This window comes from Cyanistes caeruleus, unplaced genomic scaffold (genome assembly GCF_971803275.1).
Source record: "Cyanistes caeruleus unplaced genomic scaffold, bCyaCae1.hap1.1 HAP1_SCAFFOLD_102, whole genome shotgun sequence".
In the NCBI taxonomy this organism is placed as follows: domain Eukaryota; kingdom Metazoa; phylum Chordata; class Aves; order Passeriformes; family Paridae; genus Cyanistes; species Cyanistes caeruleus.
In genome coordinates this window covers 478,284-548,718 of record NW_028255904.1, presented here as the reverse complement: position 1 = coordinate 548,718, position 70,435 = coordinate 478,284, and the positions used below count along the sequence as shown (strand labels likewise).

Below are 70,435 nucleotides of genomic sequence, written 5' to 3'. Positions count from 1 at the left end.
ATTTCTGGAATTTGGTAACATTTTTAAGAATTTTGTAGTATTTTGGTGGATTTTTTTTAGAATTTTGAGGGATTCTGAGGAGACCTGAAGAATTTTGTGGGATTTTTCTTAGATTGTGTGGAAATTTGTGGAGATTTTGTGGGATGTTTCAGGAATTTGGTAGAGTTTTGAGAAGTTTTAGGGAATTTGGTGGGAGTTTTCTGCCATTTTGTGGGATTGTTCCTTAAATTTTGTGGGCTGTTTCTGGAATTACGTGGGGGTTTTGTGGAATTTTGAGGGATATTGAGGAGACAGGAAGAATTTTGAGTCAATTATCTTAGATTCTGTGGAACTTGGTAAAGATTTTGTGGGATATTTCAAATATTTGATATGGTTTTGAGAAGATTTAAGGATTTTTTTGTGACTTTTCTGCAATTTTGTGGGATTTGGCTGCAATTTTGTGGGATTTTTTCTGAATGTTGTGGGATTTTTCTGGAATGTTGTGGGATATTGATGAGACTTGAAGAATTTTGAAGGATATTTCTGGAATTGTGTGGAAATTGGAGGAGATTTTGTGGGATGTTTCTGGAATTTGGTGACAAGTTTAAGAATTTTGTGGAATTTTTGTGGAATTTTGTGGAATTATGAGGAGACTTGAAGAATTTTGTGGGATTTTTCTTAGATTGTGTGGAAATTTGTGGAGATTTTGTGGGATGTTTCTTGAATTTGTTCGTGTATAGAGACGATTTAGGGAATTTTGTGGAAGTTTATTGCCATTTTGTTGGATTGTTCCTTAAATTTTGTGGGATATTTCTGGAATTACATGGGGGTTTTGTGGAATTTTGAGGGATATTGATGAGACTTGAAGAATTTTGAAGGATATTTGTGGAATTTTGTGGGAATTGGAGGTGATTTTTTGGGATGTTTCTGGAATTTGGTGACATTTTGAAGAATTTTGTGGAATTTTTTTGGAATTTTGTGGGATTCTGAGGAGACTTGAAGAATTTTGTGAAATTTTCTTAGATTGTGTGGAAATTTGTGGAGATTTTGTGGGATGTTTCAGGAATTTGGTAGAGTTTTGAGAAGTTTTAGGGAATTTGGTGGGAGTTTTCTGCCATTTTATGGGGTTTTCTTTTAATTTTGTGGGATATTGAGGAGATTTTGTGGGATGTTTCTGGAATTTGTTGACATTTTTAAGAATTTTGTAGAATTTTTGTGGGATTTTGTGGGATTCTGAGGAGACCTGAAGAATTTTGTGGAATTTTCTTAGATTGTGTGGAAATTTGTGGAGATTTTGTGGGATGTTTCTTGAATTTGTTCGTGTATAGAGACGATTTAGGGAATTTTGTGGAAGTTTATTGCCATTTTGTTGGATTGTTCCTTAAATTTTGTGGGATATTTCTGGAATTACTTGGGGGTTTTGTGGAATTTTGAGGGATATTGATGAGACTTGAAGAATTTTGAAGGATATTTGTGGAATTTTGTGGGAATTGGAGGTGATTTTTTGGGATGTTTCTGGAATTTGGTGACATTTTGAAGAATTTTGTGGAATTTTTTTAAAATTTTGTGGGATTCTGAGGAGACTTGAAGAATTTTGTGGAATTTTCTTAGATTGTGTGGAAATTTGTAGAGATTTTGTGGGATGTTTCTGGAATCTGGTAGGGTTTTGAGAGGGTGTTGGGAATTTGGTGGGAGTTTTCTGCCATTTTATGGGGTTTTCTTTTAATTTTGAGGGATATTGAGGAGATTTTGTGGGATGTTTCTGGAATTTGTTGACATTTTTAAGAATTTTGTAGAATTTTTGTGGGATTTTGTGGGATTCTGAGGAGACCTGAAGAATTTTGTGGAATTTTCTTAGATTGTGTGGAAATTTGTGGAGATTTTGTGGGATGTTTCTGGAATTTGGTAGGGTTTTGAGAAGTTTTAGGGAATTTGGTGGGAATTTTCTGCCATTTTATGGGATTTTTGCATCTATTTTGTGGGATGTTTCTGGAATTACGTGTGGGTTTTGTGGAATTTTGAGGGATATTGAGGAGACTTGAAGAATTTTGAAGGATATTTCTGGAATTTTGAGGAAATTGGAGGAAATTTTTTGGGATGTCTCTGGAATTTGGTACCATTTTTAAGAATTTTGTAGAATTTTGGTGGATTTTTTTTAGAATTTTGAGGGATATTGAGGAGACTTGAAGAATTTTGAAGGATATTTCTGGAATTTTGAGGAAATTGGAGGAAATTTTTTGGGATGTCTCTGGAATTTGGTAACATTTTTAAGAATTTTGTAGAATTTTGGTGGAATTTTTTTAGAATTTTGAGGGATTCTGAGGAGACCTGAAGAATTTTGTGGGATTTTTCTTAGATTGTGTGGAAATTTGTGGAGATTTTGTGGGATGTTTCAGGAATTTGGTAGAGTTTTGAGAAGTTTTAGGGAATTTGGTGGGAGTTTTCTGCCATTTTGTGGGATTGTTCCTTAAATTTTGTGGGCTGTTTTTGGAATTATGTGGGGGTTTTGTGGAATTTTGAGGGATATTGAGGAGACAGGAAGAATTTTGAGTCAATTATCTTAGATTCTGTGGAACTTGGTAAAGATTTTGTGGGATATTTCAAATATTTGATATGGTTTTGAGAAGATTTAAGGATTTTTTTGTGACTTTTCTACAATTTTGTGGGATTTGGCTGCAATTTTGTGGGATTTTTTTCTGAATGTTGTGGGATTTTTCTGGAATGTTGTGGGATATTGATGAGACTTGAAGAATTTTGAAGGATATTTCTGGAATTGTGTGGAAATTGGAGGAGATTTTGTGGGATGTTTCAGGAATTTGGTAGAGTTTTGAGAAGTTTTAGGGAATTTTGTGGGAGTTTTCTGCCATTTTGTGGCATTTTTCTGCAATTTTGTGGGATTTTTTCGGAATGTTGTGGGATATTGATGAGACGTGAAGAATTTGGAAGGATATTTCTGAAATTGTGTGGATATTGGAGGAGATTTGTTGCCGCCTGTTAGTTTACTTTCATTAAGTATGTTTGTTCACCTTCTTTGAGTTTAGAGTTGGTTTGTCCCAGTTACTCCCCCACTATCCCGATATAGTTGTTCCCAGTTGCCTGTCATTGTAAACCTCTGCCCTCTTTCCCGATTGTTCCCCATTCATCACTTTGGTCCTACCCCCAAGCCCTATCAGTCTATGTACACCACACCTTTTGTTCTGGTTCCTTCCCTGCTCATCATCCCTTACTCGATGCCCTATTGGTTGTATGGCTATCCTCCCTCCCCCAAGTCCCTACCATTGGATTTGTGTATTGTAACCCCTTCCCACAACACCTCCCCTGCTGCAATATTATTGGTTGTTGTATGAGCCGCCCACGGGCTTTAAAACCTGGCGCACAGAGGTGCCCAGGGTCTCGGCTCGGACTTTCTCCTCGAGATCCCAGCCCTGTCCCTCATCGCCTTCTCCCTGCACCTGCTGGAATAAACTTGTTCCTGGGAAATTGGAGAACTCCGAGCACTCTCTCTCCCTTTACTGCACCTCGTGTCGCCCTGCATACTATAGAGCCCGAGCCCAAAGGAGCTCTAGAGGTTCCAGGTTGAGCCACACAGTGCTCACCTGGTTCCCCACTCCTGCCGCTGACGCTTGGCACGAGCTAGCCGGGGCGTGAAGGGCCGAGCGGGCAGCGACAGCTGGCGCCCAACGTGGGGCCTCTCGCGAGGCGTAGAGACCCCCGGAGAGGTTGGTGGACCTATTTCACAAAGACCGTGAGCGGCAGCTGCTCTGGTAGTAGCAGACTTGTTTTTGCCGAGTTGCGCTCCCAGAGGTCGCGGCGGCAGCCGTCAGACGTGCAGACGGTCGCCTCGGGAGGTGTGGACGTCGCCTGCAACAACTGTCCGGACTTGGGTGACTGGTCCCTGCGTGTGGGAAAAGGGGGCGCCCAGTGTGTGAAAACTCCCTCGAGGGGAGTGTGTGTGTAGCCCAGTCTGGACCCGTATTTTTATTTTAGTTGATTTGTTGTTTGGTTGCAGGGGGCGGTGGGATTGCTGTGCCAGGGTTGACAAGATGGGAGCACGTCTTTCAGCACAGCAAAAGAGAGTTTTTTATCAAGTTGTGGGTACCCTTGAGGGGGGGAATAAGAAGTTTTCTCGTGGGAGGGTAAAGAGGTTTGTGAGATGGCTGTTCCTGCATTTCCCAAATGTAACCCCAGACAAAGCAAATTCTGTAGAATTCTGGAATGCGGTTGGGTCCAAATTAACGGAAATAGTTAATGGAGGTGATAATTCAGTTGAAAAATTTGTAACATTATTTATTTTAATTCGGTCTGCTGTAATAGAGGAAAAGAAAATGCAGAAGCAGCCGCCACACAATTCCCCAGTTTCCCCAGTTTCCCTATCCCCATGTACCTCTCCCCCTGATCCCGAGTTGAGGGAGACCTGCAGAGCGACCTGCAGGGCAAGTTGTCCTGTTCAGGGATCCCCCAAGGGTAACAGGATCCCTGGCTCCCCACGTCTCTCCCAGAACCCTTGCCCTGGCAGCCCTGGCCAAGCTGCCAGAGTGTCTTCCCATTCCTCTGTTTCCCCAGTTATCAGCCCTCAGTTAAACGTTTCCCAGGTTACAAGTCCCCAGTTTTTACCCTCAGACCCCCGTGCCTCAGTTTCCCCCAGTTTCCAATGCTCCCCTATATTCTCTGACCCCTCTCCTAACCCTAAAAATGGCCTCCAAGGGGCACAAGATGGCGAGGACCGCATGGTCGGACCCTCCCCTTGTGCTCTTTCTTCCAAGAACCCCTTTCTTCCCTCAATGAACAACCCCTTCCTCCCTAGCCCCTCCCTTCCATCCTACCCTGACTCCTCCCACTTCCCCTTGGGTGGTTCCTCCTCCTCGGGGGCATGTCTCCAAAGTGTGACCTCCCAAAACCCCACCCCTTCCGGCCGCTGCTCCTCCCTTCAGCCCTCCTCCTCAGTCGGTCCTCCAGCCCCGCCTCTTCCGGCTTCTGGTTCCCACGCTCCTCCTTCCGGTTCCCACGCCCCTCCTCCCGGTTCCCACGCCCCTCCTCCTTGTTCCCACGTCCCTCCTCCCAGCTCCCACACTGTCCCATCCGGTTCCCACGCTTCGGGGACAGGAAGTGACAGGCCTGAAGACCAGAACCCGGAACAGGTAGTGATTCCCTTTGCCGCACCGGTCAGTTTTAGAGGAAGGGGAGGGAGGTACCGAGAATGGGAACCCTTTTCCTTCCAGACAAATAGGGAGCTGTGCAAAGCCCAGAAAGAGTTTGGCAGGAGAAGTGAATACTTTAAGGGTTTATTAAAAGCCACCTTCTCCGCGAACGAGATGGTCCCCCACGACTTAAAAAAGTTGTTTGCCTGCCTCCTTTCCCCAGCTGATTATAGGCTGTGGAAACAGAGGTGGAAGAAGTCGTTAGAGGCCATCCTTCCTGAGCTGTTGCGCAGCGAGGAGTCCGCGGTTGACGCGGACAAAAACCCCCTCTCGATAGATCACTTGTGCGGTGAAGGGAATTGGGGGAAGCCAGAAGAACAGGCAAGGGTTTTACCCCAGCCTGTCTTAATTAAGATCACGGAGGCCGCAGAGAAGGTATTTAACATCCTGCCAGGGGGGGAACCCCTGACCAACTTCTCAAATATTAAGCAGTTCCCCAATGAGCCATTTACCGTGTTTATTAACCGTTTACAGGAGCAAATAGAAAGACAAGTTGATAAACCTGAGCTACAAGAGCAGCTTGTCTTAGAAATGGCTAAGGCAAACTGTAATGACATCTGCAAACAGGTTATATTTAGTTTGCCCATGTATCCACCGCCAACCTTGGACGTCCTCATTGATGCATGTGAGAAGAAAGTTCCGTTAGTGGGGGCGTCCAGGGTACTACCACCACCACAGGCGGCCAGGAGAACACCAACAGCGGCAGTGACCCAACACCCGTCGGGCCAGTTCATCCTTCCACCAGCAAGAACTACTCAGTGTTACCGATGTGGACAACTGGGTCACATGGCGAGGGACTGTCCCACCGCCCACCCACGCCAGGGGCTCGTGGGAAATGGATCTGGGGAGAGGGTACTGGAGGGAACAGCTAATAAAAAACAAAAAAACTGAGAGCGCGGTGCGAACCTGCCCCGCGCGATGCAAAAAATGGGGCAGGTATCGCGGAGGTGGGGGGAAAGAAACATCGGACGTGGCAAATTTACCGGACGCGACACCTTATCACCGTCAAAGACATCCTCTTCCGGTCCCAGCACTGGACGGTGGTAGCTGTGGACCCACTGGAGGAGAACCAGCCAGGGAATGGACGTGACTGTAAGTTCATCGCCATCGGGGACACTAGACACACGCCCCCAGAGATTGAGATCTCCCCGATCACCTTCCCGGGTGGTCCGGAAGATCTCATCCTCTTAGCGCGCTGCATTCACCCACCATATTTTCTCCCAAAAGGGCAAATCATAGCTCAGTACATTCCTGTCCCAGAGGGAGTCCCGGTAGACGACCACGCACCAGGCGTCTACAGGGCAGAGGTGGTGGGTGAAAATAAACCCATCATCGACTGCAGCATCAAGCAGGGTGCGGAATCTGTCAACTTGAGGGGTCTGCTTGATACAGTGGCAGATGTGACAATCATCCCCCAGAGGAGATGGCCGTCACATTGGGAGTTGCAACCCGTGGCGGGGAAGGTTCAGGGTATAGGGGGTACTCAATTGGCGCAGGTATCTAAGAGCGTAGTACAAATTAAGGGACCGGATGGGCAATTGGCAAATTTACGCCCATTTGTTGCGGATTTTCAGGTTCCCTTGTGGGGGAGGGACCTTATGTCACAATGGGGGGTAAAGATTGAAATCCCGAAAACCCCTCGGGATTTTTAATAGCGGCCACTGTAGAGCGCCCCTTCCAGAAGCTCGATTGGACCACTGATGAAGCAATCTGGATTGATCAGTGGCCGCTTCGAAAAGACAAATTAAGGGCGCTCAACGAGCTCGTGGAGGAGCAGTTGTATAAGGGTAACATAGTAGAAACTACCAGCCCTTGGAATTCCCCGGTGTTTGTTATCCAAAAGCCGGGGAAAGACAAGTGGCGACTCCTCCACGACCTTCGTGCCATCAACAAAATCATTGTTGACATGGGGCCCCTTCAATCAGGGATGCCTACCCCGACTATGCTCCCCCGAAATTGGAATCTGGCCATAATCGACATCAAGGACTGTTTCTTTCAAATTCCCCTACATCCTGACGACGCCCCACGGTTTGCCTTCTCAGTGCCAACCCTCAACCGAGAAGCCCCAATGAGGAGGTTCCACTGGCGGGTTTTGCCACAAGGCATGAAGAATTCACCCACCATCTGCCAGTGGTACGTCTCCTCGTTGCTGTCTCCTGTGCGCAAAGAGATGGGGGAGGTCATCATCCATCACTATATGGAGGATGTCCTAGTGTGCGCCCCCCATGACGATCTACTTACCCGATCACTTGACCGAGTGGTTAAGGTTTTAACATCTGCAGGCTTTCAACTCCAGGAGGATAAAGTTCAACGGATGCCACCCTGGAAGTATCTGGGTCTGCGGATTGCTGAGAGGACTGTTGTGCCTCAAAAATTGGCAATAAACAGCAATCCGAAAACCTTAGCGGACCTTCACTCGCTGTGTGGGACCTTAAACTGGGTCAGGACTTGGCTGGGCCTTTCCACGGAAGACCTAGCCCCCCTCTTCACACTTTTGAAGGGGGAGAAAGAGCTGAGTTCTCCCAGGACTCTGACCCCAGAGGCGAGGAAAGCCCTAGAGAAAGTGGAGGATGCGCTTGTCGAAAGGCAAGCACATCGGTACGAACCGACCCTGCCTTTTGAATTCATCATACTCGGGAGAATGCCACACCTCAGTGGGCTGATTTTTCAGTGGGACCAGGGCTCTAAGGATCCCCTCTTAATCATAGAGTGGGTTTTCTTGAGCCATCAAAGGTCCAAAAGTATCACCCGGCCACAGGAGCTGATGGCTCAGCTCATCGGGAGAGCTCGAGCTCGGCTTCGGGAGATGGCTGGATGTGATTTTGCATGCGTTCGAGTACCAGTCAGCTTGTCTCGGGACAAAGCGTCTCCAGATAGGCTGACAAAAGAAATGTTTAATCAACTACTTCGGGAGAATGAGACACTCCAGATTGCTTTAGATAGTTTTGAAGGCCAAGTTTCGGTCCATGCCCCTGCCCACAAATTTTTCAATTCTAAATTTGAACCAATTCCAAAAGAAATGCGGAGCAGAAAGCCCCTCAAAGCTTTGACTGTGTTCACAGACGCATCTGGGGCATCTCACAAGTCTGTAGTGACTTGGCGAGATCCCGAAACTCAGCAGTGGGAAGCAGATATTCAATATGTGGAAGGGTCTCCACAAGTTGCTGAGTTGGATGCAGTCGTCAGAGCCTTTGAGAGGTTTCCTGAACCTTTCAATTTAATCACTGATTCGGCCTATGTTGCAGGGGTAGTTGCCAGAGCAGAGCACGCTGCTCTGAAGGAGGTCTCAAACCCGAAATTGTTTGAGTTGCTTTCTAAGCTAATATATCCTGTTTCCCACAGAAAGCAACCATTTTTTGTAATGCATGTAAGGTCACATACGGATCTCCCTGGCCCGGTAGCCGAGGGAAACCAGGTAGCTGATTCCCTCGCTGCCCCTGTTTCCATGGCTCAGCTCCCAGATCTGTTCCAATAAGCTAAGCTGAGCCACCAGATGTTCCATCAAAATGTGCCTGGTCTGGTCCGCCAATTCCACCTGCGGCGAGATCAGGCCAGAGCCATTGTGGCCACATGCCCACATTGCCAGACTACCGCAATGCCCTCTCTGGGGTCAGGGGTGAACCCTCAAGGTCTGGGGAGTTGTGAGGTGTGGCAAATGGACGTGACCCATATTTCTGAATTCGGCAGGTTAAAGTTCGTGCACGTTTCGGTAGACACTTTCTCGGGAGCAGTCTTTGCTTCTGCCCACGCGGGGGAGAAAGCCGAGCATGTCTGTAAACACCTCATGCAAGCTTTCTCTGTGTTGGGGTTCCCCAAGGAGTTAAAAACGGATAATGGCCCAGCATATGCCTCCAGGAAACTGGAGGAATTCCTGCAGAGTTGGGGAGTGACACATAAGAGAGGCATCCCACACTCCCCCACCGGCCAAGCGATCGTGGAGCGAGCCCACCAATCGCTCAAGCGCGTCCTCAAACGCCAGTGGGATTCCATGAAGGGTTGTGCCCCTCAGGACAGACTATCAAAGGCACTGTTCACCATCAATTTTCTAAATTGCAGTGATAGTAATCCCAACCCTTCGGTGACCCAGCACTTGCCTCCACCAGCAACTACCAGCTACAGCACCGCCCTCCAGTGCTGGTTCGGGACCCAGAGACCCAGAGACCCAAAAAATCCTGGGTCCGTTCGATCTAGTCCCTGGGGCGAGGAAACACATGCGTATTGGGATATTTCTGGAATTTGGTAGGGTTTTGAGAAGATTTAGGTAATTTTGCTTATTTTTTCTGGAATTTTGTGAGATGTTTCTGGAATTTGGTGGGATTTTTTTGGAATGTTGTGGCAGTTTTCTTGGATTTTGTGGGATTTTGAGAAGCCTTGAAGAATTGTGTGGGATTTTCCTTAGATTGTGTGGAAATTAGTGGAGATTTTGTGGGATATTTCTGGAATTTGGTGGGATTTCTTTAAAATGTTTTGGAATTGTCTGGAATTTTGTGGGATTCTGACAAGAGTTGAGGAATTTTGAGGGCCTTTTTCTTAGATTGTGTGGAAATTAGTGGAGATTTTGTAGAGTGTTTCTGGAATTTGGTGGGGTTTTCAGAAGTTTAAGGGAATTTTCTGGAATTTTCTTGTAAAGTTGTGGTAATTTTCTTGAATTTTGTGGGATTTTGAGAAGCCTTGAAGAATTGTGTGGGATTTTTCTTAGATTGTGTGGAAATTTGTAGAGATTTTGTAGGGTGTTTCTGGAATTTGGTGTGCTTATGAGAAGATTTTGTGAAATTCGTGCGGGTTTTTTTGAATGATTGTGGGGTGTTTCTGGAATTTTGTGGGATTTTGAGGAGCCTTGAAGGATTGTGTGGGATTTTTCTTTGTGCGGAAATTTGTGGAGATTTTTGTGGGATATTTCTGGAATTTGGTAGGCTTATGAGACGATTTAGGGAATTTTGTGGATTTTTTTCTGGAATTTTGTGAGGTGTTTCTGGAATTTGGTGGGATTTTTTTGGAATGTTGTGGTAATTTTCTGGAATTTTGTGGGATTTTGAGGAGACCTGAAGAATTGTGTGGGACTTTTATTAGGTTTTGTGGAAATTTGTGAAGATTGTGTGGGATATTTCTGGAATTTGGCAGGGTTTTGATAAGATTTAGGGAATTTTGTGGGTTTTTTCTGGAATTTTGTGGAATGTTTCTGGAATTTTTTGGGATTTTGAGGAGACTAGAAGAATTTTGTGGGGTTTTTCTTAGATTACGTGGAAACTTGTAAAGATTTTTGTGGGATTTTTCTGGAGTTTTGTAAGCTTATGAGAAGATTTTGGGAATTTCGTGGGGTTTTTTTGGAATGTTGTGGTAATTTTCTGGAATTTTGTGGAATTTTGACGAGCCTTGATGAATTGTGTTGGATTTTTCTTCGGTTTTGTGGAAATTTGTGGATATTTTGTGGGATATTTCTGGAATTTGGTGGGCTTATGAGAAGATATTGGGGGTTTTGTGGATTTTTTTTCTGGAATTTTGTGAGGTGTTTCTGGGATTTGGTGGGAATTTTTTGGAATGTTGTGGTAATTTTCTGGAATTTTGTGGGATTTTGAGGAGACCTGAAGAATTTTGTGGGATTTTTCTTAGGTTTTGTGGAAATTTGTGAAGATTATGTGGGATATTTCTGGAATTTGGTAGGGTTTTGAGAAGATTTAGGGAATTTTGTGAGTTTTTTCTGGAATTTTGTGGAATGTTTCTGGAATTTGGTGGGATTTTGAGGAGACTTGAAGAATTTTGAGGGATTTTTCTTAGATTGCGTGGAAACTTGTGGAGATTTTTGTGGGATATCCCTGGAGTCTTGTAAGCTTATGAGAAGATTTTGGGAATTTCGTGGACTTTTTTCTGGAATTTTTGAGGTGTTTCTGGAATTTGGTGGGATTTCTTTGGAATGTTTTGGAATTGTCTGAAATTTTGTGGGATTCTGAGGAGACTTCAAGAATTTTGAGTACATTTTTCTTAGATTGTGTGGAAATTTGTGGAGATTTTGTGGGATGTTTCTGGAATTTGGTACGGTTATAAGAAGATTTTTGGAATTTGGTGGGGTTTTTTTTGAATGTTGTGGCAGTTTTCTTGGATTTTGTGGGATTTTGAGGAGCCTTGAAGAATTGTGTGGGATTTTTGTTAGAATGTGTGGAATCTTGTGGAGATTTTTTGGGATATTTCTGGAATTTGGTATGCTTATGAGAAGATCTGGGTAATTTTACTTTTTTTTTCTGGAATTTTGTGAGATGTTTCTGGAATTTGGTGGGATTTTTTTGGAATGTTTTGGAATTGTCTGGAATTTTGTGGGATTCTGAGGAGACTTGAAGGAATTTGTGGGATGTTTCTGGAATTTTTAGGATTTTTTTTGAATGTTGTGGAGTTTGTGTGGAATTTTGTGGGATATTGAGGAGACTTGAAGAACTTGAAGGGATCTTTGTTAGGTTTAGTGGAAATTTGTAAAGATTTTGTGGGATGTATCTGGAAGTTGGTGGGCTTATGAGAAGATTTTGGGGACTTCGTGGGGTTGTTTTTTGTAAGTTTGTGAGGTGTTTCGGGAATTTGGTGGGATTTTGGAATGTTGTGGCAGTTTTCTTGGATTTTGTGGGATTTTGAGGAGCCTTGAAGAATTGTGTGGGATTTTTCTTAGATTGTGTGGAAATTTCAGGCGATTTTGTGGGATATTTCTGGAATTTGGTAGGGTTATGAGAAGATTTTTGGAATTTGGTGGGATTTCTTTGGAATGTTTTGGAATTGTCTGAAATTTTGTGGGATATTGAGGAGACTTGAAGAACTTTGAGGGATCTTTCTTAGGTTTAGTGGAAATTTGTAAAGATTGTGTGGGATGTATCTGGAATTTGGTGGGCTTATGAGAAGATTTTGGGGACTTTGTGGGGGGTTTTTTTGTAAGTTTGTGAGGTGTTTCTGGAATTTGGTGGGATTGTTTTCGAATGTTGTGGCAGTTTTCTGGAATTTTGTGGGATTTTGAAAAGCCTTGAAGAATTGTGTGGGATTTTTGTTAGAATGTGTGGAAATGTGAGGCGATTTCGTGGGATATTTCTGGAATTTGGTGGGCTTATGAGAAGATATTGGGGGTATTGTGGATTTTTTTCTGGAATTTTGTGGGATGTTTCTGGAATTTCGTGGGATTTCTTTGGAATGTTGTGGAATTGTCTGAAATTTTGTGGGATTCTGAGGAGACTTGAAGAACTTTGAGTACATTTTTCTTAGATTGTGTGGAAATTAGTGGAGATTTTGTGGGATGTTTCTGGAAATTGGTAGGGTTATGAGAAGTTTTTTGGAATTTGGTGGGATTTTATTGGAATGTTATTCAATGTTTCTAGAATTTTGTGGGATTTTGAGGAGCCTTGAAGAATTGTGTGGGATTTTTCGGCAATTTTGTGGGAATTTGTGGTGATTTTCTGGAATTTGGTGGGGTGTTCAGAAGATTTAGGGAATTTTGTTGGATTTTTTTGGAATGTTGTTGCATTTTTCTTGGATTTTGTGGGATTTTGATGAGCCTTGAAGAATTGTGTGGGATTTTTTTTAGAATGTGTGGAAACTTGCGGAGATTTTTTGGGATGTTTCTGGAATTTGGTAGGCTTATGAGAAGATCTGGGTAATTTTGCTTTTTTTTCTGGAATTTTGTGAGATGTTTCTGGAATTTGGTGGGATTTCTTTGGAATGTTTTGGAATTTTCTGAAATTTTGTTGGATTTTGAGGAGCCTTGAAGAATTGTGTGGGGTTTTCCTTAGATTGTGCGGAAATTAGTGGAGATTTTTGTGGTGATTTTCTGGAATTTGGTGGGGTTTTCAGAAGCTTTAGGGAATTTTGTTGGATTTTTTTGGAATGTTGTGGCAGTTTTCTTGGATTTTGTGGGATTTTGAGGAGCCCTGAAGAATTGTGTGGGATTTTTGTTAGAATGTGTGAAAACATGTGGAGTTTTTTTGGGATATTTCTGGAATTTGGTAGGGTTTTGAGAAGATTTTGGGAATTTTGTGGGTTTTTACTGGAATTTTGTGGAATGTTTCTGGAATTTTGTGAGATTTTGAGGAGCCTTGAATAATTGTCTAGGATTTTTCTTTGTGCGGAAATTTGTGGAGATTTTTGTGGAATATTTCTTGAATTTGGTGGGCTTATGAGAAGATTTTGGGAATTTTGTGGATTTTTTCAGTAATTTTTTGAGGTGTTTCTGGAATTTGGTGGGATTTCTTTGGAATGTTGTGGAATTTTCTGGAATTTTGTCGGATTCTGAGGAGACTTGAAGAACTTTGAGTACATTTTTCTTAGATTGTGTGGAAATTAGTGGAGATATTGTGGGATGTTTCTGGAATTTGGTAGGCTTATGAGAAGATTTTTGGAATTTGGTGGGATTTTTTTGGAACGTTGTGGTATTTTTCTGGAATTTTTTGGGATTTTGAGGAGCCTTGAAGAATTGTGTGGGGTTTTCCTTAGATTGTGCGGAAATTAGTGGAGATTTTTGTGGTGATTTTCTGGAATTTGGTGGGGTTTTCAGAATATTTAGGGAATTTTGTTGGATTTTTTTCTGGAATGTTGTGGCAGTTTTCTTGGATTTTGTGGGATTTTGAGGAGCCTTGAAGAATTGTGTGGGATTTTTGTTAGAATGTGTGGAAACTTGTGGAGATTTTGTGGGATATTTCTGGAATTTGGTAGGCTTATGAGAAGATCTGGGTAATTTTGCTTTTTTTTCTGGAATTTTGTGAGATGTTTCTGGAATTTGGTGGGATTTCTTTGGAATGTTGAGGAATTGTCTGGAATTTTGTGGGATTTTGAGGAGACTTGAAGGAATTTGTGGGATGTTTCTGGAATTTTTAGGATTTTTTTGAATGTTGTGGAATTTCTGTGGAATTTTGTGGGATATTGAGGAGACTTGAAGAACTTGGAGGGATCTTTCTTAGGTTTAGTGGGAATTTGTAAAGATTGTGTGGGATGTATCTGGAAGTTGGTGGGCTTATGAGAAGATTTTGGGGACTTTGTGGGGGTTTTTTTTGTAAGTTTGTGAGGTGTTTCTGGAATTTGGTGGGATTCTTTTGGAATGTTGTGGTAATTTTCTGGAATTTTGTGGGATTTTGAGGAGCCTTGAGGAATTTTGAGGGATTTTTCTTAGGTTTAGTGGAAATTTGTAAAGATTATGAGGGATGTTTCTATAATTTGGTAGGGTTTTGAGAAGATTTCGGGAATTTTGTGGGTTTTTACTGGAATTTTGTTCAATGTTTCTGGAATTTTGTGGGATTTTGAGGAGACTTGAAGAATTTTGAAGGGTTTTTATTAGATTGTCTGGAAATTAGTGGAGATTTTTTGGGATATTTCTGGAATTTGGTAGGGTTTAGAGAAGATTTAGGAAATTTTGTGGGTGTTTTCTGCCATTTTTTGTGATTTTTCTGGAATTTTGAGGGATGTTTCTGAAATTTTGTGATGTGTTTGTGTAATTTGGGTGATTGTCCTGGTTTAGGGTAAATTTGGGAGAAAACCTCCAGTGGGTTCCCCCCGGGAAGCAAACCCACGTGGCCCCTTTCTCCCACCCCCATCCAGTTCGGGAAGAGATTTCTCTGAGAGGAGTGGAAAAAACCTGTTTATTTCCCAGGCACAGCACTACCCAGCACAAAAATGAACGATATCAAATTACAAAACCTCTCGCCCTTCAGCAGAGATGAGGAACTTCAGAGGGTCTCTTTCCTGGGGGTGTTGGCTCTGTTATCAGTCCCTCTGGCGCTGGAAAATGCCGCTGCCCAGGCCGGGCTCCCGGTAGTCCAGGGGTGCTCCCGGTGCTCCCCCGAGTCCCCAGTCCAGAGCAGCTTCGATTCGTTTCAGAAAAAGGGAAAGAAAACAGTCCAGGAAGACCTCTCTGCTCCGGCTAGCTGGAAAGCCAAGGCGATCTGTGTCTTGTTGTCTGTCTGTGCTGTAGTCAAAACTCCCGATGCGGGGGGAGCAAGTGCAGTCTGATAACAGACTTGGTGCTTCTTTTCCACTCACTTTTACTCTCAGATGGAATTTTAAGAATACAGAACCTGTGTCGGGGTTAGGTGGAAGAATGGGGATACAATTTAACATCATAATCAACCCAGGACACACGCCCACTGTGCTTTCCAGCTGCTTTGCTCCAGCTCCCCCCAAATCACCACGAATTCCACTGAACTGAAACAAATCCAAATCCTCGTGGGTCGGGACAAGGGCAGGGAGAGGTCACTCAGGGATCACCATCAGGGCCACAACAGCCCGACACGGGGAAATGAACTGAATTTAGGACTGAGCAAATCAGACCAGGAGAATGAGGATTAAAATCAATCTTGAGAAACACCTCCTCCCGCTCCTGAACTTTTCTGTCCGGGCCGCTGCTCGCGGGGCACAGAGAGGGGCCCGGCCGTGTCCCTCCAGACCTCCCTGGCAATCACCCCAGAGCCCTCAGCCTTCCGTGTGCCCATCCCCGGGGTCCCTTGTCCCTCCCAATGGCTCCCGTGGCTCTCCCAGTCCATCCCAGCCTCTCCCAGTCCATCCCAGCCTCTCCCAGTGACCCCGCCTGTCCATCTCGCCCCTCCGTGGATCTGCCACCCCTCAGCCAATCAGAGCGCGTCTCTCTGGTGACTCATCAGTTGCCGGGCAGATCCACAGAGCCGAGAACCCCGCGCTGGACTCGGCCACCCAGTGCAGCGCACTTCATTCCCAGTCCCTCCCAGTGCCACCACAGTCCCGCCCAGTGCCACCACAGTCCCTCCCAGTGCCACCACAGTCCCTCCCAGTGCCACCACAGTCCCGCCCAGTGCCACCACAGTCCCGCCCAGTGCCACCACAGTCCCGCCCACTCCTTTTTAGCCATTCCCAGTCTATTCCTAGTTCATTCTCACTTCACTCCCAGACCTCCACGCCCTCATCCAGTGTCCCAGTATCCACTCTCATCTCTTTCAGTGCCATCCCAGTCCCTCCCTGTCCATTCCCAGTCCCTCTCAATGCCACACCACTCCTCTACACTCTCTCCCAGTGTCCCCAGCGTGTCCATCTCGCTGGTGCCCTCCAGCTCCCAGCCCGGCGCCGGCCGCCTGCTCTGCTCCCTGATGGATTTCTCCCCTGCCCACATCCAGCTGAGCTGCTCCCAGGGCCAGCAGCAGCTCTCGGGCCACGTGCTGGCCACTGCCGTGCTCCCCAGCGGGGACTGGAGCCAGCAGCTCCTGGTGCTGCTGGAAACCGCCCCCGGCAATGCGGGCTCAGCTCCAGCTGCCAGGTGGAGCACGGCAGCCTGGAGCACCCCCTGAGCCGGCACTGGGGCACGGCCCGGCCCCCACAGCGCCGGGGGCAGCGGGGGAGGCACTGGGGGGGCCCAGAGTGGGATTGGGGTGTGCTGGGAGGAACCGGGAGGGAGTTTGAGATAGACTGGTTTAAACTGGGGAAGGGATTGAGGTGCTTAGGATGGCTGGGAAGGGGTTTGAAGGATGTTGGGGAGGGTGGGATGGGGTTCTGGGGGTGCTGGTGGACACTGGGAGGGAGTTTGGGGGTGCTGGGTGTCACTGGGAGGGATTTGAGTGAGCCTGGAGGAGCTGGAAGGAGATTGGAAAGCAGGGATTGGGATGAGGTTGGTTGTGCTGGAAGAGACTGGGAGGAGTCTTGATGAGTCCTGGTGGGGCTGGGAAGGGACTGGGAGAGGGTTTGGGGGTCCAGGGGCAGTGGGGGGAAATTGGGAGGGGGCTGTGGGATCCTGAGAGGAACAGGAGGGGCTCTGCTGGGTCCTGGGGAGGCTGGGAAGAGACTGGCAGTGATTTACCAAAATAGCAATATTGATCCAGTATCAACATCAATCTGTTAATGGACAAAAAACCTCTCCAACAGTTTAAAGTTACAAAGTGGATGTTTAATCACAGCACTGGGCGAGGGCGGGAGTCACCCCTTAATATGCACTGCCAGCTGACAAAAGATTCCAGTGTGAATTTATTTACAAAAGTCTTGAATATCCAAAATACTAATACATATTAATACTAATACATATGCATAATGCTAACACTTCCCATTCCCCACTTTGGATTAAAATGCACTGTAATCAGTTTAAAATGTCATTACAACTGCCTGGTTGGCTCCCCAATTTGAGGAGGGGGTCGTTTTGGTGTGGAGGGGTCATCAGGAGATGAAGGAAAACCGCTCTTCCTCACTCTCACCTTTCTACCTTTACAATGGTTGACATTACAAATGACATTTGGTACAACTCCAATTTCCTCCCTTGTGACTTTGAAATGGGTTTCCAGATGTAAGGTCTGTGATCTTCCTGAACCCGTTTATCAGTTTCTCTTTTCTCATTATAAGCACATCTAAACAAACATACAATGACAAGTAATTTTTTACCTAAGTCTGAGATTCATTATCTCAAATCCTGCTTCTCACTTAATCATTAACTCTAACTAGCTCCAGCAAGGCCTGTCTCTAGCTGAGATCTCCAAATTTTCTAAAATACCTAATTTTTTAAAATTAGTTAGTCCAAAGGAGGTTCCAGAGGGTCCTGGGCAGGATGAGGGAGACTGAGAGGGTCCTTTGAGGTACCTGTGGGGTCTGTGAGAGGTTTTGGGGGTCCTGACCTCTGCAGTTGCCCCAGGAACGCCATGAAATGCCACCTGCAGTAAGATGCTTATGGAGATTGGAGTCTCCATGCTGGGTTTCGTCTTCCTGGTTCTGGGGCTCAGCATCTACCTGAGCAATAATGTGAGACAGGGTCCCTAAGTTTGGATTTCCCCCCCCCAGAGCATGTGTGTTCCCTCAGGGCCCCCAAGCCCGGTGTCACCCCCTTTTCTCTGCCAACAGTGCTCCTGAGGCAGCGACAAAAGGTTCTGTAGGATTGAAAGTCAACAAATCCACTCTCCTCAAGGAATTCCCATTGTTGGTCTGTGTCCTGATGGATTTTCATTCCCCTACTTTCATCCAGGCGCCCACAGGGAGCCAGGAAGATGTGGAGCCTCCCAGCCACGTGTCTTCCCAACACGCATCACCAGGACCACGGATCACCAGGGCTCTGCCCAACGGGGGTCACTGGGGATCATCCAACGCCCATCCTCCCATGGGGGATGGAGCTGGAGCAGCGCACGAAGCTCTTCCCGCACTCGGGGCACTCGCAGGGCTTCCCTTACTGGTGCCCCCGTTGGTGTTGGGTCAAGTGAGAGCTCTGTGAGAAGCTCTTCCCACACTGGGTATACTCTTAGGGCCTCTCCCCACTGTGGATGCACCGGTGGAGAGCGAGGTTGGAGTTGCGGTTGAAGCCCTTCCCGCAGTCGGGGCAGCGGAAGGGCCTCTCGTCTGTGTGAATCCGCTCATGTCTGATGACAGTGGAGCTGCGCTGAAACCTCTTCCCACACTCGGGACACTCATAGGGCCTCTCCCCAGTGTGGATGAACTGGTGTTTTCTCAGGTCAGAGCTCCACCCAAAGCTTTTCCCACATTCCAAGCAGGTGTAGGGCCGTTCCCCTGTGTGGATCACCTGGTGTGCCCTCAGGTTGGACCTCTTGCTGAAGCACTTCCCACATTTTCCACACTCATTGGGCTTTTCCCCAGTGTGGATCCTCTGGTGTTCCCTCAGGTAGGAGATGTAGTTGAAGCTCATCCCACATTCCCCACACTCGTAGGGCTTTTCCCCAGTGTGAATCACCTGGTCCTGGATCAGCTCACACCTGTACCTGAAACCCTACCCACATTCCAAGCAGTTGCAGGGCTTCTCCCCACCAGGGGCTTCTCCCCCAGCTCTGAGCTCTGGCTGGATCTCTGGCCATGTTCCTGGCATAGGCGGGATCTTTCCTCCTCGCAGCTCCCTGGGCTGGGTTTGCAGACCCTTCTCATGCGGCTTCTCCAGGGCTTTTCCACCTCCTCCATCCAGCCACGGCTTAGGAATGAAAAATCCTGGTTTGGGGGAAAAAACAAGAGGAGAGCACTTTGGGCTGGGGGTACCTCCTTGCCCAAGGTGCTCTCAGGAAGTCACTGGGCATCTTGTGTCTGAAAGAACCTCCAGGACACCAAGATTCAGCACCAACATGCTCCAAACATCAAAAGAGATCAAAAACTTCCAAAACACCAAAAAGATGATATCCTCCCAAAATAGAAAGATTCAGCCCCCACAAAAAAACAAAGCACCAACATTCAGCCCAATAAAGCTCAGATACACCGAGATTCAGCCCCGTGAAAATCGTGCATCTCCCTGCCCGGGCACTCGCTGCATGGGGGGTGAGGGCGGCAATGAGGCCGGGCCGGAGCAGGGGGTGCCTGAGAGAGGCCCCGAGCCCGGCAGAAGCCCCTGCACAGCCATGCAAGTGGCTCCTGGCCGGACTCGGGGATCCCCCTGGCCATCCCCGCTGGAGCAGCCTGGTCCTGAGGGACTCTGGCCCCTGCGAGGGACCCCAGGCTGCAGCAGGACAAGGATTCCTGGCCCTCAGGGGGAGGCAGTGACATGACCTGACTGTGACCCCCATCCCTGTGCCTCTGGGCGGGGAGGGGGACGGAGAGGGGCACAAAGTTAAGCCCGGGAAGGAGGGACAGCTGGGGGGAAGATGGATTTCCGTAGGAATTACTTTGTTTCTCGTTTTCTTGTTCTGACACGTTGGATAATAAATTCAATTTAATTTCCTCAAGTCAGGTGTGCTGTGCCCGTGACCAAGGATTGAACTGTCCCCACCCTCATCCCGACCCCCGAGCCTTTCCTTGTGTGTTCTGCTCCCCGCCCGGGACAGGAAGGAGAGTCACAGAGTTTTGGCCTCGCTCCGGCATGCCCTGCTCCATCCCGGACTCGCCCCAGCTCGCAGCGCCCTCAGCTCCCGGGCACCCCGAGCTCCCGGCGCTTCAGCGCAGCGGCGCTTCCTTGGCCTCCTGCCCGGGCCGGGCCCAGCGCCGGGGCCGCTCCTCAGCCCAGGGGGCCGAGAAATGGCGGAGCTCCGCCCAAGGCAGGCGAGGCCGTGCCGTGTGCAGAGCCCGCCGCTGGCTGCGATTGGCTGCTGCTGCCGTCACTCGTGGCTCTGGCGCGCGCTGATTGGGCAGAGCGGGGACAAGCCCGGCCCTGCTGGCGCCCTCAGGGCGGCCGTGGGGCAGGAGAGCCGCCATTGCCGGAGCGTCTGTGCGGGCCCGGCAGCGGCGGCAGCAGCGGCCGGAGCCCGGTGAGGCGGCGGCGGAGCTCGGAGGCGGCCCCAGCCATCGCAGGTGGGAGCCGCGCTCGGTTCTGCGGGGGCTCGGGGCTCGCTGCGGGCCCGGGAGGGGGCGGCAGGGGGCTGTGGCGGGTGGCTTGTGCCGTGGCCGGCCCGTGTTGGCCCTGGGCTGAGGGCGCTGCGGGAGCGGCTGCCCGCGGTCTCCTTGCCGCTGGGGCCTCGGCAGGAGGCGGTGGCGGAGCAGCGCTGGCTCGTCCCGCTTCGTGTCGGGAGGCCGGAGGTGGCTGCGCTGGGCCCGGGGCCGGGCGGGAAAATTCCCGGCGCCAGAGGTTTGTGTGGCCCAAGGAGCCAGAGGAGTGGTGTGCAAGTGACTTTATTGCTGCCCAAAGGGAGAGGCCATGGGGCATTTGCCGTGCGCTCTCTCCAGTTGTTGGAGGACGCGGCCTCGTTTTTGTCCTGATTTTCCCGGCCGCATGTCCCTGTCCCTTTGCCCAACACTGGCCGAGGTGCTTGGAAGGTTCAGCCTTCCCGATCCGCCTGCTGCATGTCCTTTTTGTATAACACCCGATATTCCTGTCTCTGTGAAGTGTTTGTTCTTCTGGAAGTTCAGGAATGTATTGGGACTTGGTCTGAGCAGCAGTCCTTGTCAATTAGTAACATTTTCTGAAACTGATGGTTTCTCCCATTGCTTCCTTATGTACAAGTCCCTGGCCCTATCTCCAAGCAGATTTTCTCATGGTGTCTGTTTTTTCTTCCTGGGTGTTCTTTGGTTTTGGGATTGCTGTCGGTGGCCTCATTCTCTGTCCTTTTGTAGCCGTTTGTGGCTCAGGAGGCCTGGCTGCCACCTGCATCCCCTTGCTCAGCTGCTGAATGAGCTGCACTCAGCAAGGTGTGGTGCATGGTAAAAAGATGAGAGTTGCTGTAGCACATGAGAGGAGAAATAGCATTTGTTTAACCCATGGTCTGCTAGGGAAGCACAAACTGTGTCCCATTCCCATCCTTTCCAGGTCAAGTATATGAGCTGCTTTGGTATTTCCTTTGTTATCTGTTTTACTACTTTTCCATTGCCATCTGTTTTCCATCAGCAGTTTGAGTTACGTAACTTTTCCCAAACCTCTCCTTTTTCTACTAAAAGGTAATCTGATCCCATCCCATGGTGAAATGTTGTGTTCCTCATCTGAGTGGATTGGTTGGGGGGAAGGTCAGGAGCTGGAGCTGTGTGGTTGGTTATTATTTCAATGGCATCCTGTAATCTAATTATCCCATTGAAATGAGAAATGGTTTCTCTGGTACCTGATGTGAATTCATCAGGGTTCCCAGGGTCTGCTCCATGGTGTTGCAGGATTTGTTCTGGTGGCCGTTCATCTTTTCCCCATTTCTGGGTGCTCCCTCTAGCCAGGGCTGCATCAATTGTCAGCTTTTCTCTCATGAAATCATCACATACTTGGATTCCCAACTGATTTCCCTGAACTTGTGGCAGCAAATAAACCCCAATGGTCTGATACCCAAAGCCCCTGGGCCATTGTGCAGGCTTTGGGCCATCAGTGTTCATTTGCATTTCTAAAGCTCCTCTCCTGGCTACCTGGAACAAAGCTTCTCTTTCTGGGCAGCTGGGGGTGATTCAAGTGTTCTCCCCACTTCCCTGCTGGTGCCTTCTTTGCCGATTTTCTTTTTTTGACAAAAAAAATATTCTATTAGTGGTTTACGAGTTAAAGGGCCACCTTTTAAGCTTTTCTAGTTTTTCAAAATACATCTTAAATGTGAACATAAGATAACCCATACCATCCTTTTGCCATCAGTATGGGCCACACACAAACATAAAAAGAGAAATTACAAAGCAATCAAGTATTTTCTTTTTATTCAACTAGGACTAAAAACTGATTCTCACAACACTGGCCCAAACAGAACCCACAATATGGAAATAAAATTATTATGAAAAATTATTCTAATGGTGTAATCCCTTCACTGAAACTGTGAAAAGCAAAAACTCACCACAATGTCTTTAGAGAAATAAGGCATTACTTGATTCTGGCCGGAATGTGCAACAGGAATAATTTCATGCACACTTAGGCTGGGTGTGCAGAGAAAATCATCCCATGACACATGAGTTTGACTAATTTTTTCCTAAATTTATACATTCTGACCCCATAGAAATCCATTGGTTTAATGTTCATTGGTTTCAAGGTGTGGAGTTGTTAGGATTTGGTTTCCTGTTGCAGCCGGATTTCTGTGCCTGTGATGGGAATTAGGTGGGCACTCCTGGATTTCCTGCTCAGCCTTTTCCAGACCAGGTGTCTCCAGCTGTGCCTGGGGCAGTGTCTGGGGTAAGATGTTGGTTGATGTTTGCTGCTGGGTGTTGATGTTTTGTTGATGGTCGTTATCTTGGGGGGAATCTTTTGGGCTATTCCCAGTCTGTTGAGATGTTAATTTCATCTCTGCTGAGTGGTGGAACATCCCTTAAAAAAACCTTTAAAATTCCTTTCCCCAAGGCAAAGGCAAACCAAGTCCCTTTAGAGAAATAAGATTTGAAGCCATTTTCAAGTTGGTCTATTTTGCCAGCAGCTAATCCCAGGCAGGGCAGAGTGTGAGTGTAATTGAGAGGCAGAGTGGAATTGTCCCGGTGCCTTCCCCAGCAGCTGTGGCGAGGGCAGGCACAGAAAGGCCTGAAGGTGCAAGAGTGAGAGCAAGGATTGTCCTGCAGTGGCTGGAGATGGCAAAGGAGGGTGGCCAGGCCGAGGATTTGAGCAGAGGATCTGTGGGCAGGCCCAGGGGCTTCCCCCGCTGGGGAGCCCTGGCTGCTGCTGCGTTGCCTTCAGTGCAGGCTCAGGGGTGGCCTGTTTAATATTCCCTTGCAATTCAGATTTCTGAGTCTGCAAGAGCCATGGCTGGGGCATCAATCATTTTATTTTTTTTCATTTTGTTAAGTTTTGTTTTCTTTCTTATGTCCACCCCATAACATTGAGACTATCTGGGGCTAAAGAAGTCACAGAATGTTCTGGCTAAAAGATAGAATCCTCAGTCCAGCTCCTACAATTCCCTGTTAATTGTAAGAATTGTTCAAGCTCCATTTTAGTCCTGAGTAACATTACTTCTCAGATTCACTGGACCCTCTCAGAGTCAATACACCACAGGCCTTCAGTCAAAATGGGTCTCAAAATATTTCAACATTTTCTGTAATGCTTGCCCTTTTTTTTCAGCTACTCAAAGCTGCTTTTTAGCCTGAAAAGCCATTTCACAGAGGCTTCCTCTACCTCTTCTCCTTGTCCTCCTGACTGGATCAAGTCATCCACATCCTGCATTAAGCCAGTCCCTGGAGGTGAGGTCAATTACTTTGATATTTCCCGCAAGGCTTGCCCCAATCAGGCCGGTGCTTCCGTGCATCCCTGCAGAAGGACCGTCCATGTCTTGAGCATTTTCCCTTCTAGCTCTTGTTGCCAGCCCAAGGCAGAATTGTGCTTGCATCCTCTGTGAGTGGGCAGATCCCCAGAAAGCATCTTTTGCATCAAGTTGTGAATGGCAGCAGTGTGAGGAGGGCACCTGGTTGAGGCTGGTGTAAGGATCTGAGAGTGTGGGGTGCCTCGGTTTCATCATCTCATTTCTTCTTCTTGGGTCCTGCAGCATTCTGTGGATTCCATTGGATTTCTTGTTTGGCAGGATAGGAGCATTCTAGGGAGCCATCCCTGGCTGCCCAAGCCGTGCCTTGAGCAGGACTCCCAGACAGGCTGTGAGCCCTTCCTTCCCTCCCTTGGAACAGGGGATTGCTTTTGGACACCTCTTGTCCTGGTTGCTTCAGGGAGATTTGGAGAGGCTCCATATCTAATTTTGCCAATTTCCCTGGGGCTGCCCACACTTGTGGGTTCACTTCAGCCTTGGCTCTGCCAGACATTTGACACAGAGGTACAACAGAACCAGCTTCTGTATCACCTTATGCAACATTAATTTGCATTCCAAATTTAGCCATCAAATCCCTTCCCAGTAAATTAGAATCACAATTGTGAGCAAATAAAAATTCCTGCATTTTAAACCCATCCCCCCACATCAGCTAATAGTGCCTGAATAAAACACACCCACTCATCTTTCCCTCTTAGTGCTTTAATAATTAAAATATTCCCTAACACCTTTAGGTGTAAGATTCCGAGTGGATGGAGAGGCCCCTGTGTCCATCAGGAAAGGTCTCCTCTGGATCCAGAGCCACCCTGGATGTTCCCAAGGGCTGCAGTGTGGTGGGTCCCTGGTGGAATGGGAGCTGTGCCACCGCTAAGAATGCGTGTCCATCAAGGGCTGGACTTGCTGGTGCTGAGGGTGCTGCTGTCTGTGCTTGCAGTGTCCTTGTGCCCTGCAGCTGGAAGGCTGATTCCTTGCCAGGGGCTGTTTGGGTGGGCTGTGCCCTGGCCAGGAGGGCAATGCCTGTGCCAGGTGCTTGTGGCCGAGGGTGTCCCCTGGGTGCTGGGGCCCCCTTGGGCCCTGGGCTTGATCCCTCAGGGGCTGTAGGAACTGTGCCACGGCCTTTGCCTTCAGCTTGGCCTTTTGCTCATCCCTTGCTGCATTCAGCTGCTGAGCCTTTGTGAGCAAGTGCTGCAGGGGCTTCTTCTGTCGCTGCTGCAGCCCCCCCTCAGTGCCTGTGGGTGCTCATCGTGTGGCAGCTGCTGAGCTTTCTGCAAAACCCTTCCTTTCTCCAGGGACCCAGCAGGAAATGCTTAAAAGATCATGTGGATCCTTGCAGGTCTAATCGCCATTTGTGAGCTGTTCCTTCCTCGTGCTGGCTGTGCTGAGGCTCCCCTCCCCAGCCCGTATCCCAGAGCCGGTCCCTGTCCTGCCGCAGTGTCCAAAGGCGGCCCCCCCGGCGGGCAGGGCCGGCAGCTCCACGGGGCCGGGCAGCGGCCGGGGCGTCCCGCAGCCTCCTGGGGGCCGGGGGCCACTGCCGGCCCTGCCCGGGGGGTGCTGGGCTCAGGCAGCGCCCGGCGCTGAGCCCCGGCTGCCCCACAGCCCCGGCCCGGCCCCACAGCTCCCCACAGGCCCCCAGCCCGTGCTCCCGGTGCCGCAGCTCTGCGCCCGCTCCTGCCGCTCCCAGCTCAGAGAAACCCCCTGAAATCCTCACCTCCTTGTTTTCCTGTCCTCCAAAACTGGGATACAAAGGATCTGAGTAAGCAAGCAAATTTGGAGGATGAGACCCTTCTGAAACACATCCCAATCCTCAGTATTTTTCTCTTCCTCTTTTCCATTATCCTTTTTCTTATCCCATGGATTCCTCCTGCTGCTTCTTGCCTTAAGCACATTCCTGCACACTCCCCTTCAGCCAATCCCTTCCCAGCACACCAACACCATCCATCCCCTGTTGTCTAAATCCCTTCTGGAGTTCCCTTATTGCCCCCCTGGGTGTCCATGTCCTTAATTCCCTCTGGGAGAATGTGCAAACGACCTCCACATTCTCCCATGGGACCCTTGAGAGATATTTTGGGATCCTCATCCCTTTTGCTGGGACCCCATTGTGGCTTTCCCTTTTGTCCCCTCCCTGGGTGCCCTGCCATGTTCACTCCCCGAAGATGCCACTGTAGTCACTGCTGAGATTTTCAGTGCTCTCTCCCTGCCGACTCTTGAGAGCCGCCCTGATCCGTCACTCGTCTGTCTCCTGCTCACTCTCGGGTACCCAATCAATGCCCGGTGCCGCCGCCAGCCGAGGGAGCCGATCCCCCAAACTGGGTGAGGCCCCTTCAGCTGCACTCACTGCCCGCCGGCCCGGACGGTGGAAGGAATTGCGGAGGAGCCCCAAGGTGTGTGGAAAACTTGACATCCCCACAGGCTTCTGTCTACAAGGAAGACATAGGAGTCCTGTAAATGTTATTTCATTCATAAAAATAGGGAGAGGCCATGGGACATTTCCTGTGGGGTCTCTCCAGTTGTTGGAGGACACAGCCTCCTTTTCATCCTAATTTTCTTGATCACATCTCCCTCTCCCTTTCCCCACTGGCTGTAGTCCTGGAGAGGTACAGACTTGCCAATGCACCTCCTACATACCCCCTTAATATGCACCCCACTTTTGTATAGCTAAGGATATTGATGGTTGTGTTAAGTCTTTGTTGTTCTTCTGGAAGTTGATGAATTTAGCAGGACCTTGGCTGAACAGCAGTCTGTGTCATCAATTCATAACATTTTGTGCAGCTGATGGCTCCTCCTGTCACTTCCTTATGTCCACGTCCCTGGCCCTATGTGCAATGAGGTTGAGGGGATCAGTTTGTAAAGAGGCTTTGTTGTTGTTCCTTTGCTGGGGTTGCCCCGTTTTGGGGCCATCCCCCCTGGAGCAGGGTGTCCCCCCTTGGTGCAGGCGCAGGGCTCAGGCAGGGCTGAGCCAATCAGAGCGCGCGGCGCTGATGACTCATCAGTGTCCAGGCAGAGCCGCAGCTGCCAGCGTTCCCCAGCTGGAGCCCAGCTGCGCCCCTCCCCCCCGGGCCTTGGCGCCCCCCTGGAGGGGAATTTGGGGAGGTGGGAGGGGGGAGCGCCAAGGCCGGGCCCCCCCGCGCTGTGGTGGCGGGAGCGGCTGCAGTGGGGAGCGAGTGCGGGCGGAAGCGGCCGAGAGCCCAGCGCTGCCCCAGGCCGAGCTGGCCCAGCTGCATCCGTGCCCCTGCGGTGGGATGCTGTGGGACTGGGGGGGAAGAGGGAGGCGGCAGTGGGTGCTGGGCCTGGGGGCAGGAGGAGAAGGGAAGGAGAAGCTGGGCTGAAGAACAAAATGGTGAAAATATGTACTGGGGCTGTGCAGAAGGAGGAGGAGGAGTGTGACCTAGAGCAGGGACACAGGAGGAAGAGGAGCAGGAAGTGGAAGCAGCACAAAGTTCATCCCTGTGTCTGCAGCTCCCCCAGCCCCAGGAGCATTCCCCCCCCCCCCCCCCCCCAAATGCAGTAGGTGACTGGGGAGGGGAATAACCATTTTCATGGGGCTGAATCTTTGTGTTTCTGAGCTTTATTGGGATAAATGTTGGTGGTTTTGTTTCTTGTAGGGGCTGCACCTTTCTGTTCTGCAGGGGGTTTTGGCTGAATCTCGTTGTTTGATTAGCTATTGATCTGTTTTGATGTTTGGAGGATGTTTGAGCCGAATCTTTGTGTGCTGGACGTTCTTATAGACACAAGATGCCCAATGACCTTCTAAGATGAACTTGGGCAAGGAGGAAACCCCAGTCCAAGGCGCTCTCCTGTTGTTTTTTTCCCCCCAACCAGGATTTTACGTTCCCAAACTATGTTGAGATGGAAGAGAAGAAAAAGCCCCAGAGATGCCGCACAAGGAGGGTCTGCAAATCCAGTCCAGGGAGCTGCGAGGAGGAAAGATCCCCCCAGTGCCAGGAACACGGCCAGAGATCCAGCCGGAGCTCAGAGCAGGGGGAAAAGCCCCACAAGTGCTTGGAGTGTGGGAAGGGTTTCAGGTGGAGCTCCCAACTGATCCAGCACCAGGTGATTCACACTGGGGAAAAGCCCTACGAGTGTGGGAAATGTGGGAAGAGCTTCACCAACACATCTTACCTGATGAAACACCAGGTGATCCACACTGGGGAACGGCCGTATGAGTGTGGGAAATGTGGGAAGAGCTTCAGCCGGAGCTCCGACTTTTGGAAACACCAGATGATCCACACTGGGAAACGACCCTATGAGTGTGGGAAATGTGGGAAGAGCTTCAGAAGTATCTCTGACCTGATGAGACACCAGGTGATCCACACAGGGGAACGGCCCTACACCTGCTTGGAATGTGGGAAGAGCTTTGGGTGGAGCTCCTACCTGAGGGCACACCAGCTCATCCACACTGGGGAGAGGCCCTTCGAGTGTCCCGAGTGTGGGAAGACGTTTCATCGCAGCTCTGATGTTCTCAAACATGAGCGGATTCACACAGAGGAGAGGCCCTTCCGCTGCCCTGACTGCGGGAAGGGCTTCCAGTACAACGGCCACCTCACCGTCCACCGGCGCATCCACACTGGGGAGAGGCCCTATGAGTGTCCCCAGTGTGGGAAGAGCTTCTCCACCAGCTCAACCTTGACCCGACACCAACGGAGGCACCATTAAGGGAAGCCCTGCGAGTGCCCCGAGTGTGGGAAGAGCTTCGTGCGCTGCTCCAGCTCCATCCCCCATGGGAGGATGGGCGTTGGATGATCCCCAGTGACTCCCGTTGGACAGAGCCCTGGTGATCCGTGGTCTTGGTGATGCGTGTTGGGAAGACACCTGGCTGGGAGGCTCCACATCTTCCTGGCTCCCTGTGGGCGCCTGGATGAAAGCAGGGGAATGAAAATCCAACAGGACACAGAATGACAGTGGGAATTGTTGACTTTGAATCTTCAAGAACCTTTTGCCTCAGGAGCTGTGTGGGCAGAGAAAAGGGGGTGACACCGGGCTTGAGGGCCCAGAGGGGAGCACACACACTCTGTGGAGGGGAGGACACGACCCCCGTGACCCCACCTCACCTTCCTGCACAGGCAGAAGCCGAGCCCCAGTGCCAGGAAGATGAAGGCCAACGTGGAGCCCCCGGTCCCCGTCAGCATCTTGCTGCGGGTGGCATTTCACGCATCCCTGGGGCAACTGCCGGGGTCAGGACCCCCAAAACCTCTCACAGACATCCCAACCTCCTCCAAGGATCCTCCCAGTCTCTCCCAGCCCACCCAGGACCCTCTGAAACCTCTTTTGGAGTCACTGATTTTAAACAATTAAGAATTAGAGAAAAATTAGAGATTATGGCTAGAGATAGGCCTTGCTAGAACTAGTTAGAGTTAATGATTTAAGTGAGAAGCAGGATTTGAGATAATGAATCTTGAACTTAGGTAAAAAATTACTTGTCATTGTATGTTTGGTCAGCTGTGCTTATAATGTGAAAAGAGAAACTGATAAACGGGTTCAGGAAGATTACAGACCTTACATCTGGAAACCCATTTCAAAGTCACAAGGAAGGAAATTGGAATTGTACCAAATGTTATTTATAATGTCCACCATTGTAAAGGTAGAAAGGTGAGAGTGAGGAAGAGTGGTTTTCCTTCATCTCTTGATGACCACTACATGCCAAAATGACCCTCTCCTCAAATTAAGGAGCCCACCATGCAGGCATAATGACTTTTTAAATCATTACCGTGCATTTTAATCAAACCTGGGGAATGGGAAGTGTTAGCATTATGCATATGCATTAGTATTAATATGTATTAGTATTTTAGATATTTTAAGACTTCTGTAAATAAATAGACATTGGAATCTTTTGTGAACTTGCAGTGCGTATTAAGGCGTGACTCCCACACTCACCCAGTGCTGTGATTAAACATCCACTTTGTAACTTTAAACTGTTGGAGAGGTTTTTGTCCATTAACAGATTGATGTTGATACTGGATCAATATCGCTATTTTGGTAAATCACTGCCAGTCTCTTCCCAGCCTCCCCAGGACCCACCAGAGCCCCTCCTGTTCCTCTCAGGATCCCACAGCCCCCTCCCAATTTCCCCCCTCTGCCCCTGGACCCCCAAACCCTCTCCCAGTCCCTTCCCAGCCCCACCAGGACTCATCAAGACTCCTTCCAGTCTCTTCCCAGCACAACCAACCTCATCCTAATCCCTGTTTTCCAATGCCCAATCTCCTTCCAGCCCCTCCAGGCTCACTCAGATCCCTCCCAGTGACACCCAGCACCCCCAAACTCCCTCCCAGTGTCCACCAGGACCCCCAGAACCCCATCCCACCCTCCCCAACATTCTTCAAACCCCTTCCCAGCCATCCTAAGCACCTCAATCCCTTCCCCAGTTTAAACCAGTCTATCTCAAACTCCCTCCCAGTTCCTCCCAGCACACCCCAATCTCCCTCTGGGCCCCCCCAGTGCCTCCCCTTCTGTCCTCGGCGCTGTGGGGGCCGGGCCGTGCCCCAGTGCCGGCTCAGGGGGTGCTCCAGGCTGACGTGCTCCACCTGGCATCTGGAGCTGAGTTCGCAATGCCGGGGGCGGTTTCCAGCAGCACCAGGAGCTGCTGGCTTCAGCTCAAGGGCACCAGCGAGATGGACACGCTGGAGGGCACTGGGAGAGAGTGGGGACACACTGGGATCAGCTGGGTGTGAAATGGTGCCAAGGCCGGTCAGCTCTTCCTCAGCTCCACACCAGGAGTGGAACACACCTCTGGAGCAGGATGACCCGAGATGTGGCTTAGAGCAATGCTCTACAGCACTTAACAGCTGTCAGGCACAGTGTGGAGGCAAGAATGGGGGGAAGGTATTTTTTTGGGGGTTTTGGTATTGGGTTTCAGGGAAAGGTTTAGTCTCCCAAGGGTCCAGGGACAAAAGACACAGAACACAAGCATACAGCAATTTATATATGGGGGGGGCCCAGGGGTGGATACAAAACTTCAACCAGTGAGGGATATCCTGGGGAGGGGAATAGGACACATGGACCAATGGGGTGCTGTGGATTAGGGGATTTCCAAGCAGGGGGTTGGCATAAGGCAGGATTGACAGGGAACATTTGGGAACAAGGGGCAGGGTGGACAAGATTGATAGGGAAGGTGCTGGAAAAAGGGGTTGGGATACAATGATGGGCAGGGCAGGGAGGAGATAACTTTGGGTTAAACCAACAAAGCAGGGGGGTAACAGCCTGGCTCGGCTGCAGGGGGGTCCCAGGGTGTGAGGATGGAGGGTTTGGGAGGGTTCCAGCCCTGGATACAGGGGTGCATGGGGGTCCTGCTGCAGCGGAATGGGAGTTCAGGGGGATCCCTTCCTCTGTTCTGGGGTTCAAGGGGTCCCAGTGCCTGAAAATGGAGGTTCAGGGGGGTTCTGGTGCCCAGGAATGGGGGTTCTGGGAGGTTTCCATTCCTGAGAATGGGGGTTCAGGGGATTCCAGGTTCCAGATAAGGGGGTGCAGGGTTTTTGGGGCTGGGGAAGGGGGTACCAGGGGGTCCCGGTGCCCCAAAATGAACGTTCAAGGGGGTCTCTGTGCCCAGGAAGGGGGGTTTGCCCAGAAATGGAAGCACAGGGGTTCCCCATTCCCAGTGTAATAAATGGAATTGATTTGTGCTACTTAAATTGCAACTGTTACTAAAGTTATCATTAGAAATGATCAAGAATCAGTGTTATAAAGCAGATGCACCCCTTTGCAGATGTTACATGTCAAAATTAAGGTACAGGATGTAGTTTAGAAAATAAATGGTCAGTAAAATCAGAAAAAGGAGGAAACTTATGGGAAACATTAATGAATATGTATAAGCATACAGTATATAAGTTTAGCTTGAAGTGCTTTGTTTCGTACGTGAGGTGAGGTGAGGTGAGAAGCGTCCCCCCTACACCCCGTCAATTTTACTTATGCCTTAAGCATTTGTAACCACTGGCCAATTATATTCACATATATATATATATAAAAAAATATGTATCTGAATATATCTACTAAATTGTATCTCTTTTTTACTAAATTGTATTCTTTTACTAAATTCTATTCTTTTATTATTTTGTATCCAATTTATTAAGCTATGTTATCAATTAATCAAATTTGATTGTTTGGAAATTTGAAAGTCATTTATAACACTACTATATCAAAAGCAGTTAAAAGTGATTACAAACTGTGCTATATCAAAATCGTTCTGATTATAATAATTTGCAAAAGCCAGCACATAATAGCAAAGGGCAACAACAACATAGTTATTTCTCACAAACACAGGGCAGGTTTTTCCCTTGCATGGAGCACTTGGGCCTTCCCCGGGCCCCTTCTGCCCTCCCGCAGAACCAGAGGCATTTTCCAGCGCACACAGTTTGTAAGCAAGAGCCGGCTGCAGCCCAGAAGGCTCCAAGCGCCTCCTTCCAGGCTGACTCTGCAGATGCCGAGGCTGCTCTGGGCTCTGCCAGGCTCTGCTGGGGCTCAGCTCTGGGCGAGGCTGGGCCCGCTCTCCCCTCGCAGTGCTCCGGGCAGCTGAGTCACAGCGGGAGAAGGACAGGACACCTCAAGGGATTGAGGTTTAACAGAGATTTTATTCAAATAACTGCCGTAACAAACAGGCTGTCCTAACCTACTCTAACTAACTAACAGTGCTAACTACCATTACTAACTACTTGTCCTAACTACTATAATGAAAAGCTGGCCTCCTGTGCTTCATCTCCTCCTGCGCTGCTCCCTCAGTTGCTTTGCTGCAGTGATCAGAGGGGTCAGGCTGGAGAGAGGCTTGGCTGATGACAAAAATGGGTGCTGCCCAAGGGATAAAAAAGAAAGAAATGAACTGTTACTTTCCAGACTCAAGTTCCTCACAGGCTCTGTTGCAACGGGACAAAGGGGAATGGTTTGAAAGTCAAGAGAGGGAAGCAGGCTCAGATTAGATGTAAAGAAGAATTGCTGTAGCAGGAGAGTGGGGAAACACTGAGAGAGGGAGCCCAGAGATGTGGGAGGTGGCTCCTCCCTGGAAACATCCAGGCTCAGGTCAGGCAGGGCTCTGAGCCACCTGATGTGCTTGAAGATGTCCCCGCTCGTGGCGGGGCACCAGCTCCAGATGAGCTCGACAGGAGCCTGCCAAGCCAAAGCAGGCGAGGATTCTGCTGGCTTTGCGTGTGAAAAGCAGCGGGACTGGAGATGATGGGAGGGGGGCCCCACAAGAAAAGCCCTCCCTGGCGCTGCCGTTTCCCCCGCAGCCGCTTGGCATTCACCTGCAGCAGCTCCTGGGCAGAGAAGCGCCGCTCCTCGTCCGGCTCCAGGCTGCACTCGAGGAAGTCCCGCAGCAGAGCTGACAGGCGCCTGGGCTCCTGCAGCTGCGGGCTCCCGTTCTGCCGGATCAGAGCGCGGGCCTGCAGGAAAAGCAAACACAGCGCTCTGACAGCTTCCTCCACACCCACACGTGCTCACATCCAGCCCGCTTTCTCTGCCCCAGCTCCCCGGGCACTTTCCTCCCTGGCACAGATGCTGCTGCTCACAGCTCATTCTTCTGGGCCAGCCAAAAAACCCAAACCCTGGTGCAGCCACAGACATTGCAACATCCAAATGATCTTGCCTTCAGAGCCGATTGCATTGGCTGACTTTGTCAGTAGGAACTCCATCAGAAATAGCCCATTTTGCTTCTCCAAATACAGACACCAGCTTTACAGGCCATTTGCAAGAGTTACTGTGGTCTGCCTGTGTTATTTTAAGGGATTCTTACATCAAATGCATCTCTGCAGTGCCACTGACACTCAAGTAAAAGCATTCCTGATGCCCCATGCCAGAAACTGCCAGGCAAGGAACAGCAGGTTTGTGTGGCTGAAAGCTCAGGCTTGGTGACACAGAGAAAGTGAAAGGAAGGAAAGAAATATGTTAGAGTGTGGGGATGTTAAACAATCATCTTCATGTTTTAGACAAGTTTCCCAGTGAGAAGAGCCAGGGGGAGTTCATCTCACAAAACCTCTTTTAGAAACTCCTCCAGAAATCTTGTTGGGTTTGGGTGTTGGGGTTGGTTTGGGGTTTTCTGCAAGACAACATTAGAGCTGATGCACTTGCTTCATGTATTTGGGTCATCCTCACAAGAGCTGCAACAACTTAAATGCCAAAGCAAATTGTTGCTGGAGACTGCAGAATATTTGTCTGTGTTCAGGCTCAGGTGCTGTGGGAATTCCCTTTGCGATGTGCAGAAACCTCCAGCTGCTCCTCCCAGTGCAGGGTCACCCTGTGCTCACAGGCCTCTGCAAAGCCTGGAGAATTTGCCTCTTACCATGGCCCCCGTTTGCTGGAAGTAAGGAGGTTCTCCTTCCACCATCTCGATGGTCACAATGCCAAAGGACCAGATGTCCACCTTGGGGCCGTAAGGAGAACTGGTCACAACTTCTGGGGCCATCCAGTGAGCAGTGCCCACCATGGAGCTGCACTGGTCCTGCTCAGGGCTGAGCTGAGCGCAGAGGCCAAAATCAGCTGAGGACAGAAACAAGCACTGTCAAAGGCAGCTGCAATGAGGAAACCAAGCACAAAGATTCCCCACTCTCAGTCTGGGAATGCAGTGCTGAATCCAGCTGGAAACATCTTCAGGGCTGTAGCCAAGGAAAGATGGAACTGGACCCTTAAAGAAGCCCTCAGCTTTCATGCTTGGCTTTACTGATTTCCTTTGAAGCTTTAGATTGCAACTCCTGCCCCTCTGGGAGGGCCATTCCCAGAGCAAAGGCACTCCTGACAGCCTGCTCCTCTCCTGAGCTCTCTGCACGGGGCAGCCGCTCTCAGCTGGCAGCAGGGGCCGGGCAGTGCCACCAGCAGCACTTGTGGGGCTCTGGCCCTCACTGGGAAGCAGCCCCACAGCCGCACCCCGGGAGCGCCGTGCCTGGCCAGGAACACCCACCCAGCTTGACAGAGCCGTCCATTCCCAGAAGGATGTTGGAGCTCTTCAGATCTCTGTGGATCACCTGGATGGAATGGAGGAAATCCAGGCCCTGCAGACACTGAGAGACAACAAGAAACAGAAGGGAAAAAATCAGAGGCTGGAATATATCACACAAGAAAGGACAGTTTAGAATTCTGCCAGCAGCAACTTTGCTGTGACAGCCCAGGAGTGCAGTGCAGACAAGCTCCAGGCAAAAGGTTCAAGGCAAAGCTGAGAACAGGAAATCAGATCCAAAAAAGACAGAGAGTACCACAACAGCAGGAAAGAAGACAAGAACAGAGTAGAAATGCAGTGATATTTGCAGGCCATTCACTTCAGAGGCTCTTTCCTCTCCAGCTCATAAAAACAACAAAGAAACAAAGGCCTGAGCATGGAGCCACTCTGCTCTCACAGCCTCTTTGGAAGGACCACGGTGTCCCAGCCATGGGAAGCACAAGCAGGATCCCTCACCTCCTGACTGACAGCTGCCATCTCTCCTTCAGCCATGCGTGTCTGTCTGACAATGTCCTGCAAAGTTCCTCCATCCATGTATTCCATCACCAGCCAGAGATCTCCATCAACAAGGAAGCTGGAAGAGGAGAACAATGGCACAGAGATGAATGTGCATTGCTCAATTCCCCCAGGGAAAAGCCTGGAGTGGAGTTTTGTTCCCAGGTCACTTGTCAATGAGGACAGAATCAGATGGAGAGACATTCCTGCCAGGCTGCACAGGCCTTGGAATCTGCACAGTCTGAAGGAGAAGGAGGCACCCGGGAGAAAGGAGAGGCCTTAGATGGCAAGCAGGTGAAAAATGCACTTTAGCAACAGCCCAGCTCAATGTGGAACCACAACACTTGTCCCCAGCTGCTTCAGCATCTGAACTCATCAGCTCCACCATTCCCTCTGGAAAAAGGCAACACAACTTCCAGAGTTATCCAGGGGAGGAGGCCGTGCAGCACTTGGGGCAAAAGCAGTCAAATGCTTGGAAAACCTTGCACAAAGTCCCTTCAGAAATAGGCAGGGCCATTGAAAAATGGGAAAATGAGGCATTTCTGGAAACAGGAACCTGGTCTTCCTGTCACCTGCAGCAATGGGACAGGGCTGGGAAGAAGAAGCCAAGGAAAATAATTTCTACCAGGGTTTATCAGCACTTGCTGTAAAACACAGCAAATGGGGTCAACTTGAAGAAAAAGGCAAAGCAAAGCAACAAAAGCACATGGAAGGAGTGAAGTGCCAGGTTGTTGTTCTGGGAAGATATGGCCGGGTCAGGCATTTTCAGAACAGGCTACAGACTGGGGATGCCAGGAAAGATGAACGCAGGGCCCGTGTATGGGAGAAGACCTGAAGCACTCACCTGTCCAGAGAGCTGACAATGTTGGGGTTCTTCTTGTCCTTCAGGACCACGACCTCATTCACAGCTCGTTCCCTGTTGTGCCCTCTGAGGCTCATTTTCTTGATGGCCACCTGAAGGGACATTGCAGACCTTTAACTGGAGCAGTCTGTGGCAGGAGGCCACAGCAAACACGGAGCGAGTCTTTTTGGAGCGAGCGAGCCGGGCTGTGCCAAACTGCCTTGGGATGGGACACCAGAGCTCAGCAAGTGCCATTCCCACAGCCCATTGCTCTGCTCGCTGGGGCTGTTACAGGACTCATGGCCAGAGACATTTGGCTCTGTAAGCTCTGCAGAAATGCTCCCTCAGCTGTCAGCCTCAAAGCTCTAACAACATTCTCTGCACCTACAGTCTTCTCAAATGGCCTCAGCACTCTTAGGATTATTATTCCAACACATTTTGCAAGCAGGAGGTAATTCTGTTTCTGTGCACACAGAGCAAAACAGCTGGGAACCCTTTAGCAATTCTATGGCATTTGGCCAGGATTTCAAATGTCCCTGCCCTGTTTGGGATAGCACAACAAAGCAAACGTGCACATCCATTGCTCAGATAATCCCTGTCACAGCTGCCACTGACACCAGACCCAAACACAGCTGCAGGGTTTAGGAGAGAGCTTTGCTCTGGACATCCATCTTCTTATTTCTCTCCCTGGCTCTGTGGGGACAGCTGCAGTAGGACTAAAACCCCAAACTGAGCCCAAGCAGGATCTCTCCTTAATTAGGCCTTGAGGTATCCTGATGAAACTCAGGATGATAAAACTGTTAAATAATGTTCCTGTCTGAGGCTGGGATGAAGGTAAATTGGGCCTCAGCCTCCAGCAGCTGATGCATTCACACTTTTAGACATGAAGACCAGGCCAGCGTGTCCTGCTCTGACAGACACCGCTGCCCTCCTTGCCTTCCTTTGGGCACTTGAGAAGGACCAAGTCTGTCCCAGCTGTGCTCTGCAGGCTGACCCTGCTCTGCCTTCAGAGGAGCAGCCTGTGCAGGAAAGCTCTGCTGGGCCCCACAGCTCCAGCCACAGCTCCCAGCAGAGGGGAAAGCCCTCGAGAGATGCCAGACGTGCCGGGCGTGTTGACACTGACCTCTCCTCCCGTGGCCCTGTTGAGTCCTTTGGAAACGGTTCCAAAAGCCCTGGAGACAAAACAGCAGAGAAGAAAGAAGCAGCGCTTTAGGCCCTGGCAGTGAAAGCCAGCCCAGACACAGGAGATCTCTGCTGCCTGCAGCGTTCACAAAACACCCGAGTGCATCCTCCCTTCAAACAACAGCACAGCAGCCACCAGCCCTCTGCCATGCAAGGTGCCTTCTGACCACAGTTATCAATTCTGATCAGCACTGAGAGGCAGCAGCATCGTACCCCAGTGTCTGAAGGGGTTTGGAGCTCTCCTGACTTCTCACTGCATCCTGCACCAGCAAAATACCTGGGCCCTGCTTGTGCAGAAGTAACTGCCTTGCCCTTACCCTTGGCCAATCTGCTCCAGTTCCAGGTATTTCTCGGCAGGCTCCCCCACGCTCACCGTGTTCCCTGAAAGAAACCAGGTGGAAGATGCTCCCTCTCAGATGAGAGCCAGAATGCAGCCCCACTCCCTGGGGCCGGGAGCCCCTTGCTCTCAGCTGGGGAGGGACAATAAATGACCCTGTGCCATTCAGCTGCAGAGCAACCCTGGGTGCAGCTGATGCTGAGACACACACACAGCACCCTGCTCTGGCACACAGGAACAGAGCAGACGTACTCAGCTGCATCAGGCTCCACTCCCCGCTCCCCTCTGGCTGCAGGGCTGTGCTGCTGTCAGAATGTTCAGCCCAGGATCCTGCAGCACAGGGAGCTTCGGTGTCCTCTTCAGGAGCAGAGGGAGGTTCCTCGTCCTCTTCCCAAAGCAGTGCAGGCTCCTCATCCTCTTCCCAAAATGCTGCTGGTTCACCCTCCTCTTCCCAAGCCACAGGATGCTCTCTGTCCTCATCCCACACCGGGAGATTGCTGTCATCCTCGTCACACGCCATGGGAGCTTGGCCATGCTCATCCCACACCAGGGGACATCCACCGTCCTCGTCCCCCACCGGGAGATGTCCACTGTCCTTGTCACACACCGCGGGAGCCTCGCCGTTGTATTCCCAAACCGCGGAGTGTTCGCCCTCGTCTCCCAGAACAGCGGGAAGTTCACTGCTCTCTTCCTCCTCTTTGGCCTCCTCTTTGCAAGCAGAGGGAGCCAGAGGAGGTGCTGATGCTGCTTTGGTGCCCTGTGGACAGACGGGAGCGTGAGGGACGAGAAGTTCTATCTCAGTTATCACCTTCTTTATCCTCAGCTACACATCCAGCTGCACTAAGCAGAAATAGGGTTCAGAGCTGTTCAAACTAACAATGGGCTAAAGCCGACATTGCCACTTATTGTTGGGAATTCCATATTCCAGCATGGCTAAAGCCAGCAAGCAATCTTCTGCCTGCAAAACCAGTCCTGCAGCTCTTCAAAAGCTCTTCAGCAGAAACAGAGAAAACTGCCAGGGATCTCTTTGCTGCTGCTGCTGCTGCTGCTGCTGCAAAGACACTGACAGGAACTTTCCTTCAGCCTCCCAGGCTGGCACTCGGCTGCCACACACCGAGCTCACAACTTGCTGCACAATTCTGAACACCAAAGCTTCCTTTGCCACTCACTGAAGGAGGAGCTGCTCGGGATCCACGCGTGAGGTGCCCTGCAACGGGAGAGGGAACGTGAACCAGATGTTGTTAGGAAAAAACTGCCTGTGGTGGGAAATGAGCAAGGCAAGCCCGAGAGAGCATTTTGCTTTCACAGCATCCCTCCAGGAGCCACAGGCCCTTCACACAGCAAGCAAGAGAGCAGCACAAAATACTGGGCTGTGTCAGCTCTTGGCTGGAGCAGCAAACGGAGGGAGTTCCAGGCTCCGCTGCCACAGACTCCCCGCTTGAGGGAACAGAACCCCCCCAGGCCTCATTGCAAATGCTGTGCACGCCCCGCTGGCTGCAGACACCCCCTTTTTCAGCTGCAGCTGCTGGCAGGAGCTCTCCCAAACCAACCCTGTCCTCAGGGCAATTTGGTTACAGAGTCAACTCTTTTCCAGTGGAAGAACAGAAAGCACACAGCAAGCCCAAAGCCACAGAGGCTGCACCGAGGGAAAACCTCAACTTACGTGCCAAGTGGGTTAAAAAATACCCCGAATAAGCCACAGAGAACAGAGTGCCAACTGCAGCAACCACTTGCTGCATCATTTTGGCTGCGCTGCACACGTCTGCAGACTGTACCCCTGCAAGCACAGAAGGACACCCGTCAGGGGCTGGGCTGGCTGCTGAGAATGCCTCGGGCAGGAGGATCCTCTGGCAACGAGCAGGCGCCCAGAGCCGCTCCGGACACTGAGGCCTCCGTGTCCCACAGCAACGGGAACACCACGGGGACGTGGCAACGCTCCTGTGACACCACAGCAGCCGCTCACGCAAAAACCGCCTGGAAGCTTCTCCTGTGTCACAAAGGAGCACAAAGAATCCTCCCAGGGCACGGCCTATTGCCCAAAGGATCCAAGAGGAACTCTGAAAATGCAGCAAACAAGGACACCCCATAGCCCAGCCTGAGCACTGAGGAGGAACGAGGACAGCACCAAACCAGAGCAAAGACGACCTGTAGTCACTGATACTGCTGAATAAAACCAGCAAGGCTTGTTCCATCTGGAATCTTTGTTCTAGCTCTAAAAACAAGCAAGGTTCTCCACTCTAAACATACAGAAGGCAGGAACTGGGGAGGAGGTGGGATTAGGAAGGAGGAGGAGCAGGAGGAGGGAGAAAGGAAAAGGAGGAGCAGGAACAGGAATAGAAGGAGAAGCTGGAGGTTCCAGTGCCCCCTGTGTCCGCAGCACCCCCGGCCACGGGCCCATCGCCCCCACCTCATCCTGCAGGTGAGCAGGGAGGGGGAGCTGGTCCCAAATCTGTCAGGGGGACCGAGAGGGTCTTTTAATTGGGGTGTGTTTGGAACTTGCAGATTGTGGAATTGAGCCCCAAATATTGTCTGGCATCCCTGGGAGGTTTTTTTCTCTGGGTGTGTAGGTTTGGATCTTGCAGGACCCCAAAGCTGAGCCCCTTGGGGGATCTTTGGGGTCCACATGGCCATTGCCCAGTATTGGCTGGGGGAGGACATTGGTCCTGGGGACCCCTGGGAGAGCAGAGGAGAGGAACCCCTGGGACCCCCAGAATGGGGAGAGCAGAGAGGGGCGATCCCAGAGCTGGGGGACCCTGGCAGCTTGGAGAGGTGGGAGCCTGGAGAGGAGACACTCCTGGGATCCCTGGGATCTCAAAGCAGAGATCAGGGGAGAAGGGACCCCATGGACCCCCAAAAGCCTCTGGATCATCGCTAAGGAGGACCCCAGAGGAGGGGGAACCCCTGGAGCCCTTGGACCCCCATCATCCCAGGGAAGGGAAACCTCTGGAATCCCAAATAGGAAAGACAAGAGATGGGGAAATCCTGGGAGACTTTTTTTGAGGCTGAATCTTGATATTTTGGAGATTTTCATGGACACAAGACTCCTGCTGAGCTCGAGACATGGACTTAGGCAGGAGGAGCCTCTACTTCAAGGCACTCCCACTTTGTTTACCCCCAAATCAGGATTTGTCATTCCCAAGCCATGGCCAGATGGAGGAAGAGGAGGAAAATCCCCAGAGATCCTGCATGAGGAGGGGCTGCAAACCCAGCCCAGGGAGCTGCAAGGAGGAAAGATCCCCCCTGGTCCAGGAAGGCATCTGGAGATCCTGCCAGAGCTCAGAGCTGGGGGAGAGAGCTCATGGCAGGGAGAAGCCCCACAAATGCTTGGAATGTGGGAAGAGCTTCAGCTGGAGCTTCAAGTGGAGGAAACACCAAAGGATCCACCCTGGGAAATGGCTCTGGGAGTGTGGGGAGTGTGGGAAGGGCTTCAAAAATAGCTCCCATCTGATCTGGCACCAGGTGATTCACACTGGGGAGAGCCCCTAGGAGTGTGGGGAGTGTGGGAAGAGGTTCAGGAAGATCTCTGTCCTGATTAACCACTGTAGGATCCACACAGGGGAAAAGCCTGGAAAGTGCTTGGAATGTGGGAAGAGCTTCAGTCGCAGCTCCCACCTGATCTGGCACCAGAACATCCACACAGGAGAATGCCCCAGTGAGTGTGGGGAATGTGGTAAGAGCTTCATTGAGATGTCCAATCTGATTTGTCACCAGAAGATCCACACAGGGGAAAAGCCCTACACGTGTGGGGAGTGTGGAAAGGGCTTCAGCTGGAGCTGCAACCTCGGGGCACACCAGTGCATCCTGAGTGTGGGAAGAGATTTCCAATGAGCTCAAGTCTCATCAAACATCAGTGGATTCACACAGAGGAGAGGCCCTTCCACTGCCCTGACTGTGGGAAGGGCTTCACAAAACTGCACCCTCATCAGGCACCAGCACATCCACACTGGGGTGAGGCCCTACGAGTGTCCCCAGTGTGGGAAGAGCTTCTCACAGAGCTCAACCTTGACCAAACAGATCTTCCTGACTCCCTGTGGGCACCTGGATGAACACAGGGGCAGGAACATCCATCAGAACACAGACTAACAATGGGAATTGCAGATTGACTGCCCCTGGAGATTCACCAGAATGCAGAGATACACCTGCAGTCCCTGGAGAAGCCCATGCCTGAGCAGGGGAATGCCTGAGATGAGGCTGTGACCCCAGGGGACACCTGTGGACAGAGGGGCCCCCGCTGGAGCCGCCTGTCCTGGAAGGTCTGACCCCGTGGCAGAGTGACCCACGCTGCAGCACTGTGAAGGGGCTGCTCCCCATGGAATGGACTCAGGTTGGAGAAGTTCCTGGAGACCTCTCTGGTGGGAGAGATCCCAGAGTGCAGCAGGGGAACGACTCCTGTCCCTGAGCAGCAGGAAAAGCCCCAGGAGATGAACTGACCATGGCTCCATTCCCTGTATCCCTGCACTGCCAGGTTAGGATGCAGAGCTGAAAGGAGGGAGGGGTGGAAGGAAGGTGCTTTTAAGGGTCTTCTTATTCTCCTGCTCTGAGCTTATTGGCAATAAATTCAATTTATATCTCCTGTTTTGCCCATGACTGTGTTTGATGAGGAAAGAGTCTTGGGTCCTTAACTCATGAACCCTTGGTTAAATTTTCTCTCCCTGTGTGGCTGTGGAGGGCAGTGAGAGAGCAGCTGTGGTGGGTGCCTGGACTTGGGCCAGCATCACCCCACAGCAGTGGGACATGTCCTTGTGTGGCCCTGTGCTATGGTGACACAGGTGCTGTTGCTTTTGTCTCCCTTATGATTTTATCTTTTGCGTTAAATGCTCGTGAAGTGCCCCCGGTGACCCTCGTATTCCCTCGGCTCCGGTATCCCTGTCCCTTCCCCTGCTCCCCGTCCCACGTTCCATCCCGGCTGGCGGAGCCTTGGAGCTGCCGTGGGGGCCGTGGGGCTGCCCCGGGGGCTGCGCCCCGAGCCGGGGCCCCTTCCCAGTGCTCCCAGTGTGCCGCTCCAGCCTGGAGCAGCCAGCGAGGGCTTCAGCTGGGACGGCAGAGGCGCTGCTGGGGGATCCCGATTCACTTTGGTTTGGTTTTGGTAATTTTGGGAGTTTAGTGCAAGAAATCTCTCCCCTCCCCCACTCATCCATAGGGCTTTGGGGCTGTTTTCCCTATTTGGGGAAAATCAAAGTGATGCACTGACGCTCCTAACTAGACATTGGAGAAGTGAGGCTCCAGGGCTTCCCGCCGAGCCGGAGCCACCCAGCAGCCAGGGCTGGGCAAGGCGGGCTGGGAGGTGCGGAGAACTTTGTTTGTGTTGGGAGCTCAATGGCGGCCCGGGCCGGGCCCGTTCCAGGGCTGTTCCTCATCTCCGCCTTTCCCCTCACGCAGCACGGGGCGGGCCCTGAGAGCGCGGGACGGGGCTGTGCCGTGTGCAGAGCCCGCCGCTGGCTGCCATTGGCTGCTGCTGCCGTCACTCGTGGCTCTGGCGCGCGCTGATTGGGCAGAGCGGGGACAAGCCCGGCCCCGCTGGCGCCCCCAGGGCGGCCGTGAGGCAGGAGAGCCGCCATTGCCGGAGCGTCTGTGTGGGCCCGGCAGCGGCGGCAGCAGCGGCCGGAGCCCGGTGAGGCGGCGGCGGAGCTCGGAGGCGGCCCCGGCCATCGCAGGTGGGAGCCGCGCTCGGTTCTGCGGGGGCTCGGGGCTCGCTGCGGGCCCAGGAGGGGGCGGCAGGGGGCTGTGGCGGGTGGCTTGTGCCGTGGGCGGCCCGTGTTGGCCCTGGGCTGAGGGCGCTGCGGCAGCGGCTGCCCGCGGTCTCCTTGCCGCTGGGGCCTCGGCAGGAGGCGGTGGCGGAGCAGCGCTGGCTCGTCCCGCTTCGTGTCGGGAGGCCGGAGGTGGCTGCGCTGGGCCCGGGGCCGGGCGGGAAAATTCCCGGCGCCAGAGGTTTGTGTGGCCCAAGGAGCCAGAGGAGCGGTGTGCAAGTGACTTTATTGCTGCCCAAAGGGAGAGGCCATGGGGCATTTGCATGCGCTCTCTCCAGGTGTTGGAGGACGCGGCCTCGTTTTTGTCCTGATTTTCCCGGCCGCATGTCCCTGTCCCTTTGTCCAGCACTGGCGGAGGTGCTTGGAAGGTTCAGCCTTCCCGATCCGCCTACTGCATATCCTTTTTGTATAACATCCGATATTCCTGTCTCTGTGAAGTGTTTGTTCTTCTGGAAGTTCAGGAATGTAGCGGGACTTGGTCTGAGCAGCAGTCCTTGTCAATTAGTAACATTTTCTGAAAATGATGGTTTCTCCCTTTGTTGCCTTATGTACAAGTCCCTGGCCCTATCTCCAAGCAGATTCACTCATTGCCTCTGTTTTTTCTTCCTGGAATCAGCCCAATTCCTCCTGCAGGCAGGAAGCCCCTGGTCCATTGTGCAGGCTTTGGGCCATCAGTGTTAATTTGCATTTCTAAAGCTCCTCTCCTGGCTGCCTGGAGCAAAGCTTCTCTTCCAGGGCAGACATCCCCTGACTCACACGTGGTCCCCCACAGATCTGCTATTTTATTTTTTTTAAACGATATTCTAATAATTGTTTATGTGTTAAAGCACCAACTTTAAAGCTCTTCTAGTTTTCAAAGTGCAGCTTAAAGGGGAACATCAAAAAACTCATACCATCATTTTGTCATGGCTAAGAGTCAAGTACAAATATAAAACAAAAATGAGAAAGCAATCAAGTGTTTTCATTCTCCTAGGACTAAAACTGATTCTCACACCACTGGCCCAAACAGAACCGACAATATAGAAGTAAAATTATTACAAAAAATTACTCTAACGGTGTAATCCTTTCACTGAAACTGAGAAAAGCAAAAACTCTTCAACAATGTCTTTAGAAAAATAAGGCATTACTTGATTCTGGCCAGAATGTGCAACAGGAATAATTTCTTGCACACTTAGGCTGGGTGTGCAGAGAAAATCATTCCATGACACATGAGTTTGACTAGATTTTTCTAAATTCATAAACTCTGACCCCATAGAAATCCATTGGTTTAATGTTCATTGGTTTGAAGGCGTGGAGTTGTTAGGATTTGGTTTCCTGTTGCAGCCGGATTTCTGTGCCTGTGATGGGAATTAGGTGGGCACTCCTGGATTTCCTGCTCAGCCTTTTCCAGACCAGGTGTCTCCAGCTGTGCCTGGGGCAGTGTCTGGGGCAGGTGTTGGTTGATGTTTGCTGCTGGGTGTTGATGTTTTGTTGCTGGTCGTTATCTTGAGGGGAATCTTTTGGGCTATTCCCAGTCTGTGGAGATGTTAATTTCATCTCTGCCGAGTGGTGGAACATCCCTTAAAAAAACCTTTAAAATTCCTTTCCCCAAGGCAAAGGCAAACCAAGTTCCTTTAGAGAAATTAGATTTGAAGCCATTTTCAAGTTGGTCTATTTTGCCAGCAGCTAATCCCAGGCAGGGCAGAGTGTGAGTGGAATTGAGAGGCAGAGTGGAATTGTCCCGGTGCCTTCCCCAGCAGCTGTGGCGAGGGCAGGCACAGAAAGGCCTGAAGCTGCAAGAGTGAGAGCAAGGATTGTCCCGCAGTGGCTGGAGATGGCAAAGGAGGGTGCCCAGGCCGAGGATTTGAGCAGAGGATCTGTGGGCAGGCGCAGGGGCTTCCCCCGCTGGGGAGCCCTGGCTGCTGCTGCGTTGCCTTCAGTGCAGGCTCAGGGGTGGCCTGTTTAATATTCCCTTGCAATTCAGATTTCTGAGTCGGGAAGAGCCATGGCTGGGGCATCAATCATTTTATTTTTTTCATTTTGTTAAGTTTTGTTTTCTTTCTTATGTCCACCCCATAACATTGAGACTATCTGGGGCTAAAGAAGTCACAGAATGTTCTGGCTAAAAGATAGAATCCTCAGTCCAGCTCCTACAATTCCCTGTTAATTGTAAGAATTGTTCAAGCTCCATTTTAGTCCTGAGTAACATTACTTCTCAGATTCACTGGACCCTCTCAGAGTCAATACACCACAAGCCTTCAGTCAAAATGGGTCTCAAAATATTTCAACATTTTCTGTAATGCTTGCCCTTTTTTTTCAGCTACTCAAAGCTGCTTTTTAGCCTGAAAATGAAGCCATTTCACAGAGGCTTCCTCTGCCTCTTCTCCTTGTCCTCCTGACTGGATCAAGTCATCCACATCCTGCAATAAGCCAGTCCCTGGGGGTGAGGTCAATTCCTTTGATATTTCCTGCAAGGCTTGCCCCAGTCAGGCCGGTGCTTCCGTGCATCCCTGCAGAAGGACCGTCCATGTCTTGAGCATTTTCCCTTCTACCTCTTGTTGCCAGCCCAAGGCAGAATTGTGTTTGCATCCTCTGGAAGTGGGCAGATCCCCAGAAAGCATCTTTTGCATCAAGTTGTGAATGGCAGCAGTGTGAGGAGGGCACCTGGTTGAGGCTGGTGTAAGGATCTGAGAGTGTGGGGTGCCTCGGTTTCATCATCTCATTTCTTCTTCTTGGGTCCTGCAGCATTCTGTGGATTCCATTGGATTTCTTGTTTGGCAGGATAGGAGCATTCTAGGGAGCCATCCCTGGCTCCCCAAGCCGTGCCTTGAGCAGGACTCCCAGACAGGCTGTGAGCCCTTCCTTCCCTCCTTTGGAACAGGGGATTGCTTTTGGACACCTCTTGTCCTGGTTGTTTCAGGGAAATGTGGAGAGGCTCCATATCTAATTTTGCCAATTTCCCTGGGGCTGCCCACACTTGTGGGTTCACTTCAGCCTAGGCTCTGCCAGACATTTGACACAGGTACAGCAGAACCAGCCTCTGTATCACCTTTTGCAACATTAATTTGCATTCCAAATTTAGCCATCAAATCCCTTCCCAGTAAATTAGAATCACAATTGTGAGCAAATAAAAATTCCTGCATTTCAAACCCATCCCCCCACATCTGATAATAGTGGCTGAAGAAAACACACCGGCTCATCTTTCACTCTTAGTGTCTTAATAATTAAAATATTCCCTAACACCTTTAGGTGTAAGATTCTGAGTGGATGGAGAGGCCCCTGTGTCCATCAGGAAAGGTCTCCTCTGGATCCAGAGCCACCCTGGATGTTCCCAAGGGCTGCAGTGTGGTGGGTCCCTGGTGGAATGGGAGCTGTGCCACCGCTAAGAATGCGTGTCCATCAAGGGCTGGACTTGCTGGTGCTGAGGGTGCTGCTGTCTGTGCTTGCAGTGTCCTTGTGCCCTGCAGCTGGAAGGCTGATTCCTTGCCAGGGGCTGTTTGGGTGGGCTGTGCCCTGGCCAGGAGGGCAATGCCTGTGCCAGGTGCTTGTGGCCGAGGGTGTCCCCTGGGTGCTGGGGCCCCCTTGGGCCCTGGGCTTGATCCCTCAGGGGCTGTAGGAACTGTGCCATGGCCTTTGCCTTCAGCTTGGCCTTTTGCTCATCCCTTGCTGCATTCAGCTGCTGAGCCTTTGTGAGCAAGTGCTGCAGGGGCTTCTTCTGTCGCTGCTGCAGCCCCCCTCAGTGCCTGTGGGTGCTCATCGTGTGGCAGCTGCTGAGCTTTCTGCACAATCCTTCCTTTCTCCAGGGACCCAGCAGGAAATGCTTAAAAGATCATGTGGATCCTTGCAGGTCTAATCGCCATTTGTGAGCTGTTCCTTCCTCGTGCTGGCTGTGCTGAGGCTCCCCTCCCCAGCCCGTATCCCAGAGCCGGTCCCTGTCCTGCCGCAGTGTCCAAAGGCGGCCCCCCCGGCGGGCAGGGCCGGCAGCTCCACGGGGCCGGGCAGCGGCCGGGGCGTCCCGCAGCCTCCTGGGGGCCGGGGGCCACTGCCGGCCCTGCCCGGGGGGTGCTGGGCTCAGACAGCGCCCGGCGCTGAGCCCCGGCTGCCCCACAGCCCCGGCCCGGCCCCACAGCTCCCCACAGGCCCCCAGCCCGTGCTCCCGGTGCCGCAGCTCTGCGCCCGCTCCTGCCGCTCCCAGCTCAGAGAAACCCCCTGAAATCCTCACCTCCTTGTTTTGCTGTCCTGGAAAACTGGGATACAAAGGATCTGCTGGCAAATTCTGAGGATAAGAGCCTTCTGGAAAACATCACAATCCTCAGTATTTTTCTCTTTTTCCTCTTTTATATAATCCTTTTTCTTACCCCATGGGTTGCTCCTGCTGCTTCTTGCCTTAAGCACATTCCTGCACACTCCCCTTCAGCCAATCCCTTCCCAGCACAGCAACACCATCCATCCCCTGTTGTCTAAATCCCTTCTGGACTTCCCTTCTTGCCCCCCTGGGTGTCCATGTCCTTAATTCCCTCTGGGAGAATGTGCAAACGACCTCCACATGCTCCCAAGGGACTCTTGAGAGATATTTTGGGATCCTCATCCCTTTTGCTGGGACCCCATTGTGGCTTTCCCTTTTGTCCCCTCCCTGGGTGCCCTGCCATGTTCACTCCCCGAAGATGCCACTGTAGTCACTGCTGAGATTTTCAGTGCTCTCTCCCTGCCGACTCTTGAGAGCCGCCCTGATCCGTCACTCGTCTGTCTCCTGCTCACTCTCGGGTACCCAATCAATCCCCGGTGCCGCCGCCAGCCGAGGGAGCCGATCCCCCAAACTGGGTGAGGCCCCTTCAGCTGCACTCACTGCCCGCCGGCCCGGACGGTGGAAGGAATTGCGGAGGAGCCCCAAGGTGTGTGGAAAAATTGACATCCCCACAGGTTTCTGTCCAAAAGGAGGACAGAGGAGTCCTGTAACAGTAATTGTATTCATAAAAAAGGGTGTGCCCATGGGACATTTCCCATGGGGTCTCTCCTGTTGTTGGCAGACACAGCCTCCTTTTCATCCTGATTTTCTTGGTCACATCTCCCTTTCCCCATTGGCTGAAGTCCTGGAGAGGTACAGACTTCCCAATGCACCTCCTACATACCCCCTTAATATGCACCCCACTTTTGTATAGCTAACGATATTGATGGCTGTGTTAAGTCTTTGTTGTTCTTCTGGAAGTTGATGAATTTAGCAGGACCTTGGCTGAGCAGCAGTCTGTGTCATCAATTAATAACATTTTGTGCAGCTGCTGGCTCCTCCTGTCACTTCCTTATGTCCACATCCCTGGCCCTATGTGCAATGAGGTTGAGGCGATCAGTTTGTAAAGAGGCTTTGTTGTTGTTCCTTTGCTGGGGTTGCCCCGTTTCGGGGCCATCCCCCCTGGAGCAGGGTGTCCCCCCTTGGTGCAGGCGCAGGGCTCAGGCAGGGCTGAGCCAATCAGAGCGCGCGGCGCTGATGACTCATCAGTGTCCAGGCAGAGCCGCAGCTGCCAGCGTTCCCCAGCTGGAGCCCAGCTGCGCCCCTCCCCCCCGGGCCTTGGTGCCCCCCTGGAGGGGAATTTGGGGAGGTGGGAGGGGGGAGCGCCAAGGCCGGGCCCCCCCGCGCTGTGGTGGCGGGAGCGGCTGCAGTGGGGAGCGAGTGCGGGCGGAAGCGGCCGAGAGCCCAGCGCTGCCCCAGGCCGAGCTGGCCCAGCTGCATCCGTGCCCCTGCGGTGGGATGCTGTGGGACTGGGGGGGAAGAGGGAGGCGGCAGTGGGTGCTGGGCCTGGGGGCAGGAGGAGAAGGGAAGGAGAAGCAGGGTTGAGGAAAAAAACGGTCAAAATATATGTACCTGGGGTTGTGCAGAACGAGGAGGAGGAGTGTGAGGTCGAGTAGGGACACAGGAGGAGGAGGAGGAGCAGGGAGAGGAAGCAGCACGAAGTTCATCCCTGTATCTGCAGCTCCCCCAGCCTCAGGTGCGTTGCCTCCCCACATGCAGCGGGTGACCACAGTGGGCAATCCACGATTTTTATGGGGCTGAATCTTGGTGTTTCTGAGCCTTACTGTGGTAAACGTTGGTGCTTTAGTTTCTTGCAGGGGTTGAACCTTTCTATTGTGCAGGGGGTTTGGGCTGAATCTTGTTGTTTGGTTTGTTTGTGATCTGTGTTTTGTTGTTTGGGCTGAATCCTGTTGTTTTTGAGGTTCCTACAGACGCAAGATGCCCAATGTCTTTCTGAGACGAACCTGGACAAGGAGGCATGTAGGAGACACATCGGGGGTGGACGGTCTGAGACTCGGCAGAGACCTCTATAGTCGAGTTAGATGTTAGTTGTTTATTTCAGGGCGTGGGAGATAGAGAGAGGGAGAGCCTGCCATGAGCCGAGAGATAGAGCGCAAAGCAGGCTCGGAGAGAACAATACAAAAGGGGGTAAAATATGAATACATGAGTTCAAGACTTTAAGATTGCTAAGAAAGAGAGTAACAGAACAGAAGTGAGAGAGCCAGGAAAAAGAGGATAAAGAAGAGGAAGAAAGAGCAGGAAAAAGAGAGCAGCAAGAGTGTAGAAAGCATGAGGCAAGAAGGCTAAGAGAAACAAGAGAGCTAAGAGAGAGCCGAGAGAGTAGCAAGAGAGCCAAGAGTTAAGAGAGACTACGAGAACCAAGAGAACTCTCTTTTACAATTACATATATAACCTATACATTGAATATTCTATTCCTTTACTAACCAATCTTTCTAAGTATCCTAATACAGTAACATTTGTGTTCGACCTATAGAAATCGCTGGTTTTGCATATTTTTAGTTATCTCGGGGTTCTTCAGACCTTTCCTTATAAGGCTGGGAAGAGGGGTCTCAGCTTGGTTTTACTGGGGAAAAGAACGTGCTCTGGCACGTCAGCTTGGTTTCTTTGAATTATTCAAACTGTGCTTTCATTTGTATTTCTTCCTTAGCCTTTCTGGCTAAAGAGACATATTTATAATTTCTTTCTAATTCTGCCTTCCCAACAGAGGCACCCCCAGCCCAAGGCACTCTCCTCTCTTTTTTTCCTCCTAACCAGGAATTTTCATTCCCAAATTTTTTCCAGATGGAAGAGGAGGAGGAAAAGCCCTGGAGATCCCGCACAAGGAGGGGCTGCAAACCCAGTCCAGGGAGCTGCGAGGAGGAAAGATTCCCCCAGTGCCAGGAACACGGCCAGAGATCCAGCCAGAGCTCAGAGCTGGGGGAGAAGCCCCACAAGTGCTTGGAATGTGGGAAGGGCTTCAGAAAGAGCTCCTACCTGCTCCAGCACCAGAGGATCCACTCTGGGGAAAAGCCCTACGAGTGTGGGGAATGTGGGAAGAGCTTCAACCAGAGCTCCAACCTTTGGAAACACCAGAGGATCCACATGGGGGAACGGCCCTTTGAGTGTGGGAAATGTGGGAAGAGCTTCAGAGAGATCTCTAATTTGATGAGACACCAGGTGATCCACACAGGGGAACGGCCCTACACCTGCTTGGAATGTGGGAAGAGCTTTGGGTGGAGCTTCGGTCTGAGGGCACACCGGCGCATCCACACTGGGGAGAGGCCCTACGAGTGTCCCCAGTGTGGGAAGAGGTTTCAGACCAGCTCCACTCTCATCAGACATGAGCGGATTCACACAGAGGAGAGGCCCTTCCGCTGCCCCGACTGCGGGAAGGGCTTCCAGCACAACTCCACCCTCACCGTCCACCGGCGCATCCACACTGGGGAGAGACCCTACGAGTGTCCCCAGTGTGGGAAGAGCTTCTCCACCAGCTCAACCTTGACCCGACACCAACGGAGGCACCATTAAGGGAAGCCCTGTGAGTGCCCCGAGTGTGGGAAGAGCTTCGTGCGCTGCTCCAGCTCCATCCCCCATGGGAGGATGGGCGTTGGATGATCCCCAGTGACCCCCGTTGGGCAGAGCCCTGGTGATCCGTGGTCCTGGTGATGCGTGTTGGGAAGACACCTGGCTGGGAGGCTCCACATCTTCCTGGCTCCCTGTGGACACCTGGATGAAAGCAGGGGAATGAAAATCTAACAGGATACAGAATGACAGTGGGAATTGTTGACTTTTAATCCTCGAGAAGCTTTTGCCTCAGGAGCTGTGTGGGCAGAGAAAAGGGGGTGACACCGGGCTTGGGGGCCCAGAGGGGAGCACAAACGCTCTGGGTGAGGGAGACACGACCCCCAGAACCCTCCCTCACCTTCCTGCGCAGGCAGAAGCCGAGCCCCAGTGCCAAGAAGACGAAGCCCAACACTGAGACTCCAATCCCCATCAGCATCTTGCGTTGGGCAGCGTTTGATGGCATCCCTGGGGCATCTGCAGAGGTCAGGACCCCCAAAACCTCTCACAGACACCCCAAGCCTCTCCAAGGACCCTCCCAGTCTCTCCCAGCCCACCCAAGACCCTCTGAAACCTCCTTTGGAGTCACTAATTTTAAACAATTAAGAATTTTAGAAAAATTACAGATCTTGGCTAGAGATAGGCCTTGTTGGAACTAGTTAGAGTTAATGATTCAGTGAGAAGCAGGATTTGAGATAATGAATCTCGGACTTAGATAAAAAATTACTTGTCATTGTATGTTTGTTCAGCTGTGCTTATAATGAGAAAAGAGAAACTGATAAACGGGTTTAGGAAGATCACAGACCTTGCATCTGGAAACCCATTTCAAAGTCACAAGGGAGGAAACTGGAGTTGTACCACATGTCATTTGTAATGTCAACCATTGTAAAGGTAGAAAGGTGAGAGTGAGGAAGAGCGGTTTTCCTTCATCTCCTGATGACCCCTCCACACCAAAACGACCCCCTCCTCAAACTGGGGAGCCAACCACGCAGTTGTAATGACATTTTAAACTGATTACAGTACATTTTAATCCAAAGTGGGGAACGGAAAGTGCTAGCATTATGCATATGCATTAGTATTAATATGTATTAGTATTTTGGATATTCAAGACTTTTGTAAATAAATAGACACTGGAATCTTTTGTCAGCTTGCAGTGCGTATTAAGGGGTGACTCCCGCACTCGCCCAGTGCTGTGATTAAACATCCACTGTGTAACTTTAAACTGTTGGAGAGGTTTTTTGTCCATTAACAGATTGATGTTGATACTGGATCAATATTGCTATTTTGGTAAATCACTGCCAGTCTCTTCCCAGCCTCCCCAGGACCCAGCAGAGCCCCTCCTGTTCCTCTCAGGATCCCACAGCCCCCTCCCAATTTCCCCCCACTGCCTCAGGACCTTCAGACCCTCTCCCAGTCCCTTTCCAGCCCCACCAGGACTCATCAAGACTCCTCCCAGTCTCTTCCAGCACAACCAACCTCATCCCAATCCCTGCTTTCCAATCTCCTTCCAGCTCCTCCAGGCTCACTCAAATCCCTCCCAGTGACACCCAGCACCCCCAAACTCCCTCCCAGTTTCCACCAGGACCCCCAGAACCCCATCTCACCCTCCCCAACATCCTTTAATCCCCTTCCCAGCCATCCTAAGCACCTCAATCCCTTCCCCAGTTTAAACCAGTCTGTCTCAAACTCCCTCCCAGTTACACCCAGCACACCCCAATCCCCCTCTGGGCCCCCCCAGTGCCTCCCCCGCTGCCCCCGGCGCTGTGGGGGCCGGGCCGTGCCCCAGTGCCGGCTCAGGGGGTGCTCCAGGCTGCCGTGCTCCACCTGGCAGCTGGAGCTGAGCCCGCATTGCCGGGGGCGGTTTCCAGCAGCACCAGGAGCTGCTGGCTCCAGTCCCCGCTGGGGAGCACGGCAGTGGCCAGCACGTGGCCCGAGAGCTGCTGCTGGCCCTGGGAGCAGCTCAGCTGGATGTGGGCAGGGGAGAAATGCATCAGGGAGCAGAGCAGGCGGCCGGGGCCGGGCTGGGAGCTGGAGGGCACCAGCGAGATGGACACGCTGGGATGGGCACTGGGAGAGATGGGAGACAAGTTGTGTGGCATTGAGAGGGACTGGGAATGGACTGGCAGGGACTGGGATGGCACTGAAAGAGATGAGAGTGGATACTGGGACACTGGATGAGGGCATAGAGGTCTGGGAGTGAAGTGAGAATGAATTAGGAATAGACTGGGAATGGCTAAAAAGGAGTGGGCGGGACTGTGGTGGCACTGGGAGGGACTGGGAATGAAGCGCGCGGCACTGAGGGGCCGAGTCCAGCGCGGGGCTCTCGGCTCTGTGGATCTGCCCGGCAACTGATGAGTCATCAGAGAGACGCGCTCTGATTGGCTGAGGGGCGAGAGATGCACGGAGAGGCGAGATGGACAGGCGGGGTCACTGGGAGTGACTGGGATGGACTGGGAGAGGCTGGGATGGACTGGGAGAGCCACGGGAGCCACTGGGAGGGACAAGGGGCCCCGGGGATGGGCACAAGGAAGGCTGAGGGCTCTGGGGTGATTCCCAGGGAGGTTTGGAGGGACACGGCCGGGCCCCTCTCTGTGCCCCGCGAGCAGCGGCCCGGACAGAAAAGTTCAGGAGCGGGAGGAGGTGTTTCTCAAGATTGATTTTAATCCTCATTCTCCTGGTCTGATTTGCTCAGTCCTAAGTTCAGTTCATTTCCCCGTGTCGGGCTGTTGTGGCCCTGATGGTGATCCCTGAGTGACCTCTCCCTGCCCTTGTCCCGACCCACGAGGATTTGGATTTGTTTCAGTTCAGTGGAATTCGTGGTGATTTGGGGGGAGCTGGAGCAAAGCAGCTGCAAAGCACAGTGGGCGTGTGTCCTGGGTTGATTATGATGTTAAATTGTATCCCCATTCGTCCACCTAACCCAGACACAGGTTCTGTATTCTTAAAATTCCATCTGAGAGTAAAAGTGAGTGGAAAAGAAGCACCAAGTCTGTTATCAGACTGCACTTGCTCCCCCCGCATCGGGAGTTTTGACTACAGCACAGACAGACAACAAGACACAGATCGCCTTGGCTTTCCAGCTAGCCGGGGCAGAGAGGTCTTCCTGGACTGTTTTCTTTCCCTTTTTCTGAAACGAATCGAAGCTGCTCTGGACTGGGGACTCGGGGGAGCACCGGGAGCACCCCTGGACTACCGGGAGCCCGGCCTGGGCAGCGGCATTTTCCAGCGCCAGAGGGACTGATAACAGAGCCAACACCCCCAGGAAAGAGACCCTCTGAAGTTCCTCATCTCTGCTGAAGGGCGAGAGGTTTTGTAATTTGATATCGTTCATTTTTGTGCTGGGTAGTGCTGTGCCTGGGAAATAAACAGGTTTTTTCCACTCCTCTCAGAGAAATCTCTTCCCGAACTGGATGGGGGGTGGGAGAAAGGGGCCACGTGGGTTTGCTTCCCGGGGGGAACCCACTGGAGGTTTTCTCCCAAATTTACCCTAAACCAGGACAATCACCCAAATTACACAAACACATCACAAAATTTCAGAAACATCCCTCCAAATTCTAGAAAAAATGACAAAAAATGGCAGAAAACACCCACAAAATTTCCTAAATCTTCTAAAATCTCTACCAAATTCCAGAAGCATCCCACATAATCTCCAAAAATTTCCGCACAATTTAAGAAAAGCCCCTCAGAACGATTCAAGTCTCCTCAAAATCCCACAAAATTCCAGAAACAGCCCACAGACTTGCAAAAAAACCCGCACGAATTTCCCAAAATCTTCTCATAAGCCCACCAAATTCCAGAAACATCCCACAAAATCTCCACAAATTTCCACACAATCTAAGAAAAATCCCACACAATTCTTCAAGTCTTTTCAAAATCCCATAAAATTCAAGAAACTTACCACAACTTTGCAAGAAAATTCCAGAAAATTCCCTGAATCTTCTGAAAACCCCACCAAATTCCAGAAACATCCCACAAAATCTCCACTAATTTCCACACAATCTAAGAAAAAGGCCCAAACAATTCTTCAAGGCTCCTCAGAATCCCACAAAATTCCAGACAATTCCAAAACATTCCAAAGAAATCCCACCAAATTCCAGAAACACCTCAAAAATTCCAGAAAAAAATCCACAAAATTCCCAAAATCTTCTCATAAGCCTACCAAATTCCAGAAACATCCCACAAATTCCTTCAAGTCTCCTCAAAATCCCACAAAATTCCAGACAATTCCTCAACATTCCAAAGAAATCCCACCAAATTCCAGAAACATCTCACAAAATTCCAGAAAAAATAAGCAAAATTACCCAGATCTTCTCATAAGCCCACCAAATTCTAAAAATATCCCAAAAACTCTCCACAAGTTTCCACACATTCTAACAAAAATCCCACACAATTCTTCAAGGCTCTCAAAATCCCACAAAATCCAAGAAAACTGCCACAACATTCCAAAAAAATCCAACAAAATTCCCTGAATCTTCTGAAAACCCCACCAAATTCCAGAAAATCTCCACAAAAATCTCCACAAATTTCCACAAAATCTAAGAAAAATCCCACACAATTCTTCAAGGCTCCTCAAAATCCCACAAAATTCCAGAAAATTACCACAACATTCCAAAAAATACAACAAAATTCCCTAAATCTTCTGAAAACCCCACCAAATTCCAGAAAATCACCACAAAAATCTCCACAAATTTCTACAAAATCTAAGAAAAATCCCACACAATCCTTCAGGTCTCCTCAAAATCCCACAAAATTCCAGAAAATTACCACAACATTCCAAAAAAATCCCACCAAATTCCGAAAATCTTCTCATAACCCTACCAAATTCCAGAAATATCCCACAAAATCTCCAACAATTTCCACACAATCTAAGAAAAATGTACTCAAAGTTCTTCAAGTCTCCTCAGAATCCCACAAAATTTCAGACAATTCCACAACATTCAAAAGAAATCCCACCAAATTCCAGAAACGCCTCAAAAATTCCAGAAAAAAATCCACAAAATTCCCAAAATTTTCTCATAAGCCTACCAAATTCCATAAATATCCCACAAAATCTCCACAAGTTTCCACGCAATCTAAGAAAAATCCCACACAATTCTTCAAGTCTCCTCAAAATCCCACAAAATTCCAGAAACATTCCACAAAATTCCAGAAAAAACCCACAAAATTCCCTAAATCTTCTCAAAACCCTACCAAATTCCAGAAATATCCCACAAAATCCAACAAAAATTTCCACAAAATCTAAGAAAAATCCCACACAATTCTTCAAGTCTCCTCAAAATCCCACAAAATTCCAGAAAATTACCACAACATTCCAAAACAATCCCACCAAATTCCAAAAATCTTCTCATAACCCTACCAAATTCCAGAAACATCCCACTAAATCTCCACTCATTTCCACACAATCTGAGAAAAATGTACTCAAAGTTCTTCAGGTCTCCTCAGAATCCCACAAAATTTCAGACAATTCCACAACATTCCAAAGAAATCCCACCAAATTCCAGAAACACCTCAAAAATTCCAGAAAAAAGTCCACAAAATTCCCAAAATCTTCTCATAAGCCTACCAAATTCCAGAAACATCCCACAAATTCCTTCAAGTCTCCTCAAAATCCCACAAAATTCCAGACAATTCCTCAACATTCCAAAGAAATCCCACCAAATTCCAGAAACATCTCACAAAATTCCAGAAAAAATAAGCAAAATTACCCAGATCTTCTCATAAGCCTACCAAATTCCAGAAATATCCCAAAAAATCTCCACAAGTTTCCACACATTCTAACAAAAATCCCACACAATTCTTCAAGGCTCCTCAAAATCCCACAAAATCCAAGAAAACTGCCACAACATTCCAAAAAAATCCAACAAAATTCCCTGAATCTTCTGAAAACCCCACCAAATTCCAGAAAATCTCCACAAAAATCTCCACAAATTTCCACAAAATCTAGGAAAAATCCCACACAATTCTTCAAGGCTCCTCAAAATCCCACAAAATTCCAGAAAATTACCACAACATTCCAAAACAATCCCACCAAATTCCAAAAATCTTCTTTTATCCCTACCAAATTCCAGAAATATCCCACAAAATCTCCAACAATTTCCACACAATCTAAGAAAAATGTACTCAAAGTTCTTCAAGTCTCCTCAGAATCCCACAAAATTTCAGACAATTCCACAACATTCCAAAGAAATCCCACCAAATTCCAGAAACACCGCAAAAATTCCAGAAAAAATCCACAAAATTCTCAATATCTTCTCATAAGCCTACCAAATTCCAGAAATATCCCACAAAATCTCCACAAGTTTCCACGCAATCTAAGAAAAATCCCACACAATTCTTCAAGTCTCCACAAAATCCCACCAAATTCCAGAAACATTGAACAAAATTCCAGAAAAAAACCCACGAAATTCCCAAAATCTTCTCATAAGCTTACAAAACTCCAGAAACATCCCACAAAAATCTCCACAAGTTTCCATGCAATCTAAGAAAAACCCCTCAAAATTCTTCAAGTCTCCTCAAAATCCCACAAAATTCCAGAAACATTCCACAAAATTCCAGAAAAAAACCACAAAATTCCCTAAATCTTCTCAAAACCCCACCAAATTCCAGAAATATCCACCAAAATCCTCAGAAATTTCCACAAAGCCTAAGAAAAATCCCACACAATTCTTCAAGGCTCCTCAAAATCCCACAAAATTTAAGAAAACTGCCACAACATTCCAAAAAAATCCAACAAAATTCCCTAAATCTTCTGAAAACCCCACCAAATTCCAGAAAATCTCCACAAAATCTCCACAAATTTCCACAAAATCTAAGAAAAATCCCACACAATTCTTCAAGGCTCCTCAAAATCCCACAAAATTCCAGAAAATTACCACAACATTCCAAAAAATCCAACAAAATTCCCTAAATCTTCTGAAAACCCCACCAAATTCCAGAAAATCACCACAAAAATCTCCACAAATTTCCACAAAATCTAAGAAAAATCCCACACAATTCTTCAGGTCTCCTCAAAATCCCACAAAATTCCAGAAAATTACCACAACATTCCAAAAAAATCCCACCAAATTCCGAAAATCTTCTCATAACCCTACCAAATTCCAGAAATATCTTACAAAATCTCCAACAATTTCCACACAATCTAAGAAAAATGTACTCAAAGTTCTTCAGGTCTCCTCAGAATCCCACAAAATTTCAGACAATTCCACAACATTCCAAAGAAATCCCAACAAATTCCAGAAACGCCTCAAAAATTCCAGAAAAAAATCCACAAAATTCCCAAAATGTTCTCATAAGCCTACCAAATTCCAGAAATATCCCACAAAATCTCCACAAGTTTCCACGCGATCTAAGAAAAATCCCACACAATTCTTCAAGTCTCCTCAAAATCCCACAAAATTCCAGAAACGCCTCAAAAATTCCAGAAAAAAACCCACGAAATTCCCAAAATCTTCTCATAAGCTTACAAAACTCCAGAAACATCCCACAAAAATCTCCACAAGTTTCCACGCAATCTAACACCCCCCAAAATTCTTTAAGTCTCCTCAAAATCCCACAAAATTCCAGAAACATTCCACAAAATTCCAGAAAAAACCCACAAAATTCCCTAAATCTTCTCAAAACCCTACCAAATTCCAGAAATATCCCACAAAATCCAACAAAAATTTCCACAAAATCTAAGAAAAATCCCACACAATTCTTCAAGTCTCCTCAAAATCCCACAAAATTCCAGAAAATTACCACAACATTCCAAAAAAATCCCACCAAATTCCGAAAATCTTCTCATAACCCTACCAAATTCCAGAAATATCTTACAAAATCTCCAACAATTTCCACACAATCTAAGAAAAATGTACTCAAAGTTCTTCAGGTCTCCTCAGAATCCCACAAAATTTCAGACAATTCCACAACATTCCAAAGAAATCCCACCAAATTCCAGAAACACCTCAAAAATTCCAGAAAAAAATCCACAAAATTCCCAAAATCTTCTCATAAGCCTACCAAATTCCAGAAATATCCCACAAAATCTCCACAAGTTTCCACGCGATCTAAGAAAAATCCCACACAATTCTTCAAGTCTCCTCAAAATCCCACAAAATTCCAGAAACGCCTCAAAAATTCCAGAAAAAAACCCACGAAATTCCCAAAATCTTCTCATAAGCTTACAAAACTCCAGAAACATCCCACAAAAATCTCCACAAGTTTCCACGCAATCTAACACCCCCCAAAATTCTTTAAGTCTCCTCAAAATCCCACAAAATTCCAGAAACATTCCACAAAATTCCAGAAAAAACCCACAAAATTCCCTAAATCTTCTCAAAACCCTACCAAATTCCAGAAATATCCCACAAAATCCAACAAAAATTTCCACAAAATCTAAGAAAAATCCCACACAATTCTTCAAGTCTCCTCAAAATCCCACAAAATTCCAGAAAATTACCACAACATTCCAAAACAATCCCACCAAATTCCAAAAATCTTCTCATAACCCTACCAAATTCCAGAAACATCCCACTAAATCTCCACTAATTTCCACACAATCTAAGAAAAATGTACTCAAAGTTCTTCAAGTCTCCTCAGAATCCCACAAAATTTCAGACAATTCCACAACATTCTAAAGAAATCCCACCAAATTCCAGAAACACCTCAAAAATTCCAGAAAAAAGTCCACAAAATTCCCAAAATCTTCTCATAAGCCTACCAAATTCCAGAAACATCCCACAAATTCCTTCAAGTCTCCTCAAAATCCCACAAAATTCCAGAAAATTACCACAACATTCCAAAACAATCCCACCAAATTCCGAAAATCTTCTCATAACCCTACCAAATTCCAGAAATATCTTACAAAATCTCCAACAATTTCCACACAATCTAAGAAAAATGTACTCAAAGTTCTTCAGGTCTCCTCAGAATCCCACAAAATTTCAGACAATTCCACAACATTCCAAAGAAATCCCACCAAATTCCAGAAACACCGCAAAAATTCCAGAAAAAAATCCACAAAATTCCCAAAATCTTCTCATAAGCCTACCAAATTCCAGAAATATCCCACAAAATCTCCACAAGTTTCCACGCAATCTAAGAAAAATCCCACACAATTCTTCAAGTCTCCTCAAAATCCCACAAAATTCCAGAAACATTCCACAAAATTCCAGAAAAAACCCACAAAATTCCCTAAATCTTCTCAAAACCCTACCAAATTCCAGAAATATCCCACAAAATCCAACAAAAATTTCCACAAAATCTAAGAAAAATCCCACACAATTCTTCAAGTCTCCTCAAAATCCCACAAAATTCCAGAAAATTACCACAACATTCCAAAACAATCCCACCAAATTCCAAAAATCTTCTCATAACCCTACCAAATTCCAGAAACATCCCACTAAATCTCCACTCATTTCCACACAATCTGAGAAAAATGTACTCAAAGTTCTTCAGGTCTCCTCAGAATCCCACAAAATTTCAGACAATTCCACAACATTCCAAAGAAATCCCACCAAATTCCAGAAACACCTCAAAAATTCCAGAAAAAAGTCCACAAAATTCCCAAAATCTTCTCATAAGCCTACCAAATTCCAGAAACATCCCACAAATTCCTTCAAGTCTCCTCAAAATCCCACAAAATTCCAGACAATTCCTCAACATTCCAAAGAAATCCCACCAAATTCCAGAAACATCTCACAAAATTCCAGAAAAAATAAGCAAAATTACCCAGATCTTCTCATAAGCCTACCAAATTCCAGAAATATCCCAAAAAATCTCCACAAGTTTCCACACATTCTAACAAAAATCCCACACAATTCTTCAAGGCTCCTCAAAATCCCACAAAATCCAAGAAAACTGCCACAACATTCCAAAAAAATCCAACAAAATTCCCTGAATCTTCTGAAAACCCCACCAAATTCCAGAAAATCTCCACAAAAATCTCCACAAATTTCCACAAAATCTAGGAAAAATCCCACACAATTCTTCAAGGCTCCTCAAAATCCCACAAAATTCCAGAAAATTACCACAACATTCCAAAACAATCCCACCAAATTCCAAAAATCTTCTTTTATCCCTACCAAATTCCAGAAACATCCCACAAAATCTCCAACAATTTCCACACAATCTAAGAAAAATGTACTCAAAGTTCTTCAAGTCTCCTCAGAATCCCACAAAATTTCAGACAATTCCACAACATTCTAAAGAAATCCCACCAAATTCCAGAAACACCTCAAAAATTCCAGAAAAAAGTCCACAAAATTCCCAAAATCTTCTCATAAGCCTACCAAATTCCAGAAACATCCCACAAATTCCTTCAAGTCTCCTCAAAATCCCACAAAATTCCAGAAAATTACCACAACATTCAAAAAAAATCCCACCAAATTCCGAAAATCTTCTCATAACCCTACCAAATTCCAGAAATATCCCACAAAATCTCCAACAATTTCCACACAATCTAAGAAAAATGTACTCAAAGTTCTTCAAGTCTCCTCAGAATCCCACAAAATTTCAGACAATTCCACAACATTCAAAAGAAATCCCACCAAATTCCAGAAACGCCTCAAAAATTCCAGAAAAAAATCCACAAAATTCCCAAAATTTTCTCATAAGCCTACCAAATTCCATAAATATCCCACAAAATCTCCACAAGTTTCCACGCAATCTAAGAAAAATCCCACACAATTCTTCAAGTCTCCTCAAAATCCCACAAAATTCCAGAAACATTCCACAAAATTCCAGAAAAAACCCACAAAATTCCCTAAATCTTCTCAAAACCCTACCAAATTCCAGAAATATCCCACAAAATCCAACAAAAATTTCCACAAAATCTAAGAAAAATCCCACACAATTCTTCAAGTCTCCTCAAAATCCCACAAAATTCCAGAAAATTACCACAACATTCCAAAACAATCCCACCAAATTCCAAAAATCTTCTCATAACCCTACCAAATTCCAGAAACATCCCACTAAATCTCCACTAATTTCCACACAATCTAAGAAAAATGTACTCAAAGTTCTTCAGGTCTCCTCAGAATCCCACAAAATTTCAGACAATTCCACAACATTCCAAAGAAATCCCACCAAATTCCAGAAACACCTCAAAAATTCCAGAAAAAAATCCACAAAATTCCCAAAATCTTCTCATAAGCCTACCAAATTCCAGAAACATCCCACAAATTCCTTCAAGTCTCCTCAAAATCCCGCAAAATTCCAGAAAATTACCACAACATTCCAAAAAAATCCCACCAAATTCCGAAAATCTTCTCATAACCCTACCAAATTCCAGAAATATCTTACAAAATCTCCAACAATTTCCACACAATCTAAGAAAAATGTACTCAAAGTTCTTCAGGTCTCCTCAGAATCCCACAAAATTTCAGACAATTCCACAACATTCCAAAGAAATCCCACCAAATTCCAGAAACACCTCAAAAATTCCAGAAAAAAATCCACAAAATTCCCAAAATGTTCTCATAAGCCTACCAAATTCCAGAAATATCCCACAAAATCTCCACAAGTTTCCACGCAATCTAAGAAAAATCCCACACAATTCTTCAAGTCTCCTCAAAATCCCACAAAATTCCAGAAACATTGAACAAAATTCCAGAAAAAACCCACGAAATTCCCAAAATCTTCTCATAAGCTTACAAAACTCCAGAAACATCCCACAAAAATCTCCACAAGTTTCCACGCAATCTAAGACCCCCCAAAATTCTTTAAGTCTCCTCAAAATCCCACAAAATTCCAGAAACATTCCACAAAATTCCAGAAAAAACCCACAAAATTCCCTAAATCTTCTCAAAACCCTACCAAATTCCAGAAATATCCCACAAAATCCAACAAAAATTTCCACAAAATCTAAGAAAAATCCCACACAATTCTTCAAGTCTCCTCAAAATCCCACAAAATTCCAGAAAATTACCACAACATTCCAAAACAATCCCACCAAATTCCAAATATCTTCTCATAACCCTACCAAATTCCAGAAACATCCCACTAAATCTCCACTAATTTCCACACAATCTAAGAAAAATGTACTCAAAGTTCTTCAAGTCTCCTCAGAATCCCACAAAATTTCAGACAATTCCACAACATTCTAAAGAAATCCCACCAAATTCCAGAAACACCTCAAAAATTCCAGAAAAAAGTCCACAAAATTCCCAAAATCTTCTCATAAGCCTACCAAATTCCAGAAACATCCCACAAATTCCTTCAAGTCTCCTCAAAATCCCACAAAATTCCAGAAAATTACCACAACATTCAAAAAAAATCCCACCAAATTCCGAAAATCTTCTCATAACCCTACCAAATTCCAGAAATATCCCACAAAATCTCCAACAATTTCCACACAATCTAAGAAAAATGTACTCAAAGTTCTTCAAGTCTCCTCAGAATCCCACAAAATTTCAGACAATTCCACAACATTCAAAAGAAATCCCACCAAATTCCAGAAACGCCTCAAAAATTCCAGAAAAAAATCCACAAAATTCCCAAAATTTTCTCATAAGCCTACCAAATTCCATAAATATCCCACAAAATCTCCACAAGTTTCCACGCAATCTAAGAAAAATCCCACACAATTCTTCAAGTCTCCTCAAAATCCCACAAAATTCCAGAAACATTCCACAAAATTCCAGAAAAAACCCACAAAATTCCCTAAATCTTCTCAAAACCCTACCAAATTCCAGAAATATCCCACAAAATCCAACAAAAATTTCCACAAAATCTAAGAAAAATCCCACACAATTCTTCAAGTCTCCTCAAAATCCCACAAAATTCCAGAAAATTACCACAACATTCCAAAACAATCCCACCAAATTCCAAAAATCTTCTCATAACCCTACCAAATTCCAGAAACATCCCACTAAATCTCCACTCATTTCCACACAATCTGAGAAAAATGTACTCAAAGTTCTTCAGGTCTCCTCAGAATCCCACAAAATTTCAGACAATTCCACAACATTCCAAAGAAATCCCACCAAATTCCAGAAACACCTCAAAAATTCCAGAAAAAAGTCCACAAAATTCCCAAAATCTTCTCATAAGCCTACCAAATTCCAGAAACATCCCACAAATTCCTTCAAGTCTCCTCAAAATCCCACAAAATTCCAGACAATTCCTCAACATTCCAAAGAAATCCCACCAAATTCCAGAAACATCTCACAAAATTCCAGAAAAAATAAGCAAAATTACCCAGATCTTCTCATAAGCCTACCAAATTCCAGAAATATCCCAAAAAATCTCCACAAGTTTCCACACATTCTAACAAAAATCCCACACAATTCTTCAAGGCTCCTCAAAATCCCACAAAATCCAAGAAAACTGCCACAACATTCCAAAAAAATCCAACAAAATTCCCTGAATCTTCTGAAAACCCCACCAAATTCCAGAAAATCTCCACAAAAATCTCCACAAATTTCCACAAAATCTAGGAAAAATCCCACACAATTCTTCAAGGCTCCTCAAAATCCCACAAAATTCCAGAAAATTACCACAACATTCCAAAACAATCCCACCAAATTCCAAAAATCTTCTTTTATCCCTACCAAATTCCAGAAACATCCCACAAAATCTCCAACAATTTCCACACAATCTAAGAAAAATGTACTCAAAGTTCTTCAAGTCTCCTCAGAATCCCACAAAATTTCAGACAATTCCACAACATTCTAAAGAAATCCCACCAAATTCCAGAAACACCTCAAAAATTCCAGAAAAAAGTCCACAAAATTCCCAAAATCTTCTCATAAGCCTACCAAATTCCAGAAACATCCCACAAATTCCTTCAAGTCTCCTCAAAATCCCACAAAATTCCAGAAAATTACCACAACATTCAAAAAAAATCCCACCAAATTCCGAAAATCTTCTCATAACCCTACCAAATTCCAGAAATATCCCACAAAATCTCCAACAATTTCCACACAATCTAAGAAAAATGTACTCAAAGTTCTTCAAGTCTCCTCAGAATCCCACAAAATTTCAGACAATTCCACAACATTCAAAAGAAATCCCACCAAATTCCAGAAACGCCTCAAAAATTCCAGAAAAAAATCCACAAAATTCCCAAAATCTTCTCATAAGCCTACCAAATTCCATAAATATCCCACAAAATCTCCACAAGTTTCCACGCAATCTAAGAAAAATCCCACACAATTCTTCAAGTCTCCTCAAAATCCCACAAAATTCCAGAAACATTCCACAAAATTCCAGAAAAAACCCACAAAATTCCCTAAATCTTCTCAAAACCCTACCAAATTCCAGAAATATCCCACAAAATCCAACAAAAATTTCCACAAAATCTAAGAAAAATCCCACACAATTCTTCAAGTCTCCTCAAAATCCCACAAAATTCCAGAAAATTACCACAACATTCCAAAACAATCCCACCAAATTCCAAAAATCTTCTCATAACCCTACCAAATTCCAGAAACATCCCACTAAATCTCCACTCATTTCCACACAATCTGAGAAAAATGTACTCAAAGTTCTTCAGGTCTCCTCAGAATCCCACAAAATTTCAGACAATTCCACAACATTCCAAAGAAATCCCACCAAATTCCAGAAACACCTCAAAAATTCCAGAAAAAAGTCCACAAAATTCCCAAAATCTTCTCATAAGCCTACCAAATTCCAGAAACATCCCACAAATTCCTTCAAGTCTCCTCAAAATCCCACAAAATTCCAGACAATTCCTCAACATTCCAAAGAAATCCCACCAAATTCCAGAAACATCTCACAAAATTCCAGAAAAAATAAGCAAAATTACCCAGATCTTCTCATAAGCCTACCAAATTCCAGAAATATCCCAAAAAATCTCCACAAGTTTCCACACATTCTAACAAAAATCCCACACAATTCTTCAAGGCTCCTCAAAATCCCACAAAATCCAAGAAAACTGCCACAACATTCCAAAAAAATCCAACAAAATTCCCTGAATCTTCTGAAAACCCCACCAAATTCCAGAAAATCTCCACAAAAATCTCCACAAATTTCCACAAAATCTAGGAAAAATCCCACACAATTCTTCAAGGCTCCTCAAAATCCCACAAAATTCCAGAAAATTACCACAACATTCCAAAACAATCCCACCAAATTCCAAAAATCTTCTTTTATCCCTACCAAATTCCAGAAACATCCCACAAAATCTCCAACAATTTCCACACAATCTAAGAAAAATGTACTCAAAGTTCTTCAAGTCTCCTCAGAATCCCACAAAATTTCAGACAATTCCACAACATTCTAAAGAAATCCCACCAAATTCCAGAAACACCTCAAAAATTCCAGAAAAAAGTCCACAAAATTCCCAAAATCTTCTCATAAGCCTACCAAATTCCAGAAACATCCCACAAATTCCTTCAAGTCTCCTCAAAATCCCACAAAATTCCAGAAAATTACCACAACATTCCAAAAAAATCCCACCAAATTCCGAAAATCTTCTCATAACCCTACCAAATTCCAGAAATATCCCACAAAATCTCCAACAATTTCCACACAATCTAAGAAAAATGTACTCAAAGTTCTTCAAGTCTCCTCAGAATCCCACAAAATTTCAGACAATTCCACAACATTCAAAAGAAATCCCACCAAATTCCAGAAACGCCTCAAAAATTCCAGAAAAAAATCCACAAAATTCCCAAAATTTTCTCATAAGCCTACCAAATTCCATAAATATCCCACAAAATCTCCACAAGTTTCCACGCAATCTAAGAAAAATCCCACACAATTCTTCAAGTCTCCTCAAAATCCCACAAAATTCCAGAAACATTCCACAAAATTCCAGAAAAAACCCACAAAATTCCCTAAATCTTCTCAAAACCCTACCAAATTCCAGAAATATCCCACAAAATCCAACAAAAATTTCCACAAAATCTAAGAAAAATCCCACACAATTCTTCAAGTCTCCTCAAAATCCCACAAAATTCCAGAAAATTACCACAACATTCCAAAACAATCCCACCAAATTCCAAAAATCTTCTCATAACCCTACCAAATTCCAGAAACATCCCACTAAATCTCCACTCATTTCCACACAATCTGAGAAAAATGTACTCAAAGTTCTTCAGGTCTCCTCAGAATCCCACAAAATTTCAGACAATTCCACAACATTCCAAAGAAATCCCACCAAATTCCAGAAACACCTCAAAAATTCCAGAAAAAAGTCCACAAAATTCCCAAAATCTTCTCATAAGCCTACCAAATTCCAGAAACATCCCACAAATTCCTTCAAGTCTCCTCAAAATCCCACAAAATTCCAGACAATTCCTCAACATTCCAAAGAAATCCCACCAAATTCCAGAAACATCTCACAAAATTCCAGAAAAAATAAGCAAAATTACCCAGATCTTCTCATAAGCCTACCAAATTCCAGAAATATCCCAAAAAATCTCCACAAGTTTCCACACATTCTAACAAAAATCCCACACAATTCTTCAAGGCTCCTCAAAATCCCACAAAATCCAAGAAAACTGCCACAACATTCCAAAAAAATCCAACAAAATTCCCTGAATCTTCTGAAAACCCCACCAAATTCCAGAAAATCTCCACAAAAATCTCCACAAATTTCCACAAAATCTAGGAAAAATCCCACACAATTCTTCAAGGCTCCTCAAAATCCCACAAAATTCCAGAAAATTACCACAACATTCCAAAACAATCCCACCAAATTCCAAAAATCTTCTTTTATCCCTACCAAATTCCAGAAATATCCCACAAAATCTCCAACAATTTCCACACAATCTAAGAAAAATGTACTCAAAGTTCTTCAAGTCTCCTCAGAATCCCACAAAATTTTAGACAATTCCACAACATTCCAAAGAAATCCCACCAAATTCCAGAAACACCGCAAAAATTCCAGAAAAAATCCACAAAATTCTCAATATCTTCTCATAAGCCTACCAAATTCCAGAAATATCCCACAAAATCTCCACAAGTTTCCACGCAATCTAAGAAAAATCCCACACAATTCTTCAAGTCTCCACAAAATCCCACCAAATTCCAGAAACATTGAACAAAATTCCAGAAAAAAACCCACGAAATTCCCAAAATCTTCTCATAAGCTTACAAAACTCCAGAAACATCCCACAAAAATCTCCACAAGTTTCCATGCAATCTAAGAAAAACCCCTCAAAATTCTTCAAGTCTCCTCAAAATCCCACAAAATTCCAGAAACATTCCACAAAATTCCAGAAAAAAACCACAAAATTCCCTAAATCTTCTCAAAACCCCACCAAATTCCAGAAATATCCACCAAAATCCTCAGAAATTTCCACAAAGCCTAAGAAAAATCCCACACAATTCTTCAAGGCTCCTCAAAATCCCACAAAATTTAAGAAAACTGCCACAACATTCCAAAAAAATCCAACAAAATTCCCTAAATCTTCTGAAAACCCCACCAAATTCCAGAAAATCTCCACAAAATCTCCACAAATTTCCACAAAATCTAAGAAAAATCCCACACAATTCTTCAAGGCTCCTCAAAATCCCACAAAATTCCAGAAAATTACCACAACATTCCAAAAAATCCAACAAAATTCCCTAAATCTTCTGAAAACCCCACCAAATTCCAGAAAATCACCACAAAAATCTCCACAAATTTCCACAAAATCTAAGAAAAATCCCACACAATTCTTCAGGTCTCCTCAAAATCCCACAAAATTCCAGAAAATTACCACAACATTCCAAAAAAATCCCACCAAATTCCGAAAATCTTCTCATAACCCTACCAAATTCCAGAAATATCTTACAAAATCTCCAACAATTTCCACACAATCTAAGAAAAATGTACTCAAAGTTCTTCAGGTCTCCTCAGAATCCCACAAAATTTCAGACAATTCCACAACATTCCAAAGAAATCCCAACAAATTCCAGAAACGCCTCAAAAATTCCAGAAAAAAATCCACAAAATTCCCAAAATCTTCTCATAAGCCTACCAAATTCCAGAAATATCCCACAAAATCTCCACAAGTTTCCACGCGATCTAAGAAAAATCCCACACAATTCTTCAAGTCTCCTCAAAATCCCACAAAATTCCAGAAACGCCTCAAAAATTCCAGAAAAAAACCCACGAAATTCCCAAAATCTTCTCATAAGCTTACAAAACTCCAGAAACATCCCACAAAAATCTCCACAAGTTTCCACGCAATCTAAGACCCCCCAAAATTCTTTAAGTCTCCTCAAAATCCCACAAAATTCCAGAAACATTCCACAAAATTCCAGAAAAAACCCACAAAATTCCCTAAATCTTCTCAAAACCCTACCAAATTCCAGAAATATCCCACAAAATCCAACAAAAATTTCCACAAAATCTAAGAAAAATCCCACACAATTCTTCAAGTCTCCTCAAAATCCCACAAAATTCCAGAAAATTACCACAACATTCCAAAACAATCCCACCAAATTCCAAAAATCTTCTCATAACCCTACCAAATTCCAGAAACATCCCACTAAATCTCCAACAATTTCCACACAATCTAAGAAAAATGTACTCAAAGTTCTTCAAGTCTCCTCAGAATCCCACAAAATTTCAGACAATTCCACAACATTCTAAAGAAATCCCACCAAATTCCAGAAACACCTCAAAAATTCCAGAAAAAAGTCCAAAAAATTCCCAAAATCTTCTCATAAGCCTACCAAATTCCAGAAACATCCCACAAATTCCTTCAAGTCTCCTCAAAATCCCACAAAATTCCAGAAAATTACCACAACATTCAAAAAAAATCCCACCAAATTCCGAAAATCTTCTCATAACCCTACCAAATTCCAGAAATATCCCACAAAATCTCCAACAATTTCCACACAATCTAAGAAAAATGTACTCAAAGTTCTTCAAGTCTCCTCAGAATCCCACAAAATTTCAGACAATTCCACAACATTCAAAAGAAATCCCACCAAATTCCAGAAACGCCTCAAAAATTCCAGAAAAAAATCCACAAAATTCCCAAAATCTTCTCATAAGCCTACCAAATTCCATAAATATCCCACAAAATCTCCACAAGTTTCCACGCAATCTAAGAAAAATCCCACACAATTCTTCAAGTCTCCTCAAAATCCCACAAAATTCCAGAAACATTCCACAAAATTCCAGAAAAAACCCACAAAATTCCCTAAATCTTCTCAAAACCCTACCAAATTCCAGAAATATCCCACAAAATCCAACAAAAATTTCCACAAAATCTAAGAAAAATCCCACACAATTCTTCAAGTCTCCTCAAAATCCCACAAAATTCCAGAAAATTACCACAACATTCCAAAACAATCCCACCAAATTCCAAAAATCTTCTCATAACCCTACCAAATTCCAGAAACATCCCACTAAATCTCCACTCATTTCCACACAATCTGAGAAAAATGTACTCAAAGTTCTTCAGGTCTCCTCAGAATCCCACAAAATTTCAGACAATTCCACAACATTCCAAAGAAATCCCACCAAATTCC

At 47.6% G+C, this 70,435-nt stretch overlaps 2 protein-coding genes across 2 annotated transcripts; one reads left to right on the top strand and one right to left on the bottom strand.

Annotated features, from left to right (window-relative positions):
• The first annotated feature begins 27,449 nt into the window (after positions 1–27,449).
• LOC147646303 (uncharacterized) lies at positions 27,450–51,030 on the top strand. Its single transcript, XM_086873659.1, has 4 exons — positions 27,450–28,329; positions 40,996–41,214; positions 41,353–41,450; positions 50,454–51,030. Exons 1-4 carry the CDS (start codon positions 27,533–27,535, stop codon positions 50,987–50,989), a joined length of 1,650 nt encoding a protein of 549 aa, XP_086729785.1. The 5' UTR covers positions 27,450–27,532; the 3' UTR covers positions 50,990–51,030.
• LOC147646304 (serine/threonine-protein kinase PAK 1-like) lies at positions 32,225–38,686 on the bottom strand. Its single transcript, XM_086873649.1, has 10 exons — positions 38,620–38,686; positions 37,703–38,207; positions 37,431–37,494; positions 37,055–37,103; positions 35,935–36,044; positions 35,052–35,169; positions 34,560–34,659; positions 33,945–34,141; positions 32,911–33,048; positions 32,225–32,458 (listed from the first exon to the last, which is right to left on the bottom strand). The coding sequence occupies exons 2-10, from the start codon at positions 37,968–37,970 to the stop codon at positions 32,366–32,368; spliced, it is 1,137 nt and encodes a 378-aa protein (XP_086729775.1). The 5' UTR covers positions 37,971–38,207; positions 38,620–38,686; the 3' UTR covers positions 32,225–32,365.
• Positions 51,031–70,435: the final 19,405 nt, after the last annotated feature.

What these genes read in the sequence shown, in the direction of transcription:
- LOC147646303 (XM_086873659.1), top strand. Translation starts at nt 27,533, where the DNA reads ATGGAAGAGAAGAAAAAGCCCCAGAGATGCCGCACAAGGAGGGTCTGC. An exon ending in GGGGAGTGTGGAAAGGGCTT is followed by an intron (nt 41,215 to 41,352) that starts CAGCTGGAGCTG and finishes TGTGGGAAGGGC; the next exon opens with TTCACAAAACTGCACCCTCA. An exon ending in GAGCTTCTCACAGAGCTCAA is followed by an intron (nt 41,451 to 50,453) that starts CCTTGACCAAAC and finishes GAAAGAGCTCCT; the next exon opens with ACCTGCTCCAGCACCAGAGG.
- LOC147646304 (XM_086873649.1), bottom strand. Translation starts at nt 37,970, where the DNA reads ATGGCGTGTGACGAGGATGACAGCAATCTCCCGGTGTGGGATGAGGAC. An exon ending in ACAGGGCCACGGGAGGAGAG is followed by an intron (nt 36,045 to 37,054) that starts GTCAGTGTCAAC and finishes ATGTCCCTTCAG; the next exon opens with GTGGCCATCAAGAAAATGAG. An exon ending in TCCAGCAAACGGGGGCCATG is followed by an intron (nt 33,049 to 33,944) that starts GTAAGAGGCAAA and finishes CTTTTCCTGCAG; the next exon opens with GCCCGCGCTCTGATCCGGCA.